The sequence below is a fragment of the Papaver somniferum genome, chromosome 4 (assembly GCF_003573695.1).
Source record: "Papaver somniferum cultivar HN1 chromosome 4, ASM357369v1, whole genome shotgun sequence".
In the NCBI taxonomy this organism is placed as follows: Eukaryota; Viridiplantae; Streptophyta; class Magnoliopsida; order Ranunculales; family Papaveraceae; genus Papaver; species Papaver somniferum.
The window spans coordinates 32403276-32475364 of NC_039361.1; the positions used below are offsets into that span (position 1 = coordinate 32403276).

Sequence of the window (72089 nt, forward strand, 5' to 3'; positions counted from 1 at the left end):
ACCCGTAGAAGATGCTACGGAAAATGGCCCCCAAATATCAGCATGAATTAGCTGGAAAGCATAAGAAGATGTAAAACTACTTTTATTAAATGGTAACCTTGTTTGTTTAGACAAGGGACACACAATACAAGAGTGAGTATTTTTAGAATCAATGCAATCAAAAGTACGAGATAAGAAACGAAAACAATCCTCGCTGGGATGGCCTAATCGGCAATGCCATATATCCATTGGCTTCTTATTTGCAATAAAAGAGAAAACAGAAGGACGTAAGCTAAAATGATATAGGCCCGCAATGCGCCTACTCCATCCAATCTCCTTGTTCGTTTGAAGGTCCTGGAAGACACATGAGTCATGAGAAAATTTAATACAACACTTGGTTGTTTTGGTTAGTTGACTAACCGATATGAGATTGAATTTAAAACTGGGAACATGAAGAACATCAATTAATTTGATTGCTGGGGATAAATCAATATTTCCAATATGGCTCACAGAGGTAAACGATCCATCTGGCAATTGTACTTCAATTGGTTTATCAACCACCTCATAAGTGGTGAAAGATGATATAGAAGAGCATATATGGTGCGTAGCACCACTGTCGACAATCCAGGTAGACAAAGAAGAAGTAAATACATGTGGGAAGGAAGGCAACAGGGCAGTAGAGACCGTACCTGCACAGGTTGCTGCTGGAGAAGACACAGCACTGTTGCTGTTCGGGTTCAGTAGGTGAAGCAGCTGAGCGTACTGCTCAGGAGTGATCGATGGGGCCATTGGAGCAGCAGGTACAGCAACGGAGGCTAGAGTATTGGGAGCAGCAGTGTGGACAGCAGCAGCAACGTGAGAGTTGTGGGCAGCAGCGTTGGAAGAGCCATTGGGATAGCCGTGAAGCTTCCAACAGACCTGGCGTGTGTGACCATGTCGATTACAGTGATCACAAAAGGGTCGAGGTCGTTTGTTGCCATAGGATGGATTCCCAGGGACTGGACGGAAGTGCGAGGAATGACGCTGTGGTCTTGCGTCTGTGTGAGAAGCATTCAAAGCAGCCGATTCAATTAGTGGAACAGCAGCGGAATTTATTCCTTGTTGCTCTTCTTCTTGGCGTACGAGGTTGTACAACTTAGCAGCCGATGGCAATGGTTCAGTGACTAGGAGTTGGCTTCGCAAGGCAGAGAATCGATCTTGAAGCCCCTGTAAAAACTCCATAGCACGATCTTGATTATGGTGTTCAATAATAGACTTACCAGCATGGCAAATACATGGTGTTGGAGGCCGAAAAGAATCCAATTGATCCCAAAGAGTTTTGAGCTGGGTGTAGTATTGAGCAACCGAATGATGCTCTTGTTTCAAGGTGGAAATCGATTGCTTGATTGTATATAATTTTGTGGCATTGGACTGAGCAAAACGACTCTTCAAGTCCATCCACATCTCATGAGCAGTGTCGAAGGACATTACACTACGACCAATTTCTGGTTCACAGGAATTACAAACCCAACTGCCAACAAGATCATCACAGCGTTGCCAGTACGGTATATCAGCTGGAATGTCTGGCTTAAAAATTGTGCCATCGATGTAGCCTAGTTTGGCCTTGGCACTCAAAGCCTTACGGAAACCACGAACCCAAGTGGCATAGTTTTCACTTGTGAGAACTGGTTGATAGAGAATAGTAGTAGGATTGTCTGCCGGATGAACATAGTAAGGACTAGAAGGATGAAGGTGAGGGTTAGAATCAACAATACCAGTGTTTGTGCTGTTGGTGTTTACAGTTGGATCAGAGATATCACCCATTGGAAGCGATGAAGAGAGAAAATCAATTGCTGTTGTTGAAGCAAGATTGGCTTGGATGACAGCTGATGCCGGGAGAGTCTTAGCCCTGGAGAAGAAATTTCACGGCAGTTGTGAAGAGAACTTGTTTCTGGAAAGAAAAAAAACTCGTTTTTTTTTTTTTTTTGTTTGGAGAGAAATACCTAGCACGAAGATACCATATTAGATTTTAGGAGACAGAGTTTAATGAATTCACAACTGTGAATATTTTGTTTATTCTTATTGATATATATAGTGAATTAGATTACATAGGAATTAACTAAGAAGTTACAACAAATAGAGATATTCTAGGAATATGACTATATTTACGTAAGATTAAAACTAGGAAAGAACTAGTAAACTGGGAAACCTAGTAGACTACAGATATATCGCTAACAGGCCTCACGGTTGTTGAGTACGGTCTTGCCAATCTCTTATACTACTTCAGCTGGGAACTCCCTGCTGGTGACAACAGAGAGGACCTTGACATGACTGAAGCTTTTGGTCTTACGGTTAATAAGAAGATCCCTCTTAACGTTGTTACGAAAATACCGCTTGGCGACCGAACAAATTAAGTCACGCTTGTGAAAACGGTTTGTCATTGCATTTATTAACCATCGTATCGAACTGGCTCCCTTTTAATAATAGAGAAAGTATAGTAGTATTGCATGCGTCTTTGTTTTCCCGTGACTTGTTTGTTAGAAAAGTTAAGAAATATGTTTGAGTTTTGTGTTTATAAATTCATTCTTTTTCGTGTTTCATTCTTTTTCGGATGTTGTGTTTGAGAATTAAAATTTATAAAAATTGCTGATATATTAGAAATTCATAGATCAAAAATTAATACGTATTGATAATTATTTGACGAATACAATATTCATTCTGTCAAAATGATACCCCAGAGATAATATCTGGGATTAAAATCTGTCAATCATCTTGTCCGCCTTGACTTGAGGATTCAATTTTGCAAGTGATTCTCTCCCAACGCCCTTGTTGTTGAACTCACATGAATGCTTCTCCGGGTAACGGTGAGCCGAGCAGAATACTGGTCCACACTTGCACTTGATCGCTGTCAATCCCAGTTTCTTGTTACAACTAAAACATCTATTCTTCGCTACAGAACCACTTTTTCCATTACTACTAGATGTTGCTGAATCTGACGATGCTGAACTTGGCGAAGCCGTAGTCTCGTATGCAACAGTAGAATCACTCGAGCCAACTGATTCTGCTTGGGCTGTAAGATCTTTCTTAGGGTTTGCAGATTTCTCGAAAGCCGCTTTGGCTAAAACTGATTGTTCATCTGTCTTGAGTTGATCCCTATAGCACTTGCTACATAAGTTCATATTCGCTGCTGTTCCGAAAAATCCTCATCTGTTTACGCAAAGTATATGCGCTTCACATCCACTAAAACTGTCTTGTGATGCCATCCTTGATTTGGATAGTACAAAAAAAAAAAGAATATTAACAGAAGTCTAAGAATATTTTTTTTTAAGAGGTGGGTATTTTATAATAGCATGGCCTTGGGCTCATGTACTTATAGTTGTACAATAAATACTGCTTCCTCGTTAGATTAGGAATTAGGATTTCCTATCTCAAATCACTTAAATTTTAGAAGTAGACGTGTATTTCTAAATTATAGTTTTATAGTTTTAAGATTTAAACTCTCAGTTAGGAATGATCTCGAATTCTCAACAGAATTCGGAGAAGTGGCTTGGTTTTATAATTGAAATCTCTATTTCAGTCTCCTAATGAGATAGGGTACCTCTGGTACAACAGACGGAGAGTATGAGAAGATGTATGTTGCAGACCTTGTCTTGTAAACGATCAAGTACGTATTAGCAAGAATCACAACCACCAATGGATAAATACTTCATTTGAGTTTGATGGTGCATTCAGTATATACAACCATGGATGCACATTGTTTTTTTTTTTTTTTTCTTGTTGGCAGTATGATGTGGATATATATTATGATAAATGGGTACAAAACTTTGAAGCAGTATATTGCAATAAGTATCCTTCTTGAGCAGAAGAGTTTCCGCCTGGATGATGATACACGTCAAATGGTAACAGCCGATGACCAAACCTGGCCTTGATTATATCAAGGCACACTGGTACATAGACGCAAATTAACAGTATATTAAAGTGGATACACGGGTACTATACTATAAATGTATGTTTGTCAAGGATGTAACTTATCGATGAAAGAAATAGCATCTTATCTTTGGGTCACATCTGAGGTGCATATTCTTTAGCTTGATCGTTCTGGTTCATTCATTACTTTCACCTAATTGTACTGATCATTCTCTACAAGTTAAACTAGATATTTAAAAAAAAATTGCTCAATTATTGATGCTCAGTGTCCCAGTCAGTCACCATGCTCAATTTTACAATATAGTACCTTAATTTTCTCGACATAAGCAAATCAGTTCGTAGGTTTGTAGGTAGTATCATCATGCCATCACTAGCGCAACTAACAAAGGATGGATGCACCATCTCTCCTTTGGTGCAGCACCGATTAAGAGAATCAATAAAAGAATGTTCAACTTTACACTTGCTATCAGTCTCATTTCTAATACTTGACGTATCTGTTTTACTTCATAGAATTTGTTCACTGTGAAAAAGTTTTTTTTGTTTTTTTTGTTTTGACACGCTCAGCTGGGTTAAGGAGACCGAACCAACAAAACAGAAAAACAAACAAAAAGAAAAAACAAAAATAGAAAAAAATTCTATCTACTCCTGACTTTTTTCACTCTCAGAATCTCTTTCTGAGAAGTATCATCTGCCAAAATCTCCTCGAACTCTAAAGAGAAATCCTATTCCTTCAGCTCTTCTCACTGACTAGTAGAATGTAAACCAGCCAAGTAATCTGCAGCCCTATTTGATTCTTTATAGCAATGAGAGACTTTCCAACCATGAAAACAATTCTTCAAAGACTTTATTCTTCTCCAGATATGCAATACTGGCCAAGTGGGAACCAAATCAGGATTGGTAAGCAAATTATATACAGCCATTGAATCAATGGAGATATAAACTCTGGCTGCACCTTCCTTCTTTGCCATTTCAAGGCCTAATTCCAAACCCTGCATCTCATGAGCAAGTACAGATATAGGAGGAGCAAAACCTCCTTCTATATCTGCACCTCCTTCCTTTTCTAAGAATAGCACCAAAACCTCCAGACTCATTTTTGAGAGACCCATCTGAATTAACCATTATATCTGGATCACAAGGACCCTTCCAAGTAATTGCAGTGATGACTAGAATGATAAAATCTGGAACAATAAAAGAGCAATCTATTCTCCATCTCTGCATAAAATTTCTAGCATGATTACTTTCCACCTCCTGATGACTAGAAGCTGACATTTTAAATCTGACTTCTTGAACAATGAGAAAACTCACAGCATCAGTTGAAGCAAACTAAGTCCTAAAGAGCCTGTTATTTCTCTCCCTCCACATATGGTATATAAATCCATTAAGAACAAGTTTTTTTTTACTATAGAACTGCAGCTATTCCATTTGAAAGCACTAATGCACCAAGCAACCTCCTCATCCCAGTTATTCTCCATCTCCTTAACATAACCCATTTTAAGAAGAAGACCCTTCCAGATAATAGTAGCATAAGGACGAGCATGAAAAAGGTGATCTTCTGTCTAAGGATTACAGTTACATAAAACACATCTATGATCTTGTATCACACCCAATTTAAGAAGCTTCAGTCTTTTTTCTAGTTCAAGCCAAGAGATGAAAGAATGTCGTGGTGTATGATTTTTAAACCAAATGAGACTATGCCAGCTAGGTTTAATATTATGAGAAGATATGCAATTCTAAGTTTCTTTCATAGAGAACTGACCTGATAAGCATGGTTTCCAAATGACCATATCAGAATCAACAATATTAAATTCCACAGAAGCGAGCTCAGTCACTACCTGCACCACATCTTCCTCCATGCTATCAGAATAATCCCATTTTTCATCTTTTATGAAATCAACAACTCTACTCATCTGAGATATATACAAAACTTCTAGCACATGAGGCTCAATCCAATCTTCAAATCTACCTTTGGGATGCCAAATATCTTTCAAGAAATTCAGGGAAGTGCCATCACCAATAATCACCCCAATAAATTGTCTGGCAAGGTCTCGATGATCTAAAATTCTTCTCTAGCACCAAGAGGCTTCTTTAGGTACAGGTAAACTCCAAAAATATTTATCCTTTATTAGATTACACTTCACCTATTCAATCCAAATGATAGTTTTTCCAGAAACAAGGTCCCATATGTGCCTTAAGTTAGCTGCAGCATTAGTAAATTAACTCCAAATCTTTGACTCCCAATCCACCTTCCTCATAAGGATGACACACATTTACCCAGCTGATAGGACTATGCTTCTTCCCCATATTTGGGCCATCCCAAAGGAACCTTTTGAATTTAGTGTTGAGCTCCTTAATGACTCTCTTGGGAAGCACAAAACAAGAAAACCAAAAATAAATCATTCCAGCTAATACAGCTTTAATGAGAAAAGCTCTACTAGGGTAGGCTAAGAATATAGTCTTCCAAGATTTGATCCTAACATCAACTTTATTAAGCAGAGGAATGCAGTCCTTATAAGATAATCTTGTAGAGAGCAAAGGGACACCCAAGTATCTAACAGAAATCTCACGTTTTACACAGCCCAAGCAGAGCACAATTTGATCCAAAACCTTATAAGAAGTCTTATGTTTGTTCATGACTAAGCCAGAACAATTACTTAATTGCTCAAGGGCACATTGTAACCTCTCAGCTGCTTGTACTGTTCCTTTGAAAAAAACCAAGACATCATCAGCAAAGCATAAATGGGTTAACCTAGTGAGTTTGCATCTTGGATGGAAACCAAAATTCTGAATATTCACTTGATGGAAGAGAAGCACTGAATATTTCCATAACCAAGACAAATAAATAAGGTGAAAGGGACATCCCTGCCTTAGATCTCTCTTGGCACTAAAAAACCCATAAGGGGAGCCATTAACCATAACAAAAAAACGAGAAGTAGAGAAGCACAAAGATCTCCAGTCGATAAACTTTGAAAGAAATCCAACTCTCTACAGCACCCAGACAATAGCCTCTCAACTCACTGTATCATAAGCTTTCTTCAAATCAACTTTTAGTGTACATCTAGGAGTCCCCTTAGCTCTATGATAATTCCTAACTATCTCATGAGCTACCATAATATTATCTTAAATAGATCTCCCAGAGATAAACTCAGATTGATTAGGGATGATTAAACCAGTAAGAACATGCTTCATCCTTAAAAATAAAATTTTAGTGATGCACTTGTAGATGAAATTACAACAGGATATGGGTCTAAAATCAGAAACTAAAGAGGGATTTTCAATCTTAGCAATAAGAGTAATGAAATGCTATTTACCTCTTTAAGCATTTTAGATTTAGAGAAAAAATTCTGAATAGATGCAACAAAATCATCCCCCACAACATCCCAACAAGCTTTGAAAAATGGCTAGAAAACCCATCTGACCCTGGAGCTTTATTTGAACTAATAGAAGCTAAAGCATTAACCACTTCCTCTCTAGTAACATTCTTTACCATCTCTGAGATATCATCTTGATTAACACAACAGGGAATATTAATATTTTCAAAATTACAGCCACTAGTCCAGAAGGGGCTATAAATGACGATTGAAGTCTGTTATATAACATGATTTATCACGGTTTTCATATGTTATTCGAACCGTTATTTATTTGGTGTGACTTTTTATAAATGACGAAAAGAAAACATTATTAAATATGACGAATAATATTTGTGGTTTAAAGTCACACACAAAAACTGTTATTTAGTACCACGGTTATTGTATGTCAAATATAATAACGGTTGATGCCTATTATAAAGGTGGCGTTTAGTGTCGCGGTTATTAATTCAGATTTTGGTAATCTGATGTTCATTCAGTTTCAGATCTGAATTCTGAGATGTGGTTTATTTAAAACTTATATTTGGTTCAGCTGAATCTTGAGGTGATTAAAAAATAAATCCTAAAACAACAGTTCAATCAAAATAACATTTTTATTAATTTTCAAAAAAGTAGAATCTCAGGTACAATTTTAAAAATAAATTCTGGCTACCCGAAATCACATATTGAACACTAAAACTGAATTCAATCTACTATCACCTATCCACTCTAATTTGGTCACTCTGCTCCTGGAGTTATGTTAGCTTTTGGCCATTTAATCACACCACACCCTCAAACATCTTCAAGTACTCCATTCATGATTCATCAATCTTGCAGTCATATTCGACATCATTTGGCGGATTTGCTTTATCAACATATGCACATGCAGCCGGTTCTTTCCTGAAGTTCCTCAAAAAGCAAACTTAAAACGATGAACGTGCTGTTGGCAGCTCGACCATCACCATGAAGTAAACAAGGAAAATCGGATACACAAGCTTTAGCTGGCATATTGCATCAAAACCCCTTCCCTTCTAAATTGTGCCTCCTGAAAGTACATCACAAACCTCATCAGCTATCTGATGCATGCCATGGGAATCAAAATTTAGCCACTAAAAGAACATCGGAAGTCCTAAGGGCAATAATAGACACATGAGTTCCTTACTAAACCTTACACTGTCTTCATTTTTTCTCTATTAAAAATTCGAAATGCAAAGATCACTTTTTTGTGTCTATCTAAGAGGGTGGTGGAAGTATTTGTTGGCATTGGATTTGGCTTGAGATGAAGTAACATATGGAAATGGAACTTTACCTTGAAATGAGGTAGCCAGTTGGGTCATCTTCTAAAGCTCTTCGGGTGATATCTGGCCAATCATGCTTGAGGCAGTCTTAATCATGTCTAGTAACACACCTTCGGCACTTGAACCACCCAAAGCCACCAGACTGTCGGGATCAACTTGTGAAATATTCTGAAATGACCTGTTAAAATAACAAGTAATAAACAAATAGATATCAGCCGATGTGTCTGCAACAACATAAACTAATAGTTATTCAGCTGAGAAACATTAGAATCCACTAGGCGACTCATGTACTAACCAAGATATGGAAATATGTAGACATAAGCTAAACATTTCAACATTTATGGTCACGTGAATCCGTATGTTAAGCTTGTCTCCATCGACAAATAGCCTTTAAATTCACTTTATCATGTGCCAAGACTAGGAAAAACGCAGAAGAAACGTTCAGTGTCCACTTTTCAGATCTTGATCAGCACTCGGATGATTCCAACTGTATCATACACCACATGATTCATAAATAAGCATGGATGGAAGTTTTAGATAATGTTGAAAAGGAGATATAACTGCAATTATAATTTAAGCTCATAATTTAAGTTGTAATCGTCTGTCCAAGAGGGCACTAGAAGTCCTGTTGGCATTGGCTTTAGCACAAACGACAAAAACATCTTACTTTCATGATATAATGTCCGTCATCTAAGCAGAGCTCTCCAAAATTAGACATACGCAACTTCAGTGACCCACTATGTTGCACTACTTCATCCTTAGAAACATAAATTTCAAAATCTACTAGCTAGTTAAGACAAAGAAAACAAAAACGGTAACATCCACTCAACTGATAATCTTTCAAACACCACTACGAAGAAAGAAAAAAAAAACAATGATGCTACTTTAGGCATAAAGAGCCATTTTAATTGTAATTCAGATGAGCAATTCACTTAAAAAAAATTACACATCAAAGAAAAATCAGTTGGATGAGTAATTTTATCAAACACTATGAGTGCGTTCAATAGAAAACATCACTCACAAAACCATTACCACATATACTGAGTTCCAGTGGAATTAATTGAAAAAAAAAAACTTATCTTACGCATAGTCGCATAATTTCTTACCCTGGCTTTACAGAATTTCCTACCCTGGCTTGACAGAAATTCCTACCCTGGCTCGACTCTATGTGTAGCTGGGCTAAGCTATTATCTACTACCTTCAAAAAAAAATTTGTTTGATTGCCATGGGAAGCCTGTGCATACATCCGCCCCTGCAATTCCTCTACAAGGTTTGAAAACATTTTTCATGTCCGTTTTTGATACAAAACCTTGCTCCTATTCGGTCAGGTCACTGAAATAGCCTTCCAATTAAAATATATGACTAATTTGAGTATAATGTTGATTGTGCTATATTTGAGTCAGACAATATGACTAATCAAACCTAAACTAGCCTTCCAATTAACAAATGAGTCAGATTGAGTAAAATAACATAACTAATCCAAAACCTAGACTGAGCTCCTAATTAACAAATGAACCCGATTGAGTCAGACAAAAATGAACACTACCATTATCTATTTGAGAAATACTAATTGACTAACCTCCTCAACTGAGTTTCTCAAGTAGTGTGTTTCTACGGAGACTAGAAGTTGAAGCACTGAGATCCAGGTCAACAGATTCAACAACAGCAGCATCAGAAGCAACATCTTTGCTTCAAAAGCTCCTTCCTGAACAATCCTCATTATTATTTCCGCCTAAATTCAACCAATCCAAAAAAGATATCCCAAATTCAATTTACGAATCCAAACAAAACCGAAAATTAAAATCGAGAACACAAAGTAATCATAAACAAACCTGGAATTATAAATCAAATCTGATTTTTCTATGAAAACCATAACAGAATTATACATCAAATCTGATTTTGCTATGAAAACCTTAGAATTTTACCAAAAAAAATCAAATCAAATCCAAATTAAACAAGAGAAAACGAAGAAGAATCATACTTTTGAGTAGCATCTAAAACCTCTTAGCTTGAATAACTTGAGCAGAAATAGACCTGAATCTTTCTTTCTTCCACAAGTTGATACTCTTCTTAACTCTCTTTAATTTAGTCACTAATACATACATTGGATTTCCCATAACTGGTTCCCTCCACACATTCCTAATAATATTCATGAAATCCTCCTCTTCAGTAAGAAAATTGTAGAACCCAAAAGGTGGAGGTCCATGCCTTCTTTTTTCAAAAATAGATATAACACTATAGGTGAATGATCAGAAATCCCTGGAAGAAGAAACTCAGCAGAAGAATTTTGGAAATACTGAATCCACTCAATATTGACTAAAACCCTGTCAATATTTGATCTTATAATACCTCCATGCTGTTGACAATTGGACCAAGTATAAAAACAACCAGTGAAAGGTAAATCAAACAAATGAGAAGCATCAGTACAACTTTGAAAATCAGCATATTGATAATTCATCACTTCAACCCCTCCCACCCTATCATTAGGATAAAGCAGAAAATTGAAATCTCCTAAAACAACCCAAGGTTTACTATTGAAACTTGCAAAAGCCTTTGAAGAATCCCAAAGACTAACTCTTGAAAGATAATAATTTTCTCCATACACAAAGGTGGCAATAAAATTGAACTTAGAATTATAAGAAACATCAACAAAAATAGCTTGAGTAGACAAATGGATCAAGGAAACTTGAATCACAGAAGGATCCCAACCAATCCACACTCTACCACTAGAACTAACACCATCATTATCTAAAAACCTCAAAAAAGGATTTATATTATTTCTAATCCTACTTTTATTTTCTTCTTGAACATGAGTTTCTAGAATCCCAATCATAGAGAGGGCATTATTCCTAATCAAATTTTTTATTTCAAACTGTTTGAGAGGATCATTTAGACCTCTAATATTCCAACATCCTACTTTAAGCATTATTTAGATTTAGAAAGTGGAGAGGTACCTCTTGCATACTTCTTGAGATCTGCAATTCTAGGAAGAAGATTTGAATTAACAGCATTATTGAGAAATCCCTTCTTAGGAAAATGATCTATTGAACTAGGTTCACCAACTTGAACCACCAAAGACCCAGAATTAGCAGCACCCATATTTTCTTTATTATGCTCAGACACTTCTTCATGAGTCATGTCATTCATTTTATCCAAAAGAATAAACTGTTATTTAGTAACATCTCATTTGGTCCATTCATCTGCACAATAGGCACTTCAGTAAGAACATGACTATCCAAATTGACATTTACATTCCTTAAATCTTCCTCCATTAAAAAAGTTTGAGATTGAACATTTTCTTCAACAACCATTGCATCCTCATTAGAACAAGAAGCATCATCCCTGGTGTCTCTACTCCTTTTTGTGGAATTAGTGATCCATCCATCAGCATCAACAGTCACAGCAGGTTTCTTTGGAATCAACTTCTCCACTATCTTTGGAGTGTGTACTACCTTCTTTGGACATCTTACAAGTGAATGCCCAAAGCTTTTACAATCCATACATCTTGGTGGTTTCCAAGTATACTCCAACTTCACTTCAGTTCTATCTTTACCATCTGAAAAAGCGGGGGTCTAACAACCACACCGAATATTTCGCTTAGCAATATGTATGGACTAACTTTAATATACTTCCAAGAGAATCAACTAGATAGTCATACTCAATCTTAAGAAAAGTATATCAAAGAGTTATATCTCAATATCTTAATTCAATCCGCAATCAAACAAACAATAATTTGCGATCCCGATTGAATATAAGAGAGATAACTTGAACGGTACCAAAGACCAATGTTCAAGGATCAATCAATTTCAATCTACAACCAAAGGTTGTATTTACCAATTGATCGATTCAACACACAACCTGTGATATTTCAATTATATACCAAAATATAATGCGGAAAAGAAAAAACACAGACACCAGAAGTTTTGTTAACGAGGAAACTGCAAATGCAGAAAAATCCCGGGATCTAGTCCATATTGAACACCACACTGTATTAAGCCGCTACAGACACTTGCCTACTACAAACTAACTTCGGTCTGGACTGTAGTTGAACCCAATCAATCTCATACTGATTCAAGGTACAGTTGCGCTCCTTACGTCTTTGATCCCAGCAAAATACTACGCACTTGATTCCCTTAGCTGATCTCACCCACAATTAAGAGTTGCTACGACCCAAAGTCGAAGACTTTAATAAACAAATTTGTCTCACACATAAAAGTCTACAGGAATAGATAAATCTGTCTCCCACAGAAATACCTACAATTTTTGTTCCGTCTTTTGATAAATCAAGGTGAACATGAACCAATTGATATACCAGACTTGTATTCCCGAAGAACAGCCTAGAAATATCAATCACCTCACAATAATCTTAATCGACTAGCGAAATAATATATTGTGGAATCACAAACGATGAGACGAAGGTGTTTGTCTATCTTACCTATCAGAGATATAAATCTCAAGCCAATCTTACGATTGCACTCAATCACGATAGAAATAGCAAGATCAGATCACACAACTACAGAGAAATAGTTGGGTCTGGCTTCACAATCCCAATGAAGTCTTTAAGTCGTCAACCTACAGGGTCTCCAGAGAAACCTAAGGTTAAAGGAGAATCGACTCTAGCTTATACAACTAGTATCACACAGGAGGTGTGGGGATTAGGTTTCCCAGTTGCTAGAGTTCTCCTTTATATAGTCTCCAAATCAGGTTTTGCAATCTAAGTTACCTTGGTAACAAAGTATTCAATATTCACTGTCAGATGAAAACCTGATTAGATTCAAGCTAATATCTTTCAACCGTTAGATCGAACTTAACTTTTATACAAACATGAAATGTAACTTCATTTATGTTTAAGTAACCGTACCTAAACGTGTACACTTAGTTGGTTCAACAATAGTTAACCAATGGTTAGCCATATGAGCACTTTCATATCAACCTTATTCATCTTCACCATAACTAGTTAAAATAACTCAAATGAACTAGTTAGAGAGTTGTTCAATTGATTAGATCTCATAGAAGTATAAAAGACACAATCGAAGCAAAATCGTTTTTGATTCACTCGAATCGATTCATGAACATTATAGCCACGGTTTGCAAAGATTGCATTCCTTATTATATAAATGTATTAGTTCATGAATAAAACAATTTTAGAAAGTGACCTACCCAAGTATGCGAATAGGTACGCGTACTTAAGTAACCGGATTGAGTTTGTTTTCACTTTCAAACTCCAGCAGAAATTCACGGACGTGAACTTTCCGCCAGTTTGTGTAGGGGTACGCATACTCACCCGGATTTCCAACAATCGCCAGTACACGTACGGGTACGCATACTTTGGGTTCCCGGTTTTGAACTTTTACACAAATGTGAGAACACATGTGTTTATATCCAAAGATGGTTACATGTTCTAAACTCTCATTTCAATCATTGAAACTTTCTTAGAGGATGTTATATAGTTGTTATTCACAAACTATTTTTCATCAAAACAATTTTCAAGTTATTGAAATAATCAACATGACTTTCGTGACGAGTAAAGATGAACTTAGCCAAAGAGAAAGCTTACCAACACATATTTCGAGAAATAGATAAGCGAGATAAACTCGGCTCGAAATAGCAGATGTGTATAATCGAAGTCTATATAGCAATATGACTTTTGTCTCAAGATAGGAGATAGAATAGATAGACTTTTGAGTGATAGATAAGTTCAAGTCTCCACATACCTTTTTGTCGATGAAGTTCCACCAGTTCCTTAAGTAGTTCTTCGTCTTTGCATGATGAACGATGTGGAGTCTAGAGCTCAACTACACTTACTATCCTAGTCCGAGACTTAGCTATAAGTAGACTAGAAATCAAGACTTATAGTTTTGGAAACTAAACTTGACAAACAAGCTTGAGATAGCAACGCTTGCTAGTTCGACCGAGCAGTGCTCTAACACCATCAATCACCAGAGGAATGATAGCAGGAAAATCACAGTCAGCACCAATTTCAACAAAACTCTAGCATAGCTCATCCTAGTTCTGTTTAGAGTTTGTTTATCCATCATAATAGGTATCCCCACATTACTAGTTATCATACTCAACCCCTTAGCATTCCACATATAAAGAGGAACATTCCTTAAATTCAACCATATAGGAATAGTTCTCAACTCTTCCATATCCTTTTCAATAGTTTTAGACCAAGGTCGAATAATGAATAAACGATTTAGAATATAAATTGACCCATGTTCAAGTGCTTTAACACGGTCCTCTTCATTATCAAACTCAAACAAGAACAAACTATCACCATTAATGGTTATCTGCAAGTTACATGTAGGTTTCCAGGCTTTGAGAGCAGCATTACGAACCACATAATAAGAAAGTCTTCTTCCAACAAAAACCCCTGCTACCAAATCCTCACATCTACGAATCTCTTCTTTAAACACTGATGAAGATACTGGAGTAATCCTCTCACCATCAACCATTTGAGGAGAAAAAAATTTCATCGAAGCTTCAGGATTCAATTCTTGTTTCTACGGGAAGAGAGTAGAAGCCCAAGCTTTAGACACGGGCTTACTAAGAGTAAACTCTTCAAAACCAGGAGGAATCAAACAATCACAAACTGAGTCACTAACATGATTAATTAGATCTAGAAACATCTCCCCTAACAGGTTTCTCTATCCTCTGGGAAGAAGAAGACAGAGGCGGATTTGATTTTGAGACTATCATACTTGAAATCAATCATAAATCTGAGCAAAACGAACCGGAGATTTGAGAGAAAAATTGGATCGAAAATGAGAACGACGAAGAAAAACCAATCTTGAATTTTGGTCAAAATCGCCCGGCCAAAGGCAAGATACTCTCAATAGTCCTTGATCTGAATAGTCTGTTGTTTTTTACTGTCAAAAAGATCCAATGCTTACAAACTACCACCTTCTCCACCAAGGTTTCCGATGATTGGAAACCTTCATCAAGTAAGAGCATTAGCTCATCGATCCTTCTGAGATCTTTCACAAAAATATGGTCCATTGATGTTATTACACTTGTGTCAATCGCCAACTCTCGTAGTTTCATCCGTGGAAATGGTTATGGAAATAATGCAAAACCAAGATCTTGTCTTTGCAAATATACCTTCTACCACCGCTGCAATTGCGTTACCATACAGATGTTCTGATATCGCTTTTCCACCTTACGGTGAATATTGGAGGCAACTGAGGAAGATATGCGTTCAAGAGCTATTGAGTGTACAGAGCGTTCACTCATTCAAGAAAATGAGAGAAGAAGAAGTCGACGCTGTAATCCAGATCATATCGAATTTATGTTCAACAAGGGAAAGAGGAAAAGTAGTAATTAATATTAGTAAATTACTGCTAACTCTATCAACCAACATCATTTCTAGGTGTGCTCTCGATGCTAAGTTTGAAAGCATTCATGGAAACAAATTTGGTCAACTGTCAAAAAAACATTGCGACGTTGCTCGGAGCTTTTAGTTTTGGTGATTATTTTCCATCTCATGGTTGGATGGACGATGTTACTGGATTATCTAGTAAGCTTGAGAGGGTGTCCCAAGAACTCGATGCTTTCTTTGACCAAGTCATTGACGAGCATCTCCTTCGTCATTCTGAATCCCAAGATGGACAGTGCCAAGGAGAGGATATTAATAAACTAGACTTGATGGATATTCTACTCCTTTCTCAGAAGGACAATCCAAATGTCTCTTGAAAGAATATCAAAGCAATAATCCTGGTTAGACCTCTCACTCCCCTTCTTGTTTTCCTTGGATTTTTATTAACATTATTTGACTCAATCCAATTTCTCTGTCACTAACATGATATGTTTGTGGGTGGAACTGATTCAAACGCAACAACCATGGAATGGGAAATGATATAGCTCATAAAGAATGCACTTGCCTACACCTTTACTATTAAGAGAATCATCCAAGAGTTCCCAAATAGCAGGTTTCGATATTCCTCCCCGCATAAAAGTTTACATCAATGCGTGGGAAATTCATAGAGATGCTAAACTATGGGACGAGCCAGATGAGTTTCACCCTGAGAGATTTATGAACATCCCGATCGAATTTAAGGGCCGAGAATTGGAATATATTCCATTTGGGTCCGGAAGAAGAGGGTGTCCAGGAATATCATTTGGCATCACAGTTGTTGAATACATTCTTGCCAATCTCTTGTACTACTTTGATTGGGAACTTCCTGCTGGTGACAAAAGAGAGGGCCTAGACATGACTGAAACTTCTGGCCTTACAGTTCATAAGAAAATTCCGACAATATACACATCACCTTGCACCATCCATGGAAAAATGAATTCCCAACAAGCACTGAAGGAAGAAAGTTACGACTGACAAGTTGGGACAAAGAAACAAAAGGCAAGATATCGCAAAACCTAAAAAACTGTTGATGAAAGAAATAGCATCCTAGCAACAACTGTAAGCTAGCTGAGTCACACTTTAGCGTCCCATCTCTCGTGCATATCGACCCTAGCAACAACTGTAAGGCCGCAACCCATGTGCAAATCATTGTTTTACTTTTAAGATTGAATCTTTTAATTAAGAATGTACGGGGACAAATATTGCACAAGACAAATACGCAATTTCACTCTCGACAAAACATCCTTAAGCACGAAGATATAACGATGATTAAAAAACAAGGCGAAGAGTGGCCACGCGGTAATAAGAAAAGAGTGTGAATAATAGTTATGAGATAAAGACAACGCGGTCACTAACTCCATCAGAAGAAGCGTGAAGAACCAAGCAACAATGCAACAGACATAGACAGCTTCCAAAAGCCTGACGTATAAGACAAACTGAAAGAGAATCAGTCACCTATGAACTTGCATGTGAATTACGATCGTCTTATATTGTTAAATTTGCCTATATAAGGACTGAGAAATGATAGAGAGAGAGATAAGCTAAGAAAGTTTTCAGTAAAGGAAGAAACGTATTCCATCTTAGAACTTAATTTACATCTTTGTATATCTCCATTGTTAGTGTGTAAAACTTAGTTTGAATCCATCGTAAGAGCAATATACATTCATTATTAAGAGTTGTAAAGATCGTATAAGTGTCAAAGTGGTGAATAATATCATTAATGTTTAAGTTGATCAATATGACTTACGTTTTTTGTTATTATCATTACAAGGGTATAACTGTGGGATTTTCTACAACTACGTTTTGGCGCTAGAAACTGGGAAAAGTTTGCTATTTGGTGTCTAGATTTTCGTAGATCTTAGTAAAGTTCATCTCTGTTTAAAAAATTCAATCCTTGAATAGTTATTTTCTGGGATCTAGCAAAACTGTTAATATTTGAATCGGTGTAGAAATACACTCATACTGAGTCATAAATACGAATATTAAATCAAACGATTCAGGGTTTAGTATAAGGAATTTTATCAGAACTATATAATTATAGTTAGGCAACGCCAAGCACATATCATGGAAAGATCACCAAGAAGGACGAAATGCTCGACAACTACTCTGGGGAATAAGAATATAACGGAAAGGAGGGGACTAAGGTTTCATGCCGGTGAAACCTCTACAGCGAGAAGAAGGCATGGTCCTGTCCGACAATCAGGCATAAATACCAAGAGAGGTATTCATGAAGAAGAAGAAAAGTGAGGAAGAAGGAACCAAAGAGAAAGCAGAAATCAACAAAGATGGTGTAGGGAGAACAACGAAGAAAGAGACCTGCAAAGAGCCATAGAGCAAAGTGTACAGGAACACAAAGATTGACTAATGGTGATAAGGCAGGATCAGCTGGAGGAAGAGAAGAAACATACCGAACTGGCAAGAGAAAAACGCCTGAGTTGTGCGACACCAAACCACTTAATAACACCAAAAGTCGAATCTTTGTTTCATCTGAAGAGAAAGCAGGGAGAAAGTATAAGAGTATTGATAGCTCGATGGGAATTTTTATGCGACGAGCTCGTCGATCGAACATCGGAAGATGATTTAATTCTCGCATTCGTGAATGCTCTGAATGCGACAGACCACCTATATGCACAGTTATTCAAAATTAAGAGCACCTTAAGAATGAAGAAGTTGAGGGAGTATCAGGACGAACACGTCATTTTGGAAGAAAAGCAGAAAAAAGTGATGGAGTTCTTTGGAACAAGAGAAAGATGGAATCATTACCTCAGATTCCTGCGAAAGGATAGAAAGGGTCACAATAGTTAGAATACCAGCTGAACCCAAAAAGAGGATTACATGTCGCATTTGATTTATCATGCGAAAGGCACACGCGAAGAAACGACATCTACTATCCTAAAAAGATGTAATAAGGTATGTACCAGTCAAAGAAACGTTAATGAGAAGGACAGTTCCTTCTATGTGCGAATAACCCAAAGGAGAAACAAAGGCTCTACGATAAACAAGTATGACCTGACTAGGGGCAGCAAAGTTACATATTAAAACCTCTACTTAGGGAGGCTGAGAACCCAATTTTAGCGTGTCAACTTAGTTCGCATGATTGTGCGAACGGCGATTTAAGCACGATCATGTAAGAGGCGACCATAAACCCTAACACGCGTCATATTGGGAAAATCCTGGAAAAGTTACTAATATTAGAGAGAAATAAAAGCATATCCTCTTGAGTCCACTGAGAACGAACAACTCAGCGAATAAGTTCTCCGGTAAGGGGTGTAGAAACATGACCAGTGTATAGAAGCAGTTCATGGCTTGAATACACTCGGTCCCGTGTAAATCCACCTAAGGTGTGATCTTGTACCCAAAATCCATATTGGAGTAGGGAATTAGGTCACGAAAACAACTGATTGTCGCATGACTGGATGGGTGGAGCCCAACTGAAATGGTTAGGGGTGACCTCCTTGAAAGGGAAGCTCATGGGAATTAAAGGGATGGCACCCTCCACTAGGGAGCTGAATTGTGTCAAAGACGGCAATGTATTGGGGCTTGTACTCATGGGGGTATTTAAGGCCTGCTTCATTGTCGCAAATACAACATGAGGAGGTAACAATACGATAACAAAGATAAGGCGAGATCAAAGGTGTTAGAGCATAGCTCGGTTGAACCCACCAAGCATTGGTATGTCAAGTTTGGTTGTCATGTTTTAGTGAATCAAAACTCATTTAAGAGTCGCTTGATTATGTACTAGAGTTAACTTCGTATAGGTTAGCTTGAAAGTATTAGGATATGAGATACTACAAGTATTGCGAAGACTTGAAGAAGTGAAGAAGTAAGAAGCTACAAACGAAAAAATCATCCTTCCACTGGAGGTTAGTGATATTTGACTTGAACTGTTTCATTCCCTAACGTATATTTCAAGTCGTGCAGATTGAAAACAGAACTGCGAAGCATGAAACTTTATATAGACATAGTATTAAGGAATACAATATGAGGTTTATTGCTTAATCATTAAACTTTGTAGATAAGACATCGACATAATTGTTTAAATGCTATTGTGATTATGTATGGGTATGAGGTGAGGATTTCATCCTAGTATTTATGGGTGAAAACTATTCCTGCCGAATTTGGTAATTTGGGGTGTGTGGATGAGGAATGAATCTAAACCCTAAAAAAATGCACTGCACGGGAGTGCTTTGTGATCCGAGAAATCAATCTGTACAATTATGGCCTAAAATAAGAAATGGCCGTTCCAGACTTGCTTCGGTCACAAAGTGAAGGAGATGGGGTTGATCTTAGGGAGGGAAGCGAAGAAGGTGTTGAGATTGTGAAGGTATTGGATGTGTACGACTTGTATCATAAAGATGAACTGGCTTACAGAACGAAAGCTATCAGTTCTGGTGTTGGAATACAATTGTATCAACACTTGGTTTCTGTTGTCTTGTTTGAAAATAGGGAGGAGAACCTATTTAACAAGTCATTGAGGCTAACCCTCGTCTCTCATGGGAAGTGGAGAAAGTGGAGTGATGGAGTAGTGGAGTTGCGTGTGTTAGTGTTACACGATCAGTCTTTCCCACTTCTCCCATCATCACTAACCGTCCATGACTTCCTGACACGTTCTTGTGATGGCGCGTTGTGCGCTGCACGCTGTAAACCTCTAGACCAATACCCCAGTATGTATACCCCAGTTTGTGACATGATTGATGTCTCGAATATGCGGATCATGGGACCCACAAAAGGTAGCATGTAATGCTAGGTTAAATAACTAAGTTATTTGGGAATTTGATACTTGTAAAATATCACGTGAATTTTATGCATGTAATGCATCGAATATATTCAGCATGTATGAAGCATCGCTGTTGAGCGTCTTAAAATAGCATCATGTCCAGCCTACTTCATGTGATGGTTTGGAGGCTGCGCAAGCAAGTCCTCTCTTGGCTGACCACGACACCTCATTAACCAACTAACTCCTGACCAGGGCCGTATAACCAAGCAGGTGAAGTTAAACGGACGAGATGATCTTTGAGACACTCATCTGCGACCGTTAGTGGAATTAGGGTTTATGAAGAGGTGCGCAAGCATCACTCTTAAGCTTGGTCGAATCCAAGCTTGGGACATGATTTTGGAAAGGCCGATTGGGCATGAGTGTAGACGGCATGCCGGTGTACATGTCGGTACCTCATTATCTCGTGAAAGTGTAATCTAGATCGCTCAATTTGTCCGGCAAAGAGGAGCGTCTAGGATTGATTTGTGACAGAGATTTCGTGCCGCAAAGGCCGCGCGTCATGCCAACTTTGGGCGCGCGTTTCGAGGCGACCAAGCCTGGTCGGTCTTGGCCGATTAGTCTGGTGTGCAGACGACGGGATGGTATACACGCCTGTATTTCATTGTCCAATAGAAACGTGATCTAAGACACTCAATTTTTCCGGAAAAGTTGAGTGGTCGAGATTAGTTTGCAATTGGGAGGTGTGACCACGCCTATTTTGGGCGTTGGAATCGAGGAAATCAGGCATGATATGCCTTGGCCGATCGGGTGTGGAGATAGATGGGCCCACGGTGATCATGTTGATGCGCACCGGACCTGCCTAGTCTATTCCTGGACCCTTCATTCGTGCAGGAGAAAATGGACGCTCGTGATGTTCAAACCCTAATTAGGGTTTCACCGGCCGTGCGTCATTCCTTGTTTGGGCGCACGAACTGGAACGACCAACTATAGTTGGTCCTGACCGATCGATCATGTATGTAAGCGGGCCCACGGTGATTGTGTTGATATGCTCTGGGCCATTTGAATATACATCTACACCCTCCATCTATGCCTGCGAAGATGGATGGTTGAGACTGTTTTGCGACACATGTAATGTGCCCCAGACCCTAAATTAGGGTTTCACGCCCGCACTGCTTTGGCTGGACGATTTGGAAAGCCATGCTACCCTTTTGGGGAGACCGACCATGCGGGGGCCGCATTGGATCGGTGGTGAATACTCCAATACATGCCTGGGGGTTATGGATGCGATCTAAGCCATCCAATCATGCTGGTGAAGTTTGATGGACGTGATCGTTTCTGAGACTGATACAGATAGTCCATATGCTCGATCGGGCTAGTATAACCCTCCGAGAGTTATAGCCTGTACGGGTATTTCATACATGCCTCCTTATTTAATGCTTGGAGATTCGTGTTGCTCTGCTGAGAGCGATCACTCAGTCGTCATGCCGCACCAATAATGAGAATGGAGTAGTACACGAAATACAAGGCTGATCATGCATTAATTGGTAATGTTATAAGTTTATAGTGAAGAAGTATTCTCCACTTTATCAGTGGCTTTATCCTTTGCAGGATGTTAGCGCATAGTTTTGGCTTTTACAATTTTAGCCTTAAATGAAAATCCACCATCAACATTAAGTCCCCTGCCTAGCACATAATGGTTACACTATTGTGGGGTAGGCATGAGATGGTGACATACATATGTGAGAAAGACAGGATAAAGGAAGCTTACCAGGAAGAATTTTGACCGACCGCTAGTAATTGTTCATGTAAATACCGCCGTGCAAGCATGGAATCCTTTGGTGGGACGGTTTCATCCCTTGGGTGTTTGAATCAAAAGAAGAATCCAAAAAGAGGAATCCTCTTTCTATTGGGATTCTTCCAATTTTTTTGTCTATAAAAGGGACCGAACCCTTTTTTCTTTTCTCACGAATTTGTTTTTTTTTTTTTTTGTGTCCGGCTCCCATCAGTGATCTTCACGCCGCCGCAAACGTTGCCGCCGGAGCTTGCCGTCGTCACCGCCGCCGTCCGCAGCAAGGTAAGTTTTCCGTTTTTTTTTTTAGGAAAAACCATAATTTCTTAGGTAAAAACCCTTTGGCAAGATATATCATGATTATCTTCCACCGAAATTGATATCAAAAACCCATGATATTTGCTAGGATTGCTTAACGAGTCGTGGATCCATGAATATATTGTTTTTGCTTATTTTCTTCCATTGTTGCATGAAAATCCTAGCTTTTAGGTTATGGCTTGGAAAACCTTTCCCTTGAATTTCGTAGACACGACCCCCATGAATAAAGTGAAACCGTGTTATGATGTGTGTGAATGAGTGCGGACCCACTATATGCGCTCGATTGAACGTGGACGATGTGCTTGGATTGAAAACCGATCTTGCACCTATTATATTATACAGGCCTTATGTCCTGATTAATACCGACCTTTGTGAGTTGATAAATACCGGACTTGAAACTTGAGTAATACCAGCCTTGTGACTTGATCAATACCAGACTTGAAACTTGAGCAATACCAACCTTGTGACTTCGTCCTTTGCTGACGTGGACCAATACCAGACTGGTGACCTTGACCGGCCCTGACTAATACGGATTTGACATGACCCAGTACCAGCCTATTAACATGATATCGATCTTTCTTGCGTGGCCCGATACCTGCTCGACTACGTGATATCAACCTCATTTGGGGGTATTAGCCCTGGCTTTGTAGAATTGACCAACGGTTTCATTTATTGACGTGGCTCAATACCGGTGTTTGGACCCAATACCAGCCTTGTGTACTCCAACGTGAATGTGTGTTTTGTCGTGTGTGACTACACATCTCATGCATTTTTATACAAGCACCGACTCTCTCGTCTTTTGTAGGATGAACAAAAAGACTCATGTTGAAATTCCTTCTGAAGATAATGTTGGTGCCAAGTCAGGGAGTGTTAACAGCTTCAAAGATATGCCGAACATAGATGATGAGTTGTTCACTGTGCCTTTTCCGAAAAATAGGAAACATCCTAGTCACAAGATAGTCCTGCTCTCTGGTTCAGAAAATATGGAAGCTGATCCATCCACTTCTTCAACACTTGTGATGAGGTTCTGTCTTCAGAGAAATGAATATCCTCCTTCACCTATTGACTTCAAGATTTGTCACACTCCGCTGGGCTCTTACGAAGGATGGATGAGACGCATGCTGAGTAATAAAAAGATTAAGGCTAATTTAGTTAAGGAGCAAATCCTTGATGCGGTCATGGCGCCCGCCACTCTTCAGATTAAGAAAGATGATACAGGCTTGATCACTTTCATTTCTCGGTGGCGTCCTTCTACTCATACATCTATATGTAGATGGGGAGAGATGACCATTTCCCTGGAAAGTGTGGCTGCGTTGATGAACCTTCCTGTTGCTAGAAGCTTCTTTTACAAACTTACTGATGCAGAACGTCGATCTTATAATGCTATACTTCGAAAGGCGGGAGAATTCGATGATCTGGAGAAGGAGAAGAAATACACGAAATGCTTTTACACTTGGTAGGTGTCGGAGTGGTCTCATGTAGACCCGAAACCCGGTCAGGAGTTGGAAGACGAGCTCAGCGTGATTGCATTCCTGTCTTTGTGGTTATCCAGAGACATATTTGACGATGGTTCTGGAAGGAAGACCATAAGAGGTGACCTCGTCATGTTTGCTATAAAGCTGGAAAAAGGTGAGGTCCTTCCCCTAGGTGCCTTGTTTCTTGGATCACTGTATTCTCATCTGGACGCCTTAGCAACGGACATGCATGCTTCCAATGGGTATAAGAAGGTGGAGTCGCATATCCACATTTCTTTTCTTCAGGCATTTTTATGGGAACATTTCAAAAGCTATGCTCCTGTTCCTGCAACTTCACTCAGAAGTTTGTATGGTGGTTCGAGAATACTTCGTTGGCAGAAGAGACATCCAAAAACCGGTGTGAAGCTTGTGGATGTTTTTGACAAAGTTTCCTCCATAAATTTTCGTCCATGGGGGCCGATCCACTCTTCCATTGTTCATCCAAAGACTTTTGTTAATGTTCCTGATGCTGTGTTGCGCACGGATGCCGAAACCGCGAGTCTTGGGGAACTTATTTACTTACGAAGCTGCACTCCGGGATATGTCCCGTCTTTATTTGACGAAGAATTTACCGTGACTCCGTACAATATTGACAGGGCTGCTCGGCAAATGGGATTTGCCCAGGGTGTTCCATTTCTTCGTCCGTCGAAGGCTCCAAAAGAACTTTTCCCAGATATTCTTAATGCTGACACATTTTCGTCAGTGCAGAGCCTTCCTTTCTTTCCTATCGGGAGAAATACGACGATAAATAGCAGGTATAAGGAATTTTGGAGGGAGCAATTGTTAACCTTCCAGAAATTCTCGGAGGAGGTTGTGACAGATTCCCGCGGCGAGCCATCTTATGACGTCTTGAAAGAGCATCCTCAATCGAAACCACTCCCAGGTAAACGAACCAGAGCTGACGACTGCAGTCCCCAAGCAGGAGTGCGGTCTAAGAAGCAGGCATGTGGCTCGGTGATCCTCAATTCCTCCAATATGCAGGTATTTAAATTTCTTTCTGTTGATTCCTTCATCTTTCCAGAGTAATTTCTTCTAAGAGTGGTCCTTGCTTGAAATCAGAGAATTCCAAAAGAGAATGTTTTCACAAGATTGGCGCGCATTCAGAACGAGAATTCTGGTAACGCTGATCTTCGCGAGAAGTCTGGTGATATTAACCTTTGTGCTGGGAAGCCTGGTAACACTGATCCTTATGCTGAGAAGTCTGGTGACACTGATCCTCATGCTGAGAAGTCTGGTGATATAGGTGAGAAGTCTGGTGATACTTTTCCAGATGACAGAGATGGCGCAAGTTCGACTGGACGGAGTGCTTCCCTGAGTGGTAACCTTAGTGAGCTTGTATACGAGGTCGTGATGGAAATCAGCACTCAGAGTGAAGTAGACATCCGAAAGAATGCGAGAGAAGAAACATCTGATATCGTTACTGTCGATGAGACTCCCCTTAAAGATCTTCTTGAGCCGGTTCCCATTGATAAGGAAGCCATGGTGACTTTTTCTGAAAGTCCTCTTGCAGCTGACAAGGTTTCTGATGAAGCATTAGCAAGGCAACCTGTTGTTCCTGGGGATATCTTCGATCCTCCCTTTAAGGTCCCTCGTGCAGGTCATGTGTTGGTTGGGGGGTTCAGTGTGCCGGCTCAGTTCGAGGAGTTGTACACGGCGATATGGAAGAAGCACGACCACATTGCTACCACCACGAAGTTCAAAAGTCTCCATGCATTAGTCAATCGCGTCCAAGAAGCTTTATTCTCCATTCAAGGGATGAGCGTCACGACTGGTCACACCGTTTCTGAGGAGATGATCGAAGACTGGAAGTGCCATCGAGACGTTTTTGTCCAGTATGACTTCAACGCTCCTTGGTTCTTCAAAGGGTTTTCCGAAATCCAGGAGCTTCAGAAATCGCAAGGTGAATTTCCCTCCACAGAATGTGTTGCTCTCCAGGAAGAAGAGGTTGAGAAGTTGTCTAAGGAGTTGAAGCTTAAACAGGACGCGCTCCAGAAGATGAAAGCTTCTCTTGCTCAGAAAGACGATTTGTTGTTGAAGGACTTTCCTTGAAGGATTCGTGCTGCCTACTTGCTTTCTTTCTTTAGATGTTTTTGAGCGATTGTGAGGATTTCCTTTCGCAATTTGATTTTAGGTTTTGAACTAATAGGTGGTTGAATTGGTTTATTTGGATATAGTTTTGTGAATGACTTTTCTAAAAGAGATTTATTCTAAATGGAATTTATATCTTGGTTATGAATGATAGCACATGTCATTTGAAATTGCAAATATCATACGAAAAGGGAAGTATGAAAGGGAAAAAAACATGGTGTTTGGTTATCAAATCTCTTTCTCATGTGTGGGATGTCAAGTCCCCAGTAAATTCTAAAACTATGTTTCTCGTAAAATTGTTTGATAGAACTTACTTGCTCTTTGGAGTCTCATTTGTACGAAACTGAATCTTCCCGAGCAACCTCTTCAAGGAAACCGTACGCATTAATTTCCAAAGAGGGAAGGCAACTCCTCTGAATTAAGCTTCTCATGAACGATGCGCTTCAAGGCGTTGCATTCATTGGTAGGGTGATGAAGGAATCGATGATAATGACAATACCTCGGGTCTTTCATTTCTTGATTAGTCGGCGGATGCCACACAGAAGGAAGTTGCACTTCTCCGTATCGTACCCATGCCTCCAGCAATTCCAATATCTTCTCCATTAGAAGCGGGAAACGTGGATATCTTGAGTCTAGCTTCTCTTGCGTTAGTGGATGTCGTGACGTCTCTTTGTGGTTTTGATATGGAGCACACTTCGGATATGGAGTTGGTAAACCAGCATGTGTCATCATATCCGCGGCTCGCTTGACTGGGTGACGGAATGCGGAAGGCATTATAATATCTATGCTGAGTGAATGAGTTGAATGCTCCCATGCGCCACACTCACGTGTCCTTTGGTTGATTTCTCCCTCCTCGAGCATTTCTTCACTTGGCTGAAAGGTCGCTGTGGATCGGGAAGTTTTCTGAGCTTCAGCAAGAGTCTTGAGATATAAATCTTCCAGCAAGGCTACGTAAGTTGCAGGATCCCTTTCTTTATCCGGCAGATGTGGCATCCCGGACAAGTCTTTTATTCTACGGAGTTGTCCCGAGTCTCTGTCACCAGATGGACCATGTTGTTCGTCTCTCCTGAGTCCCCTGTGGGTACGCGCTCTCTCTGCATCTCCGCTGGTAAATTCATGACTTATAGATATGGATTCAGCGTTTCTTGCACCGTCTGGGTAAATGCTTGCCGAACCTTCTTGTAATTGAGATGTTATATCATTCAAAAGGAAGAATGTTTCTCTCTGCCTTCTAGCGATACCAACTTGATTTGCCAGGACATCGTCCAGCATTCTAGCCACACTTCCCATGATACCTGAATTATCTATGGTTTCCGGAGAATCTAGCGTTAGAGGATGCATCGTGAGATGAAGACCGAGATAAAAACCAAAAATGGATAGTTTAATGATTGAATCGGATCCAAGATCTATCCCAAGATTGATAAGGTTGGAATGAATATTGAGAATCCAAATTTTGCAACCGAGAGATTAATCTCCCACTGTGGTCGCCAATTGTTTATGGGTGAAAACTATTCCTGCCGAATTTGGTAATTTGGGGTGTGTGGATGAGGAATGAATCTAAACCATAAACAAATGCACTACACGGGAGTGCTTTGTGATTCGAGAAATCAATCTGTACAATTATGGACTAAACCAAGAAATGGTCGTTCCAGACTTGGTTCGGTCACAAAGTGAAGGAGATGGGGTTGATATTAGGGAGGGAAGTGAAGAAGGTGTTGATATTGTGAAGGTATTGGATGTGTATGACTTGTATCAGAAAGCTGAACTGGCTTACAGAATGAAAGCTATCAGTTCTGGTGTTGGAATACGATTGTATCAACACTTGGTTTATGTTGTCTTGTCTTGTTTGAAAATAGGTAGGAGAACTTATTTATACAAGTCATTGAGCTTAACCCACGTCTCTCATGGGAAGTTGAGAAAGTGGAGTGATGGAGTAGTGGAGTTGCGTGTATTAGTTTTACACGATCAGTCTTGCCCACTTCTCCCATCATCACTAACCGTCCATGACTTCCTGATTGATGTAAACCGCCAGACTAATAACCCAGTATGTATCCCCCAGTTTGTGACATGATTGATGTCTCGAATGTGCGGATTGTGGGACCCACAAAAGATAGCATGTAATGTTAGGTTAAATAACTAAGTTATTTGGGAATTTGATACTTGTAAAATATCACGTGAATTTTATGCATGTAATGTATCGAATATATTCAGCATCTATGAAGCATCGCTGTTGAGCGTCTTAAAATAGCATCATGTCCAGCTTACTTCATGTGATGGTTTGGAGGCTGCGCAAGCAAGTCCTCTCTTGGTTGACCACATTGTGTGGTAGAGTGACGGATAGTAATCACCATGACACCTCATTAACCAACTAACTCCTGACCAGGGTTGTATAACCAAGTAGGTGAAGTTGAACGGACGAGATGATCTTTGAGACACTCATCTGCGACCGTTAGTGGAATTAGGGTTTATGAAGAGGTGCGCAAGCATCACTCTTCAGCTTGGTCGAATCTAAGCTTGGGACACGATTTTGTCAAGGACGATTGGGCAGGCGTGTAGACGGCATGCCTGTGTACATGCCCATACCTCATTGTCTCGTGAAAGCGTAATATAGATCGCTCAATTTTTCGGCAAAGAGGAGCGGATAGGATTGATTTGCGACAGAGATTTTGTGCCGCAAAGTCTGGTGTGCAGACGATGGGCTGGTGTATACGCCTGTATTTCATTGTCCCATAGAAACGTAATCTATGCCACTCAATTTGTCCGGCAAAGTTGAGTGGTCGAGATTAGTTTGCAATTGGGAGGTGTGACCACGCCTAGTTTGGGCGTGCGAATCGAGGGAACCAGGCATCATATGCCTTGGCCGATCGGGTGTGGAGATATATGGGCCCACGGTGATCATGTTGATGTGCACCGGACCTGCCTAGTCTATTCCTAGACCCTTCATTCGTGCAGGAGAAAATGGACGCTCGTGATGTTGAAACCCTAATTAGGGTTTCACCGGCCGTGCGTCATGCCTTGTTTGGGCGCACGAACAGAAAGGACCAACTATAGTTGGTCCTGACCGATCGGTCATGTATGTAGGCGGGCCCATAGTGATTGTGTTGATATGCTCTAGGACCTTTGAGTCTACATCTACACCCTTCATCTATGCCTGCGAAGATGGATGGTTGAGACTGCTTTGCGACACATGTAATGTGCCGCAGACCCTAAATTAGAGTTTCACGTCCGCGCTGCTTTGGGTGGACGATTTGGCAAGCCATGCTACGCTTTTGGGGAAGCCGACCATGCGGGGCCCGCATTGGGTCAGTGGTGAATACTCCAATACCTTCATGGGGGTTATGGATCCGATCTAAGCCATCCAATCATGCTGGTGAAGTTGGATGGTCATGATCGTTTCTGAGACTGATACGGACAGTCCAGATGCTCGATCGGGCTAGTATAACACTCCGAGAGTTATAACCTGTACGGGTATTTCATACATTCCTCCTTATTTAATGCTTGGAGATTCGTGTTGTTCTGCTGAGAGCGATCACTCAGTCGTCATGCCGCACCAATAATGAGAATGGAGTAGTACAGGAAATACAAGGCTGGTAATGATATAAGTTTATAATGAAGAAGTATTCTACACTTTATCAGTGGCTTTATCCTTTGCAGGATGTTAGCGCATAGTTTTGGCTTTTACAATTTTAGCATTAAATCAAAATCCACCATCAACACCTATGAAACAATGTTTTACATGTGTTTTAAGGAAGTAAGTTCATAAACTTGTTTATGAATCGAAAAGGAAATCGCCAGGCGTTATTGGTATTGTTATTCATTGCATATCTTGTGAACAACCAATATGTGTGATTTAGTATAACCGCTCATGACTTGTTTGTGTTCTTGGTAAAACTATTCACAAAGGCCTGACTTATGTATTGGTATGACTTTTATTAGTGAAACCGATCTTAAGTACTAATCACCTGAGATGGTATGATCGAGTTTGTGATTTGTGTATGACCGAATCTGGGTAAAGGGGAACCGATCCTAGTAAGAGGTGCAACACATCACAAAGGGGAATCGATCCTTGTATGAGGTGCAACAAGTTTAGAGCAAAAAGGGTAACCGATCCTATGGACATGTGCAACACATATAAGTTAGATACCATATATATGTGGGGAACCGATCCTAGTACCTAGTCAAACGAATTTTAGAAAGCTAGTGTGACTATGCACATTAGTCACATGGAGGTGGAACCGTTAATCCCATGATTTGTGATTGAGTGTTCTTGATCAATTACATAGTTCTTGAACAGATGAACCAATTCTAAACTTGTTTGGAAGTGTGGCAAATCGGTTTCAAGGTTGTAAGTATGAAAGAGGACTTACAAAGTAAGGATGTCGTCTCACTTTGAGCACATGCATTAATGTTTATCTTTAATTTTTCAAAGTTATTCCTTAATAGCTACAGGAATAAAATCCCAGGATCGAAACATAAATAAGTTAATGGTGGGTTTGTTTGCAGAGTTTACCGTTTACAGGAATTCATATTCGCATGGGATTATAAATTATGGGATTCATGTAAATTCCTTGTGTGTTTGGTAACTAAATTAAAATTCCTATGATTTAAAGAATTTTCTTGCATTAAAGTCTTTGTACCATTTGGCATTACCCTCAAATCTTAAAATTGCATATATATGGGATTTAGAGTTAAAAAAAAGTGGGTCCATAAATCCCTTGATAAGTTTCCCAGCAAATCCTAGGGGGGAGGGGTCAGACTCCATATGGAAAATTTGCTAGAAAACTGAATCCCGTAGGAAACGTGATTCCAAGGATTTGGACAACTAAACATACAAAGGGAAAATTAATTCTACCAAATCCCCTGGACCCATAAATTCCACCTTTAAAATTCTACGGTCAAACCCACCATAAGAATCTTTTAATTAAGTTCTTAATTTTATTTTAGGAAAATGAGAATTAGTAATGTGCATTTACTAGTTAAAGATTTTCCAAAGAGATTTTCAGTCATTATTTTGGACTGAGCATTTCCAGGAATTATGGATACCGAATTTGGAATTATATTGCATATCTTGAGAACATTTTCGGTTTTCGAAATTCCTTGGTGTCCAAACTTCCTGGTCTATAAATACTTGAAGTTTGCATTTCTAGCAAACTAATCCTTCGTGACAGCAAACTTCTTCGGTTGTGTTGTTACTGGTGAAGCCGCCTATTCAGAGAGGAGAGTAACCTAGTTAGGAGAAATCTCTTACGGCCGCTCAGTTTAAAGTCTTCTTTGGGATTGAGAAGCTCTATTAGTACCGTTGGTGGGAAACTAGATAATTGCGGTTTATCTTGTGTTTTCGACTGATTTGATTGACTAATGGTGGTTGAACTTTGATTGCACCTTGTTTGTTTATGCTTGAGAATCTTCTATTATGATATAAGATTCACTTAAACTAGATCGAAGTTTCGACAGGGATCTTTAGATTGTTGTTAGTGCTAAAGACAATCTTATGATAATCCATTGTTAACAGACTCCGTTCTGTGCGTGATTGATCACAAGAGATTCAAGTTGTTGTGGCAGGTGTTTATTGAAGATCTAAGAAGATTTGAAGACAAAGAAGATATTGAAGATTTTTTATTTGGGGTTCATAATCTTTGGTGTACACAATACTTGTTTCGGTATAAGAGGATCCAACTATAATCGGTTTATCCTTGTGGTAGATTGGATTGATTAGTTGTGTAGATCGTCATCAATAAAATTCTTTGTGATTTAAAGTATTGATTCCAAAATCTTAACAATTACTTCGGTAGTTGATAATAAGATAGATCTAAGAACCTGACGAAGGAGTTTATTGAGATAAACAGAAGAGCCTTTGTCGAAATCACATCACTTGGTTGAAGAGAGTTGATACCAAACAGATTTGTTGTTCCTTTACTGTTTGGAATATGAACCAAAAGAATTGTTCCAAGTACGTGACTTATTCATAAGTTGGAGGCGTGGGAATACAGACGGAACTAGGTGAACTATAGGTTTAGTTGCTTGGTCTCAACTATACGAAGTTGGTTTAATTTTGTGTAGCGGCTTAATCCTGAGAGTATTCAATTCTGGACAAGGTCCCGGGGTTTTTCTGCATTTGTGGTTTCCTCGTTAACAAAATCTTGTTGTGTCATTTACTTTATGTTTCCGCATTATAATTGTTTTATTATAATTAAAGTAAATTACACGAACGTTAATTCATATTTACTTGATAAGCAATCTTATTGTGTTTGGCTAAGTCCGAACCTTTTATCAAGTAAACATACTTCGTTGTTGTATTGTCTTGATCTCGTATCCATAGACGATCACACGAAGTGTGAACCGATTAGTTGCATTGTCTCGACTCAGTCCATAGACAATCACTTTCGGAGAAAGGACTTATAGGTAGGAAAAGTTTTAGCTTGAGGTATATTTGGGTACCCTCGCCTTTTCAATTGGTATCAGAGCAGACAAACACGAAAAGATCTAATAATCGGTGTTTGGTGCGATCCAACCTATAAGAATTGAATCTAATGAATGATTCAGTTAACGTAAAGCAAGACATCAAGAGTTTTGAATTAACACTTGATGATGGAATCTACGATTCAATATCTGAAGAAATCATCTCTAGAGATTCTACGAGACAAGTTAATCTTGTTAATAATGTAGAAATCGATGACGACTGGAAAATACGTCTACAACAAGGGTCTAATGAAATTTCCGATGATGATGACTCAGATTTTGAACAAGAAGTACAAGAGGATATCTCAGAATACTCTAAACTGCTGGAACCTTTGAAAAATGAAAAGCTGAGAACTTCGGATTTTCTTGGTTTTATGACTCCTCTTTGTTGTGAGAACAAGAAACTGAGGAGGGTTTTTCAACAATATTATATTGATTATCAAATCAGTGATTCTCTTCTTAAAGATCGTACTGACGAGCTAAATTCTAAAAAAATAGAATGTGAAAATCTTCGAAGAGATCTCTTTTTGTCGAAAAAGAAACTTGATGAATCTGAAGCAAGGGTTAATTCTCAACCAAAGAGTTTTGAAGAGAAAGAAGGTGTATATCTCTCACGAGAAAAACATCTTAAGGATGATCTAGTTGGTGCTCTTGATAAAATCAAGACATTGGAAGAAGAAGTTTTGGACCTTAAAAAGTTCAATGTTAGCTCAAACAATTTAACCTCGATGTTAGAAGAAAGTAGAAATCATCGTGATACACGAGGATTGGGATATAAGGGAATAGATGCTTCAAATATTAACAAAGAGGTAAAATTTGTTAAAGCTACTAATTCTTCTCAACCAGAGGCTTCCACTGATGACAAAGCCTCTCATATTTCTTGTAAAGAAGAAAAGTATGTTAAGCCTAAGAATAATGTTCAACCAGGACTAATCAAAGAAGGCATTTCTACTAATGTCAAGAAAGCAACAACGTTGAACAAATATAAGAAGAAGAAGAAGAAGAAAACTCGTCGAGCTCCAATGCAAGAGGATCCACAAAAAGGTAACATTAAAACTCATACTTCGTATATTTATACTAAGCATTGTTATTATTGTGGTAACAAAGGACACTTGCAATGGGGATGCAAAGTTCGTAAGATGCAAGATGCACTTTCTTTTGTATCAAACGAATTGGCTAAGTTTTCTCCTCATAAGAACTCAGATCATTATTTGCCTAAGTTTAGGCAAAAGAATTATTATAATGATAGTTCAAATTTTGCATATCACTCGACAAGGTCATCCCATAAAAGACCCGAATATAGAAAGAGGGATAACTTTGTAAACGCAAAGACAATATCTGATGTTCCAAATTTGAGAAAGGGTGTTTCGCAAAATATTCAAAAGGACAATGATCCTAATGGTATGAAGGAGAAAGCTGCTGAAACCCAACTCTAAATGGGTCCCGAAGTCCTCCATATCCAAGAAGGGACCAAAAGTTAGTCACAAGAATGATTCTTAGCTGTTAATTGTTGGTGACAATAATTACAAGAGTTTTCTTGAAATACTAAAGAAAGACATTATGTCTGAAATATGTTGTACTAGTGAACGTTTTGATTATGACACTCTTCATCACAAGTCAAATAAGAAAAACAAGAGATGGAACAAGAGAAAACAAATCAAGCAAGAGGTCAAGAATGATGATTCGGTCTTAGTCACTCGTGACGAACAAGACAAGTATCAACTCAACACAACCTAGTTGTGTTGGAATGTGCATGCTCACCTTTGTGCTCAATCTTATGAAGGGTGAGGAAGCACGTAAAACTGAGCACATGATCTCTTGGTTATTATATGACTAATTAAAATCTTTATGGAGATTCTTGTCTTCTATTATCATACCCTCTCTATATATATTTGAACTTTTGATAGAAACGGAAATTCGAACTTTATGATGTTGATATCTACTGATCATATATGTGTAGCTCTTGTTTTTACGGTTAAAACGAGCCAAAAATCACTAAATCCGGACATCATATGCAAAAGTTATGTCAAAAACAGTTTAGTATTGTGATCTTTCACTAGCAACACATGGGTACCGATCCTCGTGAGAGGTACAACACATGGGTACCGATCCTAGTGAGAGGTGCAATACGAAGGAGTGTAAAACTTTTTTGCCTATAACTTCTTCGTCCGAACTCGGAATGACCTCATTCTTTTTGCGTTGGTTTCGCAATTCAATTCCCTACAAGATCAAGGTAATTTTATGGTGATTTATGAGATGTATGTTTTCGGTCTTCATGACCTTAATATTCGATCTCATAATGTTGTGAACCCTTATGGTTTGGGTGACTTTTTGATATAGCAGGATTAAGTTCTAGCCCATGTTGGTAGGATTTATCAAAGGATCATGAGGGGTTATGGTAGAAACAATATGTGAAAAAGTCACAATATGTTGAATCGGTTTTGGTTTAGCATAAAAGCATATGTGTTTCGGTGGTTTTCTACTTTTGCTTGCAATAGTTAAAAACCGGTTTTCAACCTTTCTCTGGTAAATGTTGGTTGTTGTTATTCTTTTTTGCATAAGGATGACAACATAATGATATTTCGATATCAATTCTCCCTAGAAGAAGATGCAAACATATTGGAGAAGTGGATGCGAAATTTGAGGTAAAAATTTTGTTAGTTAATTGTTTTCCTGTTTAAGAAAAGCCTGATTTTATTTCAATATATATTTTTCTTTTGCTTAACAAAATTTCGGTACAATTGATGTTTTATTCCATTATGTGTGTATGGAAGTGTGTGTGATTCAATGTTTCCGGTTAAGAAAACTATTGTTATCTTGCTTTATTGTGTGGTATCAATTGTTTAGGCTTACAAAATTTCGGTGCAATTGCGGTGCTATAATGACTATGTTGTTTCAATTGCTTCCGGTTGAGGTGAATAATTATGCAAGTTGATTTATTTTGGTTTATATGAATTATTTATGGCTTAACGAAAGAAAAAGTCTATGGGATGGATTGTTAGTCCAATTCGATTCCGGATAAGAGAAGCTAAGTTTATCTTAGTTTGACTTATCAAAGTGGAGGTTTCGGTTATTCAAGTATAATGGAATTCCTTAACAAGAAATGCTAGTTAATTAACCTAGCACTTGTCTTGTTTAAAACTTAAAGGTCCAAGTTATATGGATAATTAGAACCTGATGAGAAAAATAGAGTTATCTTTATTTTGGTCTTATCGAATGAAGCGATTGTATTCGTACAATCAGTTTAGCAAAGGGACTAAGGTGCTTAGTTGATTTTTGGATTTCTAAACTAAATTGGGAAAATTGCTTCGGGAAATTATTTCCTTGATAAAATATCAAAACAAATTACTTTGTAGTTTTGGTTTTGATATTGGTTATCAAAAATGGTGTGTGGAACCCTCATGCTTAACTCTATAGGTTTGCAAGTCTATTTTGATATTTTTAAGATCCTTTCGTGTTATCCTTTATTTTTCGTTTCTTTGTCATTTTGTGACAAAAAGGGGGAGAAATATATGGAGTAAACAAGTGATACTGGCATTGATTTTATATTGATTGGTATCACTAAGGAAAAGGACAATTGTGCTTAAACGTTTATCTAACGAAAGAGTGAAAGCATAGACTAAGGGGGGGTAACATATCATATTAATTGGTATAACAAAGACGTGCAGATTGATAAAATCTACCTATCTCACCTTTAGAGGGAGTATTAGCTTTGTTATTATAATGTCAACAACGGCATTTAAGGATTGAATGTATACAGGTTATTGTGCTATTGAATTCAGGAATCAAGCATATGTGTAACGAATTCTTGTAATTTGTTTATCCATATGATTGTAAGAGTTTTGTCACTAAAATTGACAAAGGGGGAGATTGTTAGAGCATATCTCGGTTGAACCCACCAAGCGTTGGTATGTCAAGTTTGGTTGTCATATTTTAGTGAAACAATTTTAAGAGTCGCTTGATTATGTACTAGAGTCAACTTCGTATAGATTAGCTTAAAAGTATTAGGATATGAGACATTACAAGTATTGTGAAGACTTGAAGAACTGAATAAGTAAGAAGCTATAACGACAACATCATCCTTCCACTTGAGGTTAGTGATATTTGACTTGAACTGTTTCATTCCCCAACATATCTTTCAAGTCGTGCATATTGAAAACAGAACTGCGAAACATGAACACTCTAGATAGACATAGTATTAAGGAATACAATACGAGGTTTATTGCTTAACCATTAAATTATGTAGATAAGACATCGACATAATCGTTTAAATGCTATTGTGATTATGTATGGGTATGAGGTGAGGATTTCATCCTAGGAAACAATGTTTTACATGTGTTTTAAGGAAGTAAGTTCATAAACTTGTTTATGAATCGAAAAGGAAATCGCCAGGCGTTATTGGTATTGTTAATCATTGCATATCTTGAGAACAACCAATATGTGTGATTTAGTATAATCACTCATGACTTGCTTGTGTTATTGGTAAAACTATTCACAAAGGCATGACTTATGTATTGGTATGACTTTTATTAGTGAAACTGATCTTAAGTAATCACCTGAGATGGTATGATCGAGTTTGTGATTTGTGTATGACCAAATCTGGGTAAAGGGGAACCGATCCTAGTAAGAGGTGCAACACATCACAAAGGGGAATCGATCCTTGTATGAGGTGCATCAAGTTTGTAGCAGAAAGGGGAACCGATCCTATGGACATGTGCAACATATATAAGTTAGATACCATAAATATGTGGGGAACCGATCCTAGTACCTAGTCAACCGAATTTTGGAAAGCTAGTGTGACTATGCATAGTACTCACATGGAGGTAGAACCGAAACTTGTTTTGGTAGAACCGTTAAACCCATGATTTGTGATTGAGTGTTCTTGATCAATCACATAGTTCTTGAAAGTCAGATGAACCAATTCTAAACTTGTTTGGAAGTGTAGAAAATCGGCTTCAAGGTTGTAAGTATGAAAAAGGACTTACAAAGTAAGGATGTCGACTCACTTTGAACACAGGCAGTAATGTTTATTTTTAATTGTTCAAAGTTATTCCTTAATAGCTACAGGAAGAAAATTCCAGAATCGAAACATAAATAAGTTAAGAATCTTTTAATTAAGGTCTTAATTTTATTTTAGGAAAATGAGAATTAGTAATGTGCATTTACTAGTTAAAGATTTTCCAAAGAGATTTTCGGTCATTATATTGGACAGAGCATTTCCAAGAATTATGGAAACCGAATTTGGAATTATATTGCATATCTTGAGAATATTTTCGGTTTTGGAAATTCCTTGGTGTCCAAACTTCCTGGTCTATAAATTCCTTGGTGTCCAAACTTGAAGTTTGCATTTCTAGCAAACTAATCCTTCGTGACAACAAACTTCCTCGGTTGTGTTGTTAATGGTGAAGCCGCCTATTCAGAGAGGAGAGTAACCTAATTAGGAGAAATATCTTACGACCGCAGTTTAAAGTCTTCTTTGGGATTGAGAAGCTCTATTAGTACCGTTGGTGGGAAACTAGATAATTGCGGTTTATCTTGTGTTTTCGATTGATTTGATTGACTAACGGTAGTTTAACTTTGATTGCACCTAGTTTCTTTATGCTTGAGAATCTTCTCTTCTGATATAAGATTCATTCAAACTAGATAGAAGTCCCGACAGGGATATTTAGACTGTTGTTAGTGCTAAAGACGATCTTGTGATAATCCATTGTTAACAGACTCCGTTCTGTTCGTGATTGATCACAAGAGATTCAAGTTGTTGTATGAAGGTGTTTATTGAAGATCTAAGACGATTTGAATACAAAGAAGATATTGAAGATTTCTGATTTGGGGTTCATAATCTTTGGTGTGCACAATACTTGTTTCGGTATAAGAGGATCCAACTATAATCGGTTTATCCTTGTGGTAGATTGGATTGATTAGTTGTGTAGATCGGCATCAATAAAATTCTTTGTGATTAAAAGTATTGATTGAAAAATATTAACAATTACTTCGGTAGTTGAGAATAAGATAGATCTAAGAACCTGACGAAGGAGTTTATTGAGATAAACAGAAGAGCCTTTGTCGAACTCACATCACTTGGCTGAAGAGAGTTGATACCAAACAGATTCGTTGTTACTTTACTGTTTGGAATACGAACCAAAGGAATTGTTCCAAGTACGTGACTTATTCATAAGTTGGGGGCGCGGGAATACAGACGAAACTAGGTGAACTATAGGTTTAGTTGCTTGGTCTCAACTATACGAATTTGGTTTAATTTTGTGTAGTGTCTTAATCCTGAGAGCATTCCATTCTGGACAAGGTCCCGGGGTTTTTCTGCATTTGCGGTTTCCTCGTTAACAAAATCTTGCTGTGTCATTTACTTTATATTTCCGCATTGTAATTGTTTTATTATAATTAAAATAAATTACACAAACGTTAATTCCTATTTACTTGATAAGCAATCCTATTGTGTTTTGTTAAGTCCGAACATTTATCAAGTAAACATACTTCGTTGTTGTATTGTCTCGATCTCGTATCCATAGACGATCACACGAAGTGTGAACCGATTAGTTTCATTATCTCGACTCAGTCCATAGACAATCACTTTCTGAGAATGGACTTATAGGTAGTAAAAGTTTTAGCTTGAGGTATATTTGGGTACCCTCGCCTTTTCAAAAGGTCAATGACTCGTAAGAGCACATGAAACTGAGATTTAGTCTCCCAACATATTGAATCCCCCTCCGAAGGCGACCATAAGTCCTTTAAGTTCTATATGTGCGGGAAGACACAATAAAACCTTACTTAATTAGGAGGAAAGATAAGAAATTTCGCGAAAGAGAACGGTGAAAGCTGAGGCATCACAACCACGAAGCACGCGATCAAATATGCAGCGAAACATAGAAATATTATTAACAACTCAACAACCAAATCCGTGGCAAGTATAAACTTAACTCTCGCCTGAATTTAATATTCGCATAATTCTGATATTCGCGTAAGCATGAATCTAGTATTCGCATGAATCATAGACAATTATTTGCACTATACTCATTTTCGCAATATCACCTAGTTCACACATGTAAATACTCGCACCATTCACATGACATATCTCGTATTAAACCGAGTATATTATTCAAAGCTGTAATCTTCCTCCGAAGGTGGAAAGCAGAGGAAAATATGGGAATTGAAAAAGCGGGGGTCTAACAACACGACCCAATATTTCGCTTAGCATTCTGTATGGACCAACTCCAATATACTTTTTATGAGAATCAACTAGACAGTTAGACTCAATCAATAAAAAAGATATATCAAAGAGTTTATATCTCAATCTCTCAATTTGATCTTTACTCAAGCAAATGTAAATCTTTGAGTCTTTATCAAAGAGAGATAACTTGGGCGGTAACAAAGACCAATGTCCAAGGATCAATCAATATCAATCAACAACCAAAGGTTGGATTTCCAATTGATGATCTTTAACGCACAAGCTGTATTATTTCAATTATATAAAATATAATGCGGAAAAGAAATAACATAGACACCAGAAGTTTTGTTAACGAGGAAACCGCAAATGCAGAAAAACCCCGGGACCTAGTCCAGATTGAATACACATTGTATTAAGCCGCTACAGACACTAGCCTACTACAAGCTAACTTTGGACTGGACTATAGTTGAACCCCAATCTGTCTCCCACTAATTCAAGGTACAGTTGTACTCCTACGCCGCTGATCCCAGCAGGATACTGCGCACTTGATTCCCTTAGCTGATCTCACACACAACCAAGATTTGCTTCAACCCAAAATCGCAGACTTGATAATAAACAAATCTGTCTCACACAGAAAAGTATATCAAAGGATAAATCTGTCTCCCACAGAAAAACCCTAGTTTTTCGTTCCGTCTTAAGATATAAAATCAAGGTGAACAGGAACCAATTGATAATCCGGTCTTATATTCCCGAAGAACGGCCTAGATTAATCAATCAGCTCTCAACAATCCTTCTTGACTACACAAGTGGTTTGTCGAGGAATCAAAAATAGTGAGACAAAGATGTTTGTAACTTCTTTATCTTGCCTATCGGAGAACTCTCATGATCTCAAGCCAATCAATAGATTGTACTCGAACGATAGAAGATGCAAGATCAGATCACACAACTACGATAAAAGTAGTATCGGTCTAGCTTCACAATCCCAATGAAGTCTTTAAGTCGTTAACCTGGTTTTAGAGAAGACAACCAAAGGTTAAAGGAGAATTGACTCTAGCGAGCGCACTAGTATCACACAGACGTGTGGGGATTAGTTTTTCACAATGCTAGATGTCTCCTTTATATAGCCTTAAAATCAGGGTTTTGCCTTAGTTACAAAGCAATCCATATTTCACCGTTAGATGAAAACCTGATTTAGATTCAACCTAATATTTCTCAACCGTTAGATCAAAAACTTAGCTTGTCACACACACTTGGGTGGACGTTTACTGGGTTTGTGAAAACCGTGCCCAAACGTGAACGTGTATGTTGGTTCAACATAGTAACCCAAAAGGTTAATCATATGAGAAATTCATATTAACCTAGTTCTTCTTCACCATAACTAGTTCAATTGACTCAAATGAACTAGTTAGAGAGTTGTTCAATTGCTATGAGATCTTATGTAACTACACAAGACACAATTGAAACAAAGATGATTCGATTCGATTGAATCGGCTCATGAACTTTATAGCCACGGTTTGCATAAAGAATTCCTTAGTAATTTAAGTTTCATGTTCAGAGCACATCTTTAGATCATAACCACTTAAGCTCACAAACAAGTTTGCGGACTTAAGGCAACCGGCAGAGTTTTCCAAACTCAGCAGAAAATCTCGGCAAAGAGACTTCCGCCAGTTCGCGGACTAGGTTCACGGACTGAGTTCGCGGACCAAACACGCAAACGAGTTTTTGGAAAATCCCAGCAGAAATTCTTGGTAAGAGAACTTCCATCAGTTCGCGGACTGAGTTCGCGGACTTGGCAAAGCCAATTCTTCCGGTTTCTCTCAATCAACAAAGTTCGAAAACTTCGGATTAAGGAATACATGGTTATGTAATCTAAACTCTCATTCTAATCATTGAGACATTCCCAGAGGACGTTATATAGACGTTATTCACAGACCGTTTCACGTCAGAGCAATTCTCAAAGTAATTGAAACTTTTCATGACATTCGTCACTAGGTGAAGATAAACTTGATCAAGCGAAACGCTTTACCAACACACGATTTTGAGAAAAAGATAAGTAGTGAATACTCAGCTCGAAATGTCAAATGTGTATGATCCAGTCTATATAGCATACGACGTTTTGTCTCATAAGAAGTAGGAGATAAAATTGATAGACTTTTGAGTGATAGACAAGTTGAAGTCTCCACATACCTTTTTGTTGATGAAGTTCCATGGTTCCTTGACTAGATTTTCGTCGTTGTATGATGAATCACCATGAAGTCCTTGAGCTCAACTACACTTTTATATCCTAGTCCGAGACTTAGCTATAATAGACTAGAAATCAAGAATCATAGTTTTGATCACTAACATTGACAAACATGCTTGATATAGAAACGCATGCGAGGTCGACCGAGCTATGCTCTAACAATCTCCCCTTTTGTAAATTTTAGTGACAAAACTATTAATACATATGGAATACAAAAAAGATAAACTTTAGTGGCTCCTATTCCATAGTCTAATCTTCAACGTTCCTTGAAATCTTCGTCCTTCCAAGTACTCCAATGATCCCAAAGGTTGTAAGTTTAGCACCACCGTTGTTCTCGATCATTATTATACAGTATCATAGTATCATTATGTAACATCAAAGTCCAATTGTATCACGACTTTAACAATAATACTACGGTGATATGTATCACTCCCCCTTAGTCAATACTCCATCTCGATCATGGAAACCACTCCCCCTTACACAATGATCCGAAAACCATATGTATTTGTAGTGTGAACTACATTATTTCTCCCCATTTTTGTCAATAAAATTGGCAAAGGTAAAAGAACGGGATCATAATGAAATTTCCATAAGAGATATTTCATAGACTAAAAGAAAAAAAATACATACCAACTTAATTTAGATGCAATCATAAAGCCGAAGCTAAATACATTCATCAAGGAGTTTTAAGATACAAGATAACCCCTATAAAATTCCACAGCCGCACACCCCGCAAGATATTACCATTAAACACAAGTTCAAAAGAACTCTCCCCATTAGATGTCATTCCCGAAAGAACAACAAGAGCGACCTTAATTTCGAAAGAAAAGAAGGATTTTTTAATTGGACGCCAAAAACCATGGAAATGATTTTCTATATCCAAAACTCAATCAAATTAATCACAAGTAAACCCATGATTAATTTAATCGGAATACGTAACTAAATCCAACCACAAAAGTGATCAATTTAATTGATTGTGCTCAACATAAGAAAAACTCACGGAGCTACGACTAAGATAACCACACGGAAATGACTATCTTAATCGTTCAAATACTCAACATAAGGAAAACCTTACGGAATATACGACTACATCAACCAATAGAACATGATTAGTATAGCCGTTCATATACTCAACACAAGAACTTGTGGAATATATGAAAAACTCAACTAGATTAATTACAAGAACCTATAATTAATCTAATTGGAATACACAACCAAACTAATCATTGAAGCAATCAATTTAATTGTCAAAATATTTTGCTCAACAAAAGAAGACTTTCGGAGCAAATAACTAAATAACCAATCAAGATAATTAATTTAGTTCAAGAATGCTCAACATATAGCATCTCATGGAACAACCAACAAGGCTAATATTGATCGCCATAGTTGTAAGGTGCTCAACATAAGATACACAATGGAGCCTTCACGGTAAATCATAACAAAATGGATCAATGAAGATCAATACCGTGGATAACATACAAGGATCTATTCTATTTTCCATCACTATTTGCATAACGACATAATAGACTTTATCCTTGTCAAACAAAAGATTTCATCCTATTTTCCATCAAATAAATGACTGCATAGGCATAACTTTTGTAATTGTCAAAAGCCCACTCGTTCTTTCATCAATACGAATATCAATTTATGAACAACTTTACTTTTGACACAATATGGGACCTTCAAGTTCACGGACGCAAACAATACATATCCCATAAAAATATTGCAATATTTCAAAACAGATTAATACTGCAATAATATCATCCTCCAAATATTTTTAGAATTTAAAAAACCAATAAACCTAAAAAATAAACATAAGAAGATGAAAACAAAAATAGCTATGTGTAGTCACAATCTTCGCTATTCATAACGGTAGTTATTCTTCCAACTAATCCAAAAAGAATACATACTAGGTATCTATAAAACAGAGGAAAAGCTAAAGGGAAACGGATTCCGGTGTATTCTCAACCGCGAACAGGAACACGGGAGGTTCAGGATCCATAAGAGACAAGAAGTCTTCAAGCTTGTAATTGACAGCCTTCTCAGTATCAACGGGGAGATGATTCTCTTTTTGAAGATCCTTGATTTGAGATTTTATGATACCAAGGTCAGACACAACCTTTTCCAACTCAGTTTTCACCATATCAAGACCTTTAAGAGTATCAACAAGTTGTTGTTTTGCTTCCCCAAAGTACTTGAGAAAGTCATGAACAACTTCAGCAGAGATCATATCATCCTTTCCAGCATCTTCATGAGTATAGGCAAAGAAGCATGAGGCATTGGGATGATCTTCATCTACAAGTGTTCTCTTCCTCTTGGAATCAACCTCAACACCTTTGTCAAGAAATAATTTTGCAAAACCACCATAACAAGAAGAGGAGGAAGACATTCTTGAAAATCCGAAAACAACCAGGAGTACACGTACTTGACTTGTAACCCTAAGAAGTTGGATATTTATTCTTGGGGACGACCATTTAGGGTTTTATCAAAAACGTTAACTCGGGTCAGAACAGAATCCGTTCGAGTACAACAATTACCCATTGAAAATAAAGTCCTTAAGGCATTTGAAAACATGACCTAAACACAAATTTTAAGACTCTATGCAACAAAATCTTTTGACTTAACCAATACTTGTTCTTGGCGGATCTGTCAACATAAGTTTTGCTATGGACGATAAGAAAATAGCCTAACTTATCAGATGCAAGCAACAAGTATACCTGTTTTTAACACAAACTTACTCAACATGGTTTTTTATGAGTAAGCTCTCGAACCATGTGATTAATTAACACAAGTACGATCCATAGGATCATTAAGATTTTTGTGTTTTTGGTTAAGTTTGCTTTTCCTCTTAGTCTTAGAGAGGGATCCTGTCTGACATGAGAAATTATCATAAAATTTACTGTCATCAAAATAGGAGACATAGTTAGAAAACTTACCAGAAGTGTCTTGACATGAGGAAGAAGATAAGCTGTTGACAAGCTCTTTGTATCTTACAATTATCTCTTTAATGTCTTTTCTCATCTCATCGATTTTCCTTTCTTCTGGGATGACTTTCTCAATAGGAACAAGGTTTCTTTTAGAGACAGGGCGTTGAACCTCCTTAGGATGATGTTTATTAAGACATGTATTCTGTCGTTGAACACTTGAGGAACTCACTGTACTGATTTTCCTGGTAGCATACAAAGGATATGTATGAAAGCCAATTGGCTCAATCATACGAATGTCAGTCACACCCTTGAGAATCAAATCTAGGGTGTCTTGCAGTTGAACTAAGGAGCCTTTATTCAACTTATAGTTTCTCTTTTGTCTAACAGAAGTCTTGGTCTCACAGACCAGACATACCTTTTGATCATAAGAATGATTTGAGGATGTTGTCTTAATATTATCATCAGAAGATTTGTCTCTTTTACAAAATTTCCCAAGTTTGGTGGTAACATTAGGAACACCTGTTTTTACTTCCGATAGTAAAACATCAGAAGTTCTTGATATGTTAGATTGCTTTGAACACCATTGAATGGAGAGTTTATTCAAACGGCATTCAATATCCAAGACATCTTTTTTGAGGCAAGCCTCAAGAGTTAAGCATGAAGATTGATCTTCAGTATCGCCATGGACTTTGCAATTTCTTACAATACCAAGTAGAACATTGACATGGTGTTTTAACTGATCCAATCTGACAGCTTGAATTCTAACAAGGTTTAGAATCAAATTACTCTCTTCAGCTGTATCCCATTCATTAGAAGAGAAGGTCGCTTTCGAAGGGAAATCAAAAACACACATGCCATTGTTTATCTGTCTCGTCGAACCACAAGGTTTTTCTATATTAGAGATTGAAAAGCTTTTCTCTATAATATAATTAGACGAGAGAGAATCTTTATTACTGGTGACGCGTTTATCAGAGATCGCTACAAACACAGACTGATGAGGTCTTTAATGTGTTTTCATGCTCTGTACTAATTGAAAAAGTGGGGGTCTAACAACACCACCCAATATTTCGCTTAGAAATCTGTATGGACAAACTCCAATATACTTCTTATGAGAATCAACTAGACAGTTAGACTCAATCAATAAAAAAGATATATCAAAGAGTTTATATCTCAATCTCTCGATTTGATCTTTACTCAAGCAAATGGAAATCTGCTAGTCTTTATCAAAGAGAGATAACTTGGACGGTAAACCAAGAAATCAATTAGATAACATGCAAAATCAAACAGGTAGCTTTGACACCACAACCAACTCTCTGAACTACCTGCATGTCGAATTTTATTACCTGATCATACAAAGGGTAATTGAACCGAGGTCGTTTCACAAATAGACCAAGACCAGGAGGGATCTGATCATACCCCTGCTCTATCTTCACCCTTCTATTATGACGCAAATTAGCCCAATGCCAAGTGAAATTCCGGGTATAATTGGCGGCTTCCCTGCCATTTGGAAAATTAATCCCATATGGAAAACTCTACAATGGTATACGAGGATCGTACCAATCCAAAGTATGTTCCATTAGTATCTCTGGTGTATCCTCTACAATCTCTCCTCACAATACAACACACGCAGCATGGCTCAATCTTTGTTAAGATTATGGGAACTGGATTTCTCTGTGACTCTGAGAGAAAGAAACTACTTGAGAAAATGAAAGATTTTATTTGTGCTTCTAAGGAAAAGAAACTATTTGAAAAACTGAAGAGTTTTCTTCTTTTTAAATTTTGGTTGGGAAGAGCAATTGCCTCTTTATCTCAACCATTGATTGCTCATGATTATCTCTTAACCAAAATGAGAAATAAACAATATGGTCAGATGCAATTATGCCTTGTCAAGTCTATTGACCACTTGATTAGGCACATCATACCTACTTTAATTGCCTTGACTCTTGCGAAAAAGATTAAACCATTTGGCAATACCAAGTTATTTAATCTTTCGGGTTCAAATTTGGAATCGGGTTTTACCCACGGTTGATTTGGTATAATTATCAGATTACATGTTTTCTTATTAGACTCTGGAATGGACCCCGACTTGAGCTTTCGTCATTACCAAACTTGCATTCGCAAAAAAACCTTGGTCAACACTTTCTTATTCTATCTTTCAAAACCACTGCATCTGAGTCAAGGTAAATCTTTCAACTTGTTCTCTAACTATATTTTTTCTAATCTTTATAGAAAAACCAGCCAAATCCCATTAGACATCAAGCTCATCCCTCAGCTTATGAAAGCCCTTCTACAAGAGATCAAGCTAAACAAAGTCCAACAAGCTTCATTGCTACCTACCTGAACAACATAGTACTTGAAACTCAATTTCCATACGCAAATTATATAATATACCTTAACCTCTTGCAAAACAACAAAAGCCTGGGATGGCATCAGAGAATGGATAGCAACAGCAAACAGCAAAATACACCCGTGACACAATTTCAAATTAAAGCCTGCACTTTCTCCCTACAACACACCAGTTGGATTACTCACCTCATTATAACCAGTAACCAACACCCAATATTCATCCTTCTTACATCCGAAAACAGATTTCTCCTCATTATGGCTTCCTCCTAAAATTCTACCACCACTCCCTCTGAAAAACCCCGGGACCTAGTCCAGATTGAACACACACTGTATTAAGCCGCTACAGACACTAGCCTACTCCAAATTAACTTCGGTATGGACTGTAGTTGAACCCCAATAAATCTCACACTGATCCAAGGTACAGTTATGCTCCTATGCCTCTGATCCCAGCATGATGCTACGTACTTGATTCCCTTAGCTGATCTCACCACAACTAAGAGTTGCTACAACCCAAAATCGAAGACTTTAATAAACAAATCTGTATCACACAGAAAAGTCTACGGTAATAGATAAATCCTTCTCCCACGAATATACCTACGAGTTTTGTTCCGTATTTTGATAAATCAAGGTGAACAGGAACCAATCAATAAACCGGTCTTATATTCCCGAAGAACAGCCTAGTATTATTGATCACCTCACAATAATCTTATTCGACGCAGCGAAAAAAGATATTGTGGAATCACAAATGATGAGACGAAGTGTTTGTGATTACTTTTCCATCTTACCTATCGGAGATATAAAATCTCGAGCCAATTATTACAATCATACTCGTAACGATAGAAGATGCAAGATCAGATCACACAACTACAAGAAAAGTAGTATCGGTCTGGCTTCACAATCCCAATGAAGTCTTTAAGTCGTTAACCTTGTTTTGAAGAAGAAACCAAAGGTTAAAGGATCGACTCTAGGTATGAAACTAATATCACGTGTAAGGTGTGGGGATTAGGTTTCCCAGTTGCTAGAGTTCTCCCTTATATAGTTTTCAAATCAGGGTTTGCAATCAATGTTAGCTTGGAAACAAAGCATTTAATATTCACCGTTAGATGAAAACCTGATTAAATTCAAGCTAATATTTCTCAACCGTTGGATCGAAAACTTAGCTTGTTGCACACAAATGAAATGTCCAATTTTGGGTTTACGAACCGTTCCCAAACATTAACATTTGTTGGTTCAACAATAGTTAACCAAATGGTTAGCCATATGATTACTTTCATATCAACCATATTCTTCTTCACCATAACTAGTTCAAATGACTCAAATAAACTAGTTAGAGAGTTATTCAGTTGCTTAGATATTATGTAACTATACAAGACACAATCGAAGCAAAAACGGTTTGATTCACTCGAATCGGTTCATGAACTTTATAGCCACGGTTTGAAAAAGCATTCCTTAGTTTAAATAAACATGAGTTCAAGAACAACCGGTTTTAGATATAACCTGCTCAAGTTCGCGGACTTAAGCTCATGGAAGGAGTTCACAAACTCCAGCAGAAATTCTCGGGTCGAGAACTTCCGCCAATTCGCGTACTTGGCTCACGCCACTTCCATTTCTCTTGATCAACAAAGTTCGCAAACTTTGGTTCAAGGAATAAGGACTTATACATATATGTGTTTCCACAACAATGCTTATATCCTACCAACGGTTATGTAATCTAATCTCTCATTTCAATCATTGAAACATTCTCAGAGGACGGATATATCCGTTATTCACAGACCATTTTTCGTCAGAGCAATTTTCAAAGTGATTGAAACATAACATGACTTTCGTCACTAGGTAAAGATGAATTCGGGTAAAGTGAAAGCTTACCAACACATATTTCGAGAAATAGATATGCGAGATAAACTCGGCTCGAAATAGCAAATGTGCATAATGAAAGTCTATGTATCAAAACGACTTTTGTCTCAAGAGTAGGAGATAGAATAGATGGACTTTTAAGTGACAGATAAGTTCAAGTCTCCACATATATTTTAGTCGATGAAGATCCACGAGTTCCTTGAGTAGTCCTTCGTCTTGTATGATGATTTCCATGGAGTTCTTGAGCTCAACTACACTTTTTATCCTAGTTCGAGACCTTTAGCTATGTAGGCTAGAAATCAAGACTTATAGTTTTGATCACTAACATTGACAAACATGCTTGAGATACCAATGCATGCGAGTTCCACCGAGCAATGCTCTAACAATCTCCCCCTTTGTCAATTTTAGTGGAAAAACTATTAATACATATGGAATACAAAAAATAAATTAATTAACTTTTGTAGCTCCTATTCCACATGCCTAATCTTCAACATTACTCGAAATCTTCGTCACTTCCAAGTACTCCAATGATCCTAAAGGTTGTAAGTTTAGCATCATCGTTGTTGAAAATCCGTAGATATAACAATAAGAAAACAATAGTTCTCAATCATTGTTATACAGTGTCATAGTATCATTACACAGCGTCAAATTTCAATTGTATCACAACTTCAACAACAATACTATGGTAATATGTATCACTCCCCCTTAGTCAATACTCCATCTCACATGGAAACCACTCCCCCTTACATAATGATCCGAAAACCATATGTACTTGTAGTGTGAACTACATATTAATTCTCCCCCTTTTGTCAATAAAATTGGCAAAGGTACAAGAAAGGGATCCTAATGAAATTTCCGAAAGAGACATTTCTTGACCAAAAGAAAGCAAAAATATCAACTTGTTCTTTAGATGCAATCATAAGCCGAAGCTAAATGCATTCATCAAGGAGTTTATAAAGATACAAGATAACCCGTATAACATTCCACAGCCGCACTCCCCACAAATATATGGCAATTAAGCGCAAGTTCAAAAGAACTCTTCCCCATTAAATGTCATTCCCGAAAGAACAACAAGAGCAACCTTAATTTCGAAAGAAAAGAAGGATTTCTTTGGACATAACAAATCACATACAAGTATGAATTTGAATCCAAAAAGTTCAATTAAATTAAGCACAAGAGAACCCATGATTCATTTAATCGACAAATGCTCAAACATAAGTGAACTTATGGAGATTTAAAAAATACAATTAGATTAATCACAAGAGAACCCATAATTAATCTAATTGAAATACACAACCAAATTAATCACAAAAGTAATCAATTTAATTGGTCATGCTCGACATAAGAAAACTTACGGAGCAACAACTAAATAACCAAACAAGATGATTAACTTAGTTGAAAATGCTCGACATAAAGTACCTTACGGAAAAACAACATAGCTAACCAAAAATAATCAATTTGTTTGTTTAATGCTCAACATAAGACACTTTACGGAGCCTCACAGTAATACATAAAATATGGATCAGGGAAGATCAATTACTGCGGAATACACAAGGATTCATTCGCATAATGACATACAATAGACATAATCCTTGCAAACAAAAGATTTTAACCTATCTTCCATCAATAATTGACAAAATAGGCTTAAATTTTGTATTTGTCAAAAGTCCATTCATTCTTTTATTAATACATGCATGTCGACATACGAAAGACTTTACTTTTGACAAGGTATGGGACGGTCAAGTTCACGGACGTAAACACACAAATCCCATAACAATATTGCAATATATAAAACCATAAAGATTAATACTGCAAAAATCATCTTCCAAACAAGTTTAGAATTTAAACCAATAAATCTAAAAACATGAAGATGAAAACGTTGGACATAGCTATGTGTAATCACAATAATGGCTATTCCAAACTCTAGATATTCTTCTAATAAAAACAGAAAATAGAAGATTTACTAGACAATAATACCTTTGAAGAATTCTTTATCGTCCCCGAACTCCTTGTCGTCAACATCCATTGGGACATAAGGTTCATTAAGATAGGAGTTTATATCAATAAACCTTCTCGGGTGATGTTGTCGAACCAGGACATTCTGAATCTCATGAGTCTTATACACAAAATCCTTTATTTGTTGAATCTCCTTTCGCATCTCCTTCAACTCTTCAAGAACACCAGAGAGTTTGAAGGAACGGCTCTTTGCTTCCTCATATTCCTTCTTTTTCTTTTCAAGGTAGGAATAATGGAGATTTTTCTTTTTCCTTCATGATTGATAGCTTAACAATCACATTAACATTTTTTTCATCAGAAGACATCATGCTTGGAGTATCCATAACGTATGGGTTTGTGAGAGGAAATCACAAATTGAACTCAACAAGTAGTCTTGAGATAAAAAGAGGTTTTGAGGAAGGAAAAAGGAATGTAGGGTTTCGAAACCCTTAAAAAGGTTCGTATACGTCCAACTCACAACCCTATAAAGAGTCGAATTTTCGATAATAACCCTCCTTTGTTGATAAACAGGAAAAAACAAAAAACTAAGAAAAAGAACGAAAAACTTTTTTTAAAGCCTGAGAGGTACAAAATCATTGTCTCTTTTGATCAGGCACATGAGACAAGATTTGCAAAACAACACAATCAAGTTGCGTTGCGGTGAACAACAATTTTTCCACCATTTTCCTATTGAGAGGAATCCTCAGACTTTTGTCTATCAAACTGATTTGACCATACCTTCTCCTCTAATGGTATTGGTTTGTTTTTGGAAACTAACTTCTTAGATGAAGATAAGATCCTACATACCTCAGCGGTCTTCTGAGCAAGTTTAAGCTTCCTTGCTAAATGATTTGCTCTTCGTTGAAGTTTATTGACGTGCCTCAATTGGTTTTTGTACTTGTAACACCTTGAAATTTCATGACCCTTTAGAGAACAATACGAACACGTCAAACTAGGATAAAAATCAGGCTTCTGAGATGTGCACGCATCTAGACACATGGTGGAACCTGAAACATTGAAAACAGAGTTTCCAAGAAATGGGTCAATTTTTTCTTCCAGATTAGTTGGATTATCTTCTGAAAGAATATTGAGATTGATGTATGTATTGCTACAGTTATCAAAATCAATATTATCACCAAGAAGTGCAACACTTGATTTCTCGTCTTCATTAGAATCATAGTTGTCAGACATTTCATCAAGAGTTGCAGCAAGACCTTTGTTCCCAGTGTATTTTCTACGATTTGGGCACTCGTTTGCAAAATGACCAAATCTTTTACACTTAAAGCACTGAGGAATATCTTCATCATCAGTTTCATCTGTTTTCCTGTTTTTACGAGGAATACGATTATGAGGTTTAACTGATGCTTTAGGCTTATCTCTAGAGAACCGTTTACTTCTCTTCAACAGAAGATCCCTAAATTGTCTTGTGATCATCGAGACTGACTTGTCAAGATCTTCATCTGATGAATCTGTCTTAGAATGATCATCTTCAGAGATATACACTTTTTTACTCTTATCAAGTAATTTAGTGTCCTTTTGTGCTTTGAACGCAACATCCTTAGTTTTGGATGAATGTTCGTGATCAAATATCTTAAGCTTCCCAACCAGCGTATTTATGGAGAGATTATTAAGGTTATTTCCCTCAACGATGGCATGCTTCTTAGAATCGTATCTAGATGGCAGTGATCTGAGAATTTTTATCACAATGTCCTTTTCAGGAATAGTCTTACCCAATGCAAAAGATGCATTAACAATTTCAGACACTTTGTGGTTAAACTCATCAAATGTTTCTTCGTCTGCCATACGAAGGTTTTCCCAATCGGAATTAAGGTTTTGAAGCCTAGCTTCCTTTTCACTGGAGTTACCTTCGAATACGGTTTACAAGATATCCCAAGCTTCTTGCGAATTAGTGCAATTAGTCACATGGTGCTGAAGATTTGGGGTAATGGCATGTATGATCGCATTTAAACCGTTGGAGTTTTGCTTTGCAGCAAGTATCTCAGCAGGGCTGTATTCACCAATAGGTTTGGGAACGTTTACATCTCCAAATTCCACAAAGGGAGGATCATAACCATTAACAACATATACCGATGATTGAAAATCACGCGCTTGAAGAAAAGCTCGCATAGAAATTTTCCACCATAAGTAATTAGAGTCATCGAAGACTGGTGGTACATTAATAGAGATAGCACCTCTGTCCATAGAGTCAGATCGCTACAAACACAGACTTGTAAGGTCTTAAACGTGTTTGCCAGCTTTGATACCAATTGAAAAAGCGGGGGTACAACAACCACACCCAACAATTCGATTAGCAATCTGTATGGACAAACTCCAATATACTTTCTAGAGAATCAACTAGACAATCAGACTCAATCTAGATAAAAGTTTATCAAAGAGTTTATATCTCAATCTCTCGATTTCATATATACTCAAGCAAATAGAAATCTGCGAGTCTTTATCAAATACTAGAGAGATAAATTGGATGGTACCAAAGACCAATATCCAAGTGTCAATTAATTTAAATCAACAACCAAAAGGTCGGATATTCTAATTGATTAAACAACGCACAACCTGTGATATTTCAATTATATAAACAAATATAATGCGGAATAGAAATAACACAGGCACTAGAATTTTGTTAACGAGGAAACCGAAAATGAAGAAAAACCTCGGGACCTAGTCCAGATTGAACACACATTGTATTAAGCCGCTACAGACACAAGCCTAGTCCAAATTAACTTCGGTCTGGACTATAGTTGAACCCAAATCAATCTCATACTGATCCAAGGTACAGTTATGCTCCTACGCCTCTGATCCCAGCAAGATGCTACGTACTTGATCCCCTTAGTTGATCTCACCCACAACTAAGAGTTGCTACGACCCAAAGTCTAAAAATTTAATAAACAAATCTGTATCCCACATAAAAGTCTACGGTAATAGATAAATCCTTCTCCCACGAATATACCAACGATTTTGTTCCGTATTTTGATAAATCAGGATGATCAGGAACCAATCAATAAACCGGTCTCATATTCCCGAAGAACAGCCTAGTATTATTGATCACCTCACAATAATCTTAATCGACGCAGCGAAAAAAGATATTATGGGATCACAAACGATGAGACGAAGTGTTTGTGATTACTTTTCTATCTTGCCTATCGGAGATATAAAATATCGAGCCAATTATTACAATCGTACTCGTAACGATAGAAGATGCAAGATCAGATCACACAACTACAAGAAAAGTAGTATCGGTCTGGCTTCACAATCCCAATGAAGTCTTTAAGTCGTTAACCTGGTTTAGAAGAAGAAACCAAAGGTTAAAGGAGAATCAACTCTATCTATTCAACTAGTATCACACTAAGGTGCGAGGATTAGGTTTCCCAGTTGTTAGAGTTCTCCCTTATAAAATTTTCAAATCAGGGTTTGCAATCAATGTTAGATTGGTAACAAAGCATTCAATATTCACCATTAGATGAAAACCTGATTAGATTCAAGCTAATATTTCTCAATCGTTGGGTTTACGAACCGTTCCCAAACATTATCATTTGTCGATTCAACAATAGTTAACCAAATGGTTAGCCATATGATTACTGTCATATCAACCATATTCTTCTTCACCATAACTAGTTCAAATGACTCAAATGAACTAGTTAGAGAGTTGTTCAATTGCTTAGATCTTATGCAACTATACAAGACACAATCGAAGCAAAAACGGTTTGATTCACTCGAATCAGTTCATGAACTTTATATCCACGGTTTGCAAAAGCATTCCTTAGTTTAAATAAACATGAGTTCAAGAACAACCGATTTTAGATATAACCTTCTCAAGTTCGTGGACTGGGTTCGCGGACATAAGCTCATGGAAGGAGTTCACAAACTCCAGCAGAAATTCTCGGGTCGAGAACTTCCGCCAGTTCGCGGACTTGGCTCACGCCATTTCCATTTCTCTTGATCAGCAAAGTTCGCAAACTTTGGTTCAAGGAATAAGGACTTATACATATATGTGTTTCCACAACAATGCTTATATACTACTAATGGTTATGTAATCTAAACTCTCATTTCAATCATTGAAACATTCTCAGAGGACGGATATATCCGTTATTCACGGACCATTTTTCGTCAGAGCAATTTTCAAAGTGATTGAAACATAACATGACTTTCTTCACTAGGTAAAGATGAATTCGGCTAAACCGAAAGATTACCAACACATATTTCGAGAAATAGATAGGCGAGATAAACTCGGCTCGAAATAGAAAATGTGCATAATGAAAGTCTATATATCAAAAGGACTTTTGTCTCAAGAGTAGGAGATGGAATAGATAGACTTTTGAGTGACAGATAAGTTCAAGTCTCCACATACCTTTTAGTCGATGAAGATCCACCAGTTCCTTGAGTAGTCCTTCATCTTGTATGATGATTTCCATGGAGTTCTTGAGCTCAACTACACTTTCTATCCTATTCCGAGACCTTTAGCTATGTAGGCTAGAAATCAAGACTTATAGTTTTGATCACTAACATTGACAAACATGCTTGAGATAGCAACGCATGCGAGTTCGACCGAGCAATGCTCTAACACCCTCCATTGAAAATGTTGTTTCACAGATGAATAAAGCTCTCACTATCCCTGAGGATTTATTTCCTAATGTATTCATTAACCCTGAGAATGTCAGACTCAAACAACCCATTGACTGGAAATGGTGCTTCATTGGTAAACTTTGCAGTAACATATGTTTTCAAACCTCAAGAGTCAGTAACTTCATTAACAATTATTGGGAACTCCAAAGCAGAGTTGAAATGGAAATATGGAATAGAAGGAGAAACTAATATGTCCTCAGGTTTACCCATGAGGAAGATTACTCCACTTTGAGAAATGGAGGAACAAGAGGAGTCTATGACAAGCTAATGGTGTTAGTTGGAGGTCCTACAGGAGGACCAGATTTAATCCATGAAGAACAGTTCTCAAAGGTGATGATATGGCTCATCATCAAAATAATCCCAAACCACATTATCCCTGATATTCAAAACATCCTCAGACTTGTTGGAGTCTACCAAACTACAAAAAAAGCTTATGGGAGAGATAGATATGAAAAGAACTTGGAGGTAAAACTCACAATTGATGTTACCAGACCACTCAAGTTTGGGATAGAAGCTTTTGAAACCCCAACAACTTCCCACTGCTTGGAATTTTCTTATACTCTAAATGGAATAAAGTTCTGTAAAGTTTGTAGAGTGTTGGATCATCCAATCCCCTCTGCCCCATACCTCCAACCCCATCTCAATCCCACTACAATCAGTTCCCCACCCCTCAACCAAGTCCCCTACCACAAACCCCCCAACAAAAAGTTGTGCAAGATAGAAGGAAGGTAATCCACAGATCTTACTCTGATGTTGATGTTGATGCTACAGCTGAATTTGAAATCAAAATGAAGAATGCAAAGAAGATCAAATTAGAAAAAGCAATAGCTAATATTGCTTCCACCTCAAGTGATCCTATAACTTTTGGTGCTTCTTCTATTGTGAAAGATGACACTCCTCATCCTGATGTGATAGCATGTCAAGTAAGAAACAGAAAATTGGAACTATCCAAAAAAATTGCCAACAATTACAAAAAAAAGTTGCCAAAAATGAAAGTTGCTGCAAGAGCCAAACATACTAGCTCTCCCAACAATAACAAGACTCAAGTTGTTGATCCTACTGGTATCTTCCCAAATATCCCTCCTCCTAAACCTTACCCTTTCAACACCCTACCAACCCTTAGCAAAATTAAGGAAAGGATGGAAGCTGAAATAGCTTAGAAAAAGAAGGAAACTTTGCATGCCAAGAAGAAGAATCATGTCTTTGAGGAATACACCACTCCCTTTCTTGTGGCCAATAAATCAAAACCCATGAGAAAGAAACTTGTTCCTGATGAAGATCCTATGGACATCTCTTCAAATGCTTCTGAATGCCTCAAAATATTCAAGGATCATGAAAGCTTACCTGCAGAACCTATGGACTCAAGCATCCACCTATAATGGCGATTGTGGCAGTGGTACTTCTGGCAACATCCCTACTGATTCTGAGGTATGTAGGATCCAAATATCGCACAACAGTAAGAGTTTGCGAAATTATAGAGAGAGTTTGCGAGAATGTAGCAGAGCCTGGGAAATTGTAATGAGAGCCTGAGAGAACGTAGCACGGGATCCGAAAATGGGGGAATATGAACTGTACTCCACTACACATGAGTTGTCATCCACTATGTAATATCCTATATAAAGAGAAAGGAAAGAGAGAGAAAAGGGGATAATCAGAAAAGGATACACATTTTAGTATGAGAGAGGGAGACACAATTAGAGGGAGAGAAAACATAATTTGTATTATTATCTTCTTCTTCCTTCTTCAACCAAGAGCTCCAAATACTCATTAATGGAGTCTCAATTGTAATCCATATGTAATTACAAACAATTATAGTGAAGATCCCTAACCCCGTGGATGTAGATCAAATTGATCGAACCACGTAAATCTTGTGTCTTATTTTATATTTTCATTATCTTTATTTTCATATCAAATAAGTTTAGATCTAGAAATCATATTCATGATAGTACAAGGGGTGTGTTGTAGGATTTCCTGCAACTACATTTTTGGCGCTAGAAACAGGGAACGAGTAAAGGATTTATCCTTCCTGTAACTTGTTGATTCAAGAAATTTTCATGAAGATTAGCTACTGTTCATATTTTTCTAGATCTACAAAATTTAGGTTCAAAAATGGAAATTTTATGGAAGAAATCACACTTTCAGTGAGTAAACATCATCAACAATTCAAAGACATGAAAAGAGTGAGAGAAAAAATTAGTTGTTGTGGTGAAATTTATGGAGAAAATGGAAGTTTCGGTGGAAGATTTTCATGTTCAGGAGAAGAAGGCAAATGTGAAAGAAATTAAGGAAGGACGAAGAATAGATAAGAGGCATATGCTGCAATTTCTATCACAAACAGAAATTCACACAGATGGTTCAAGACTGAGCGAACAACAAATAGGTCACGGGTTCGAATTCGCAGAGACACATATTTTTCATTTTCTTCGCATTTGCATGGGAGAATAAAAGAATAATGAAAAAAGTTATGCGTTAATTTCGCAGAGAGGTTCTTGCACAATTGGTCCAGAGAGCAGTATGTGTGTTCGTGGTCGCAAGTTCGAATTCGCCTGCGAACATAGTTTTCTTCTTTTTTACAGAGAGCGAAAAAATGATAATTTCGTAATATTGTATCATTATTTCGCAAACAAGAGGCAGCACAATTGGTCTCTGCGAATTTAATGAGTTCATGGTCGTGTGATCAAGTCCCAACACAGGCATATTTTTTCCCATATATATTTCTTTGATTATTTCGCACAGAAGAGAGTTGATGATAATTTCGCAGAGATATTTCGCAAAGAATAAGCTTTCACAATTGGTCACGAGGCGTGAATGCAAGCAGCAGGTCGCGAGATCAAGATCAATTCTTGCTTATCGCATGATTATTTTTGTTACGCGAGATTTATACAGAAGCACCTCTCACACAGTTGGAATTTGATTACTTCGCAAGAACTTTGTTTACCTCGCAAGAGAGGCTTAGGACAGTTGGTATGGTGCGAGAAAATCCAAGAAGCAGGTCAAGGGTTCAAGTCTCACTTCTCACACTTCTTTTTGTTGCGCGAAATTCATACATTTCAAGGCGTTTATTCACTTCTTTGACAACAACAGCGACTCACATTAAAGATAAGTACCACTTCCTTGAACATTTTATTTTATACTAAGAACGAATAAAAAGATTTTAGATTTGATTTAGAAAAAGCGATTCAGTCGCACGATAACAAAAATTTCAAGATTTCAAAAATTACTAAAATTTCAAGATTTCAAAAATTACAAAAATTACTAAGATTTCGAGATTACAAAGACTTCAAAATTACAAAGATTGCGAGATTTCAAAATTACAGAAAACTGAGAAAATTCAATTTATATGTTTCTCTAGAATATTTCTTTTGCAGAGAATAAAAAGATTTTTGATTTGATTTACAAAATGCGAAACAGTCGCAGAATTATAAAGATTTCACAATTACAAAAATTTCAGAATTATAATGTATTAGAATTTCTCTTGAATATTTACTTTGCTTCAAATGATATGATATTATGAGAATGAAAGAGTGGATGACAGAAATGAAAGAATGAATGAAAGAATAAAAGAACAAAGAAACGCGAAAATTTCGCAAGAGACAATCTAAGATCCATAAAAATCTAAGATTAGAATGGGGAAAACCTCTATGGCGTACACCCTAGTTCGCGAATAAAATTTTGCAAGAGGAAAATGTAAGACCTAAAGTACGTCATAGAAGGGGGTACCTGTAGCATGACTCAGGGAAAAGGTTACACCGCCCCTGGAACCTGAGTCATGGAGATTTGGGGTCAATAAAGCCCATCCGGGAGAGGCACCTTGGATTCTCAGCTTAAGCATATGACTTAGGTTGGGCGACTAAGGTAATAAGGACTCTCCCAAGGAGTACAGAATATGATCAAGGCACCGAGGTACACGGTTGAGTCAAGAGTGCCAGGGGCGTTTTAAGCGTCCTTGCCATTCTTGACAAGTCTTGGCTTATACTGCACTCGGCCCAAAGAAAACCCCAATTAGGGTGCAGTCTCATAACCATAATACCTATAGGTAAAAGGGATAAGAGGCTGCGAAAACAACTGGTTGTTGTTAAGACTGGATGGGAGGATCTAACCTTGTATGGTATAAGTACTCCTCCTTGAAGGGGCAACCAGGGGGAAGATAAGGGCGACACCCTCCATTAGGGAGTTGATAAGTGTCTTAAGACGCAAATGTCACGAGGATTTTTACTCGCAAGGGTATTAAGGCTTGTCATATTTGTGCAACAATCCTGAAGAGGCAATAATACAAAAGAAAAAGATAAGACGAGATCAATGGGTTTTCGCATGAAAGTGTGAAGACGTCCTGCGATTTCGTCGCAAGACGGCAATGTCATGGGGCTTTATTTTCGCAAGAATATTTAGGCCTGTCATATCTTCGCAACAATCCTGAAGAGGCAATAATACAAAAGAAAAAGTTAAGGCAAGATCAATAGGTTTTTGCATGAGAGTGCAAAGACGTCTTGCGATTTTGTCGCAATGATAATAGGTGGCATAATAAGACCTTTAACTAGGAAGGCAAAATAAGACCACATAAGAGAGTACGCAAATAAAATTGCGAAGATGACTATATGAAAGCAAATAAGCTTGCGAATATGTACATGGAAATGAAACTGAGGCAGTGAAAATGCCGCAGACTTGATATTATGATCATACCTTTATGAGATACTAATAGTGCAGGAAAGAGGAAAGATGAAACACAAGTAAAAACTTGTGAAGAACAATAACTACACGAAGATGAATGCATACACTAAAGAAAAATCCAGAGAAATGAAGAATGGAAGCAATTTAAAGCTACATCAATTTTAGACGGAAAAATGAGCTAAGTAACATAAACATTGATTATACATTGCAATAGATAAGCATTCTCATCATACAAGCATCACACTCGCATCATCAAAGCATCGCATAAGCATTTCATGGCATAAACATCGCATACACATTTCATAACATAATCATTACATAAGCATTAAATTCGCACAAGTATTTTACAAAACTTTACAGAATAATATCGCAGAATTTCGCAGAACTATTCAGAATTTCGCAGAACTGTTCAGAATTTCGCAGGAGTATTCAGAATTTCGTAGGATTATTCAGAATTTCGCAGGGTTATTCAGAATTTCACAGAATATGTCAAAATTTTGCAGAATATGATTATTTCGCAGAATGTGATTATTCCGAACGATATCATCATTTCGCTCAATTATTTCCCACAACTATAAGCAACTTGAAGATATTATACTATCGCATGAGCACAAAACATGAGACAGAGGCAAGATAAGAATGAGGAAACAATTCGCACATTCAACATTTTCTCAAAGATTCTACCCTCATAGATAAAGAATATAGGCAACTATGGATTACCAAGAAAACATTCTATGTTCTTTATCTCCTCGGAAAGAATCATTTCCAAAGTGGACGTTCACAAATGAACAACAAGAATCCTCACCAAAAATAGAATAATAATTTCGCACGAATAGAGGCAATACTTGTTATTCTAATTCAAGGACAAATACTTCTTATATTTCGAGGATTGAGTACTTCTTATACTTCTTCAAGGATACTTCATACTTCGCATACTTCAAGGGTTGATACTTCTTATTTACTTCGCAACGCTCCGGAACTTCATAAAAGAATAGAGGCAAGTACGTACTTTTCAAGACCAATATTCTTTCGCTCGTTCCTCCAACAACTACAACAAAGTGGATTTTTCCTTAAAGATCTCTCTTCAAGCAATATTCAAGGAAAAAGAGGAAAGATGTAGGATCCAAATGTCGCACAACAGTAAGAGTTTGCGAAATTATAGAGAGAGTTTGCAAGAATGTAGCAGAGCCTGCGAAATTGTAATGAGAGCCTGAGAGAACGTAACACGGGATCCGAAAATGGGGGAATATGAACTGTACTCCACTACACATGAGCTATCATCCACTATGTAATATCCTATATAAAGAGAAAGGCAAGAGAGAGAAAGGGGGATAATCAGAAAAGGATACACATTTTAGGATGAGAGAGGGTGACACAATTAGAGGGAGAGAAAACATAATTTGTATTATTATCTTCTTCTTCCTTCTTCAACCAAGAGCTCCAAATACTCATTAATGGAGTCTCAATTTTAATCCATATGTAATTACAAATAATTATAGTGAAGATCCCTAACCCCGTGTATGTAGATCACATTGATCGAACCACGTAAATCTTGTGTCTTATTTTCTATTTTCATTATCTTTATCTTTATTTTCATATCAAATAAGTTTAGATCTAGAAATCATATTCATGATAGTACAAGGGGTGTGTTGTAGGATTTCCTGCAACTACAAGGTAACTTATTTATCACACTATATTACTATCTCTGCTCTTCTGATACTCTTAAACTATCATACTAGCTCTTTGTCTTACTATGACCCCATTGCTAGAAGACCCACATCAAAATATCCCCATGTATCTTATTTTTGGAAATTCTTTACCTCTCTGGCATGGAATTTTCAAGGTTTGGGCACAAAGAAAGCTAAAGAATACTGTTAGAGCATAGCTCGGTCAACCTCGCATGCGTTGCTATCTCAAGCGTGCTTGTCAATGTTAGTGATCAAAACTATAAGTCTTGATTTTTAGCCTACATAGCTAAGTCTCAGACTAGGATAGAAAAGTGTAGTTGAGCTCAAGGACTTCATGGCGATTCATCATACAACGACGAAGATCTATACAAGGAACCGTGGAACTTCATCAACAAAAAGTTATGTGGAGACTTGAACTTATCTATCACTCAAAAGTCTATCTCTTCTATCTCCTACTTCTTATGAGACAAAAGTCGTATGCTATATAGACTAGATCATGCACATTTGACATTTCGAGCTGAGCATTAATTGCTTATCTTTTATCTCGAAATCATGTGTTGGTAAAGCGTTTCGCTTTGATCAAGTTTATCTTCACCTAGTGACGAAAGTCATGAAAAGTTTTAATCACTTTGAGAATTGCTCTGACGTGAATCGGTCTGTGAATAACGGCTACATAGCGTCCTCTGAGAATGTCTCAATGATTGAAATGAGAGTTTAAATTACATAACCATGTATTCCTTGAACCGAAGTTTTCGAACTTTGTTGATCAGGAGAAATTTGTAGGATTGTGGAATTGGGTTGCCAAGTCCGCGAACTGTCGGAAGTTCTCGACCGAGAATTTCTGCTGGGATTTTCCAAAACTCGTTTGTGTACTAAGTCCGCGAACTCAGTCCGCGAACTGGCGGAAGTTCTCATCCCGAGAATTTCTGCTGAGTTTGGAAAACTCAACCGATTAACTTAAGTCCGCGAACTTTTTTGTGAACTTAAGAGGTTATGATCTAAAGATGTGTTCTGAACATGAAACATTAAATTACTAAGGAATGCTTTATGCAAACCGTGGCTATAATGTTCATGAGTCGATTCAGTCGAATAAAATCATCTTTGTTTCAATTGTGTCTTGTGTAGTTACATAAGATCTCATAGCAATTGAACAACTCTTTAACTAGTTCATTTGAGTCAATTGAACTAGTTATGGTGAAGAAGAACAAGGTTAATATGAAATGCTCATATGGTTAACCTTTTGGGTTACTATGTTGAACCAACATACACGTACACGTTTGGGCATGGTTTTCACGAACCCAGTAAATGTCTACCCAAGTGTGTGTGACAAGCTAAGTTTTCGATCTAAAGGTTGATAAATATTAGCTTGAATCTAAATCAGGTTTTCATATAACGGTGAATAAGGATTGCTTTGTAACTAAGGCAAAACCCTGATTTGAAGGCTATATAAAGGATACATCTAGCATTGTGCAAAACTAATCCCCATACGTATGTGTGCTACTAGTGCGCCCGCTAGAGTCGATCTCCATTAACCTTTGATTTTCTTCTCTAAAATCAGGTTAACGACTTAAAGGCTTCATTGGGATTGTGAAGCCAGACCGATACTACTTTTATCGTAGTTGTGTGATATGATCTTGCATCTTCTATCGTACGAGTACAATCGATTGGTTGACTTGAGATCGTGAGAGTTCTACGATAGGCAAGATAAAGAAGTCACAAACATCTTCGTCTCACTGTTTGTGATTCCTCGACAATCCGCTTGTGTAGTCAGGAAGGATTGTAGAGAGGTGATTGATTAATCTAGGCTGTTCTTCGGGAATATAAGACCGGATTATCAATTGGTTCCTGTTACCTTGATTTTATATCTAAAGGCGGAACAAAACCTAGGGTTTATATGTGGGAGACATATTTACCCTCTTATAGACTTTTCTGTGTGAGACAGATTTGTTTATTATCAAGTCTGTGATTTTGGGTTACAACAAATCTTGGTTGTGGGTGAGATCAGCTAAGGGAATCAAGTGCGCAGTATCCTGCTGGGAACAGAGGCGTAGGAGTACAACTGTACCTTGGATCGGTGGTAGACTGATTGGGGTTCAACTATAGTCCAGTCCGAAGTTAGTTTGCAGTAGGCTAGTGTCTGTAACGGCTTAATACAATGTGTATTCAATCTGGACTAGGTCCCGTGGTTTTTCTGCATTTGAGGTTTCCTCGTTAACAAAATTTCTGGTGTCTGTGTTATTTCTTTTCCGCATTATATTTTACATAATTGAAATAATACAGGTTGTGCGTTCGTGATCATCAACTTCTCTAATCCAACCTTTGGTTGTTGATTGTAGTCGATTGATCCTTGGACATTGGTCTTTGGTACCGTCCAAGTATTCCTTATATTTGATAAAGACTCGCTATTGTTTTTAGCTTGAGTAAAAATCAAATCAAGAGAGAGATATTAACTCCTTGAGATACTTTTATCTAGATTGAGTTTGACTGTCTAGTTAATTCTCTAGCAAATTATTTCGGAGTTAGTCCATATAGATTGTTAAGCGAAATATTGGGTGGTGTTGTTAGACCCCCGCTTTTTCAATTGGTATCAGAGCAGACAAACACGTTTAAGACCTCATCAGTCTGTGTTTGTAGCAATCTGAATCTGTGGACAGAATCTCATAAACATACCAAAATGCCTCTTAAAGCTGTCAACTTTGTCAAGTGTCTCGGAAATACCTCAAAGGGTCACTCCTTAGATGATTCTTCCGAATACCGAGGAAAGAAGAACGATTCATATCGTGTCAATTATTCTTCCTCCAATGAGACATTGGATATAATGGCTAAAGTTGAATTGGAGCTAACCAGAATTTCAAAAAATTCTACTGAGTGTATTGATCTACAGGATCATGGTAAACTCATTGATGAATTTGAAAAGTCTATTGATCGTGAACAGGTACTCTATAACATTATAGGGTCTTTCTCTAAGGAAATTGAGAAACTTATTCAAGAAAACAACATACAGCGTGAAAAGATTTGTGATCTTGAAAAGCTGGTCAAAGAAGGTTCAATTAGAGAAAATTGTTTGATCAAGACGCATTCATCTGATCTAGACAGACTTCGTGTTGAAAAGGAGAAACTTGAAGCATCACTTGTCTTAGCCCATGGACAGTGCGAATCCTTGGAAAAGGAAAACTCTGTCTTAAAGAAAAATTCTTCTGCACAATCTAAGTCTCATGAGTTACTGTACATAATGAAATTTTCTCCAGAAGAAGATTATGTCAAGAAAAGTTTCATAACTTACAATTTTCTCCGGTGGCTATGAAGTTTAAACAAGTACCAGTTGTTGCTTCTCCTCCACGAATTTGTACCTTCTGTGGAAAAGGAAATCACTATGCTATCCATTGTTTTGCTAGAAATAAACGTGTTTCTGAACTTTACAAGTTGCTTCTTTCTACTGTTAATGGAGTAAATAGTCGGACGCCTACTACAGTAAAGGTCTCGTTCACAGGAAACCAGGCATCTTATAAAAATGATCTATGTCCTAGAAATCATTACAGGACATTTGTAAATCCACGTGTTACCAATGAAAGTGTTTCCTGTACTTATAAGAACACATCTGATAAATCTAAGTCTAGTGTGTGGAGACGAATTTCAGAAAATCCCCTAGAACCTATTTCTAGAGGTCCTAGATTTTGTCATCAGAAGGGTTTCTCGCCCGTGATTTCCAGAAGAACTTCTAGACGCACCCTTTTTCCCAGAAGCTGCAGTGAAAGGACTATAAATGTTGTAATAAGACATCCTGAAAGAAATTACAGATACTTTCTCAGAACCTATGGTGAGACTGTGTCTCCCTCTGCTACTTAGCAGCAGAATGGTCCATTCTTGTGTCTAACTTGAGAGATACAAGGATGAGGATTTGAGAGATGCTCAAGTATTGTGATATATTTTTCTTGTCTTTGTTATTTTACCCTTTTCGCTTTGTCTTCTTGTCTCTATGATTTTGGGATGGAGGACTTTTGAAAGCTACATAGTGTGCAATATCAATTTTAGGGAAAATGGTTTTTGGTCGGCCCACGAACGCCCGTATCTCCTCAAAGAACTCTAGGGTTTCTATACAGGGCATTCACGAACATATATAAATCTTATAGGTGCCTCATTTTTCTTCAGAAAGGAGCTCTATGGAAACTGTTCCCAAAGAAAAAGTTAACCCTATGGTTGAGGATGATCTCAAAGGATGTGATTCTGATCAAGAGTTTATACAGAAGAATATGCTTGAAAGAAAAGAGTATAACACTTGGATTGGTGAATCTGTCAAGGATTTGATTCATATTCAAGATGAAGTTAAGAACGAACTGGTTAACCTTCAATTGCAGATAAACCAGCTGATTGATGGACAGGCGAAAATCCTTGGTACTCAGAATATCTTGATCACAAATCAGAAGAAATTTATCCTTGACTGTGCAAAGGCTCGTCATTATGCTCGCACTATTGATCGAAAAGTCAACGTTCTAACTTTTGAACATGGTGTCTCTATGGTCAACAGGGTCAAGGATATCAGTGACTCCTACTTTGATGGACCACTTCAGAGGTATGAAATCATCAAGGAAAACTGAGTCTTATATGCCTAGTAAGTCTTCTTTTTGGATTAGTTGGAAGAATAACTAGTGCATTGAATAGCGATGATTGTGACTACACATAGCTATTTTTGTTTTCATCTTCTTATGTTATTTTTTAGGTTTATCGGTATTAAATTCTAAAAATATTTGGAGGATGATGTTTATTGCAGTATTTTAATGGTTTGTGGTATTGCAATATTCTTATGGTATATGTATTGTTTACGTCCGTGAACTTGAAGGTCCCATATTGCAGTCAAAAATAAAGTCGTTCATGAATCGGTATTCGTATTGATGAAAGGACGAATGGACTTTTGACATAAACAAAATTTAAGCCTATGTAATCATTAATTTGATGGAAAATAGGATAAAATCTTTTGTTCAACAAGGATAAAGTCTATTATGTCGTTATGATGGAAAATATAATAGATCCTTGTATGATTATTGATAGACGCATTTATGTGTCTAATTTTTCCTCAATGTTTCGTATTGTTGGTACTCGATTTTGTACTAATTTTGTTATTTTATGTGTTTGTAGGCATTTTTGGGAAATAAACAGTTTTGGAAAATTCGGCTCGAAAAGTTGATTTTGGCACCCGGAGGACACGTGCAATGCGGACTCTCATTTTGGCTAACGGGCACCTCAGTTGGGCACCTGCTAGTCGCGCCCCCAGTTTGGTTAGGGGGATACCCTTTCTTCTTTATTTGAATTATGAAAACCGGCGGGAAAAACCAACCTTCAGCTGCCGAAATTAGGGTTGCGATTTGAGCTCGTTTCAGTGAGACTAAACGGCTGAATTTGATTGGATTTTTTCATATGGGCTTAACAAACGTGGTGTGATATTCAAATCAATCCAGTTGGACCAGATAATCGGCGAGAAGGAAACAGAGTTGCGTGTTCACGGGAAAAATATTCTGTATTTGGTTTGGAAAGTTTCTGGTGAAATTCAATCGAAGGTTTAGCTTGGTTTGGGCCTGTTAACCGCAAACAGGGATGGTAATCCTCTTAGACTCGTCAAAGTACGGTTGTATCACCGATTGGAAGAAAACAGAGCATCATATATCCCCATGAGTTATTCTCCAGATTTTCTTTATTCTTGGAAATATTGCACGAGGTCAGAGCATGTATATCCTATTCTATGACGTGTATGAGTCTGTTAAGAGTATGTTGGATGGATACAGACGCGTGAGAAGCTGTAAAATGGGAAGAAATCCCGTGACTGGAAGTGAAGAATATTATCGAGTAATGAAGATTATTCGGAGTTATTGGCGAGTATTTTTCATTCTGGAGAGTATATAAAAGGTGATGAGGGTTATGAGAGAGGATGGAGAGTTAGGGGAAGAAAATAGAGGAGTTTGATCGAGTTGCGGAGTTGTTTCTGCTGCTGCAGAAACCCTAGAAGACGAAGAACATAAGACCCACGCAGAGCAGTCGTTTATGTTACAGTGAATGAGACACAAGCGAGGCAGACTTATTTGCTACAGAGTTTGCGACACAGAAACATGGGTCTTAGAGCAACAGTATCAGTGACACATACTGTGGGTCGTTCTGGTTTGTAACAAATATAATTGTTACAAACCCGGTTTTAATTGTTGTTCCTCCCTTTTCATCCTTGTAAGCACCTTTTTGAGCAATGAAAAATTCCTTTGAATGTGTTTTCACCATGAGAAGCTAAACCCCACCACCGGGACAACGGAGGAAGCAACTTTTCATGATTGCGGTAAATGAATTAATTCTTTTATTGAATTTTTGCATAGATTTAATTGCTTTATGATTTCTATTAATTACTTGTTATTTTGTTAGATGCCGCATGCTTAGTTTTAATTACTTCAGATGCGTCATGCTTTTAACTTACAAATAATATTTTACGAAATCTATTTTTGGCAAAGAACTAGAGTCACAATTTCTTTTGTTTGAGCTATATTGTCTAGAAGTAATGACTGAACCACAACAATATGAAAAGTAGTGAAATCCCGAGTCCCGGTTTCTCTTCATCCTGTGAAAAATTTTGTATATATATTTTTCCTTATTTTCTTTATTAAGTCTTAAAAAAAATTCTCAACAAATCTGAGTGAACGAATCATCTTACTACGACATCATTGAAAAATACCATCAATATTTGGCGCCGCCGACGCGGATTTGTTTATAAATTTGTTTTTAGTTTTTTTTTTTATTTGTTCCTTTTTACGCCTTTTGGTATTTCTTGTTTGCTTTCAGATTTGGAACTGAGCTAAAGAAAAGGGGAGAAAGTGCTGAAAACAAGAGCGAAGCCAAAGAAGAAAAGAAAGGAGGAACCCAAAAGAAGTGAAGAAGAAATTTTTTTGTATATAGATATTCTATTTTATTTTTTTTAGAAAATATAATTAAGGTTTTTATTTTTGGACATTTTTTTCGGACATTGAACTTTGGGACTTTATTTTTTTTAAACCCTACGGAAGGGTAGTTTTAAATATAAACTGTGTGCAGAGAAGGACGACGATTACGATATCGTCTCGGCCCCTCGGGTTCGTACACGACATTGGAGTTGTGGCCCGAGTCGACTTCAACGGTTCATCCCCCGTCTGGAACGGGAGGTAAGAATTCTAAACACCCGCGAATCCCCTGTCAGCGGGTTTACTGGATGATTTTGTATGCTTATATGTTGAGGACCTGAAATCGGATTTAATTTTCTAGTAAAGGGCAAGGCCTGGCCAAATCAAGATAAGGACTCAGATTTCATCATCGTTTCCTTCTTGCCCGCCTTAGGAACACGTAACCTACGCGAACCTAAGACTTAAAATTTGGACTAGAACGAGACCGATAGGGTAACGAGCTTAATAGGGAAGTCATTCGAAAAATATTGGTTACTCTTTTAAGCATACTTCGAAGTTCATGATGGTTTCTGTGAGTTGAATGCGTGACTGCGCCGCCTTGTAATGCGGTGAGGCCTTGGGTGTCAAAGCTCTACGCAGCTTCCCTCGCCTCTATTCAACTTACTTTGACTCAGATTGATTCCAGAGGGGTTTGCTCAAATTGTAACGAATTCCCTTTCGAAGGATTAGAAGCTGGTCTAGAAACAATCTAAGTGGAGCCATCATGCTTTTTGTTTGCTAGATAAAATAGGCTTGTTGTGGTCGAGTCAGCCTTCTTTGTGTTTGTTTAGAATTCCCTTGCAGTTAGGATGTCGAACTGGTATTATAATAGCCAATACAATGAGTATCCAACTAAGCAGCTTGGGCATTATCTTTTTTATGACCATAGTGTGAATAGTGATTGGGAACGCGAAACTTTTGAAGGTTATGGTCCATACCATTGTGAGCCCAATTACTATCCACATACCCACAAGTTATACGAGCAAAACAATCCTTCTATTTTTCTAGAAGAGTCTCCCAAGAGTTTCAATGAGTCAACACGAAAGTTATTTATGAAAGAGACTTATAATATTCTTCTCCCAGAAGAGTCCGTAGAGCGGTCAACTAAGATATCACTAGAAGAGACCCTCAAGCAATTTACTGAGAATACAAATAGGATTGTGGAAAAACTTGCTCAGGATAGTCTTAATTTCCAGTGTAGTTTTCCCAATACCACCCTCGAAAATAAGGATAGTTTTTATTCACATAATCAAGATGACGAGGTTAGAATTGGTAACACTACTTGTTTTGATAAGGTTCGACCATTTTCATGTTATTATAGTGATGATTATGATGAGGATAATATTGATGAAGAACATGAAATATGTAGGCATAGTGATCAGGAATTTGTTACTCCGATTGAGCTTTATAATGATAGTGTTGTTTCTAGTACAAATCCAAATAATTTTAATAATTATTCACCTATTCAAAAGGATGAGGATTTGACTAGAGATACCACCATTTTAGACGATGTAGTTCATGATCCTTTAGCCTGCAGTATGTTGGATAATCCATTATTTGATGTGCCTATTAGTGAATCGAAGGAAGTAACCATGATTAACACCTTAGTTAATGAGCCTTTATATGAAACTTTCTCTGATAATCCTTTATATGATTGTGATAATGGTTTAGAGGAAAGAGTTTACGCTGAGAATATTGTTTTAGAGTCTAGCGATTTAGAAACACTAATCTTAGAAGACCATAAACTCGTAGAGATGAGTGGGGATGAACCAGACTTAGAAGAATCAATTGACCATTTTTGGGAATATGATGACCTATAAATTAGGGAAGTTGTGACTAGTCTTTCTAGAGACACAAAAAACTCTAAGTTTGGGGCTGATTATCATTCTCCGTGTGCTTTAACTCTTAGGAAGTTCCCTCCTGTAGGACTTGACATATGTGCCTCAACCATCTTACAAGATTATCTTCATACACATTTTCCCGAACCTAATGATGTCCATAGAGAAGCTCAGTTGTTAGAAACCCATCCTCTGGTTGATATGGTTAACCCGGGCTATGATACCAAGATTGACTTTGTTTTCCCACCAAAAACTTTTCAACCAATTGTGGGAACATATGATTTTCAGATGTGTCGGTTATTAAGTTTTGAGACTAAACCTAATTACTTTAGGATATTAGGGTCGACACATTTTCTTAAGGAAGACCACCTCTTTAATTCTAGTCAGCTGTGTGAGTCAAATCTAATTGACTTAGAGGATCCCCAATTATTCAGGTTGTTGTTATATGCTTCTAAGTTCTTTGTTGAGTTTTTCCAGACTCTAATGCCTGAACCGGATCTTAGCTTTGAGGAAATCCAACCGATGAAAGCTTTTTATTTATACCCTTTTATAGAGCCTGAACCTGAACCACAACTAGATGTGGTTGTCTTACGCGAGGGTATGTTCGGTATCTTCTTGGTTTGTTGCACTTTCCTCTTCTTGTGGGTAATACTTTTTGATCCAGATGACCCACAATTATTCCGGCTACTTCTATATGATTCTACGAGGTGACTAATTCTTCCAATGTCTGGCTGAAGACTTTAAACTTAGCACTTCTTGGGAGGTAACCCATGCTTATGCAACACGGTAATATCTTTCCTTAACTCTTTTGCTTCAAGTGGTAACAGTTTCTCCTTGTTCATGCTTTTAATTTTATCTTTAGAACATTGAGGACAATGTTAGATTTAAGTTTGGGGTTATGGGAGAAACTTTTTAGTTGCAGTATAAATAAACTCCAGAGACTAGAAATTTATGCCTATTAAGGATAGCACTAACCTATCTAAGTGGATGGAACCATCTT

General features: G+C 37.6%; 1 protein-coding gene and 2 long non-coding RNA genes across 3 annotated transcripts; 1 reads left to right on the forward strand and 2 right to left on the reverse strand.

Annotated features, from left to right (window-relative positions):
* Positions 1 to 2645: 2645 nt before the first annotated feature.
* On the reverse strand, positions 2646 to 3175 carry LOC113273705 (zinc finger A20 and AN1 domain-containing stress-associated protein 1-like). Its single transcript, XM_026523340.1, has one exon. The coding sequence runs from the start codon at positions 3135 to 3137 to the stop codon at positions 2712 to 2714; it is 426 nt and encodes a 141-aa protein (XP_026379125.1). The 5' UTR covers positions 3138 to 3175; the 3' UTR covers positions 2646 to 2711.
* A 4705-nt stretch (positions 3176 to 7880) lies between these two features.
* On the reverse strand, positions 7881 to 8879 carry LOC113273706. Its single transcript, XR_003322562.1, has 3 exons — positions 8823 to 8879; positions 8539 to 8705; positions 7881 to 8274 (listed from the first exon to the last, which is right to left on the reverse strand). It is a non-coding gene; the product is annotated as an uncharacterized LOC113273706 (long non-coding RNA).
* A 5653-nt stretch (positions 8880 to 14532) lies between these two features.
* On the forward strand, positions 14533 to 16807 carry LOC113275086. Its single transcript, XR_003323416.1, has 2 exons — positions 14533 to 16243; positions 16388 to 16807. It is a non-coding gene; the product is annotated as an uncharacterized LOC113275086 (long non-coding RNA).
* The last annotated feature ends 55282 nt before the right edge of the window (positions 16808 to 72089 follow it).

Coding starts and splice junctions, on each gene's coding strand:
- LOC113273705 (XM_026523340.1), bottom strand. CDS start 3,137: ATGAACTTATGTAGCAAGTGCTATAGGGATCAACTCAAGACAGATGAA.